The sequence below is a fragment of the Theropithecus gelada genome, chromosome 20 (genome assembly GCF_003255815.1).
Source record: "Theropithecus gelada isolate Dixy chromosome 20, Tgel_1.0, whole genome shotgun sequence".
Lineage (NCBI taxonomy): Eukaryota > Metazoa > Chordata > Mammalia > Primates > Cercopithecidae > Theropithecus > Theropithecus gelada.
The window spans coordinates 51,589,199-51,648,563 of record NC_037688.1 but is presented as its reverse complement, the minus strand read 5'-3'; the positions used below and the strand labels follow the sequence as shown (position 1 = coordinate 51,648,563).

The following is a 59,365-nucleotide window of genomic DNA, read 5'->3' as shown; positions in this document are numbered from 1 at the left end:
AAAAAAAAAAAAAAAAAAAAAAAAAAAAGAAGTAACATCCAAAGGCTGGGCCTGGTAGCTCACACCTATAATCCCAGCACTCTGGGACGCCGAGGTGGGAGGATCACTTGAGGTCAGGAGTTCGAGACCGGCCTGGCCAACACAGTGAAACCCCGTCTGTACTAAAAATACAAAACTTAGCTGGGCCGCCACCTGTAATCCCAGCTACTCAAGAGGCTGAGACAGGAGAATCACTTGAACCTGGGAGGCAGAAGTTACAGTGAGCTGAGATCGTGCCACTGAACTCCAGCCTGGGCGACAGAGAGAGACTCTGCCTCAAAAAAAAAAAAAAAAAGGTCTGGGCGAGGTGGCTCACACCTGTAATCCCAGCACTTTGGGAGGCCAAGGCAGGCAGATCACGAAGTCAAGAGATCGAGACCATCCTGACCAACATGGTGAAATCTGGTCTCTACTAAACGTACAAAAAAAAAAAAAAATTAGCTGGGTATGGTGGCGGGCGCCTGTAGTCCCAGCTACTCGGGAGGCAGAGGCAGGAGAATAGTGTGAACCCAGGAGGCAGAGCTTGCAGTGAGCTGAGATTGCGCCACTGCACTCCAGCCTGGGCAACACAGCAAGACTCCGTCTCAAAAAAAAAAAAAAAAAGGACAAACATCCGGACTCAGAAACAAATTCTGGAAGAGAGAGATTTGGGCCAGCAGAGCCTGCAGGAGCAGGCAGGCAAGCCGCTGGCTGAGTGCCCACCGTGGATGCTCACTCACCTGACGTCACACACGGGCGGCCGCAGGTCCAGGGGGCCGTGCGCGAAGGCACAGTGCAGCCCGTTCTTCACACAGTGGCCACGCGCATCCGTCTCGTGGATGCAGGTTCCCGTCTTGTAGTAACGCAGGTGGTATTTGCGTTCCGTGTCCCCTGTTGTCCGGTGCAGGTAGGGACACCTGGGGAGCAGAGGGGCACATAATGCCTGGTTCTCATGGACCCAGAGGCAGCCCTACTACGCTCCCTGGGTCCACACCCCATCAGCACATGGCAAGCAGTGAATTCCCTTCCCTTCTCCCAGATTCCTGTTCTGATCAGGACAGACACACTGAACACAGCACCTGTCCCCAAAGGTACACAGACCACCGCAAACCCCCAACCAGTCAAACACAGACCACCGCAAACCCCCAGTGAGCCAAACACAGCAGGAAACACAACGCTGAATTTCCACAAAGCTCATCCTTCCTAATGTTCCAAATAAACTTTTAAACCTGTGTAGGAATGAGAGTTCACGCCCTGCACACAGGCTGCATCACCTTCCTGACCAGTCACTGGCACAAAGTAGGGGCCCTTCCTGCCCAGTGTCCTGCTGCTTTCAGGGACCCCAGGAGGAACGTAGGGGAGGGGATAAGCACAGGCCCCTGGACGCGGCTGGGGGAGACGAGGGGCATGGGCAGAAGAGGAGGCAGATGGCGTGGTGGGGAGCACAGGTGAGGCAGCGTCACCATCCCATGGGCCACCTGCAGGCCCAGAGCCACGCTCCTGGGGAGTCACAGGCGGCTCCTGGAGCAGGACGGGGAGCAGCGGGGAGGGGAAGCAGCTGCCAAGGCCCAAGTCATAGGCAGGCAGCAGCAACGGAGACACGGAGACGACACAAACCGCTCCAGCATTCCTGGGCACCTCCAGGTAGGTCACTCCAGAAGGAGGCAAGGGGACACACAGAGGACCCTGAGTCATCAATGGTGCCGAGCCCCGACTGGTCACAGAATCACCCTGAGTGGCCTGAGAGCCAAGGCAGAGGATGACAGGGGCCATCACTGCAGGTCCCCAAATGTAAAGACTCAAACCTTCACCTCCAGCTCCGGCTGGGGAGCTCCGTGAGGGCCCCGCCCACCTCGCTGTGCACAGGGCTGCAGCCTGGACACTAGGAGCTCTGGCCAGGGATGGCTGGGGACCAAGAGCGATTCAGCAACACCAGGTCCAGCCCCATCCTCTAAGGTCAGGAAATAGAGACACAGAGTTCAGAGAGCCCAACCCAGGCTCCACGGGCACCTGTGATGTGCCAGACACTGAAAGCTGAGGGGGACAGAGGCAGAAGAAGGGGTGCCCGGCTGGCTCTCAAGGTCCCCAGGAGCCAGCCAAGCAGAAGTCAAATTAGAACGCTACCCTGGTACCCAGCGATCCTGCTCCTAAGTACACATCCAAAAAACCCAAAGGCAAGGTCTTCAGGAGACACCTGCACACCCATGTTCACGGCAGCGTCAATCGCAAGAGCCAAGGGGGGAAACCACTGAAGTGGGCGCCAATGGAGCCAGTAAGGAAAGTGTGGGCTTCTGTCCACACAATGGGGCAAACGTGGGCTTCTGTCCACACAATGGGGTATTTTTCAGCCTTGGAAGGGCTGGCACACTGGCTGACATCTGTAACCTCAGCACTTTGGGAGACAGAGATAGGAGAATTGCTTGAGGCTAGGGGTTCAAGACTAGCCTGGGCAACATAGTGAGTCCCTATCTCTACAAAAAATTTAAAAATTAGCCCAGCGTGGCGGTGGACACCTGTGGTCTCAGCGACTTGGGAGGCTGAGGAGGGAGGATCACTTAAGCCCAAAAGGCCGAGGCTGCAGTGAGTCGTGATTGTGCCACCGCACTTCAGCATGGGCAACAGAGCAAGACCCTGTCTCACAAAAAAAAAAAAAAAGGAGAGGAAGGAAGGGAGGGAGAGAGAGGTGGGGAGGGAGAAAGGAAGGAAGGAAGGCAGCCAGCCAGCCAGCTGGGTACAGTGGTTCATGCCTGTAATCCCAGCACTTTGGGAGGACGAGGTGGGTGGATCACGAGGTCAGGAGTTCAAGACCAGCCTCGCCAGGATGGTGAAACCATCTCTACTAAAAATACAAAATTAGCCGGGCATGACAGCAGGTGCCTGTAATCCCAGCTACTCGAGAGGCTGAGGCAGAGAAGCACTTGAACCCGGGAGGCGGGGGTCGCAGTCAGCCAAGATCGTGCCACTGTACTCCAACCCGGACGACAAGAGCAAAAGTCTGTCAAAAAAAAAAAAAAGAAAGAAAGAAAAGAAAAACTGGAAGAAGTTTTAGGAAAATGCCTTACTCTACGGACACCTAGGAGTGAGAGGGAATACCTAAGAGAAAGCTCACGGATGCCCAAGGAGGGGACGCAGGAGCCCCCAGGGGTTGGGTGACACACATGGTTCTCAAACTCATCCGAGACAATCAGTGAGCAGAGCCACCAGATTACACCCAGTGCACGGGAACCGCTCTGCCTCACGCTCCAATGCCCTGGACCCACCGAGACCAGTGGATAGGAGGCAGCCAGATCCCAGAGTGTGAGAAGCTGCCCTTCCCTCAGGCAGCTCTTACCTGAACCCAAGGAGGGTGCACCAGACCCCCTTAACACATTCTCCAGACTGCGAGCCACGTGCATCAAAATCTCCTGGGAGGCCTGTAGCCCACGCAGTCCCCCCAGCTGGCATGGACGAGGCCCATGGACCTGCACTGCCGGCTGGTTCCCAGGGAACGTGCGAGAACCACTGGGCTTAGGGGACAGGCAGTGTACATGACTCCCTTCCAACTGAGGGGGCCCCAAAGCACAGCACAGAAACAGCTCGGGGGATGGGAGGAACAGGCGCACCCCCATGCCTGGCTATATTGGTTTTTGTTTTGTTTTGTTTTGTTTTAGACGGGGTCTGGCTCTGTCACCCAGGCTGTGGAGTGCAGTGGCATGATCTTGGCTCACTGCAAGCTCCGCCTCCCAGGTTCACGCCATTCTCCTGCCTCAGTCTATCAAGTAGCTAGGACTACAGGCGCCCACCAGCATACCCGGCTAATCTTTTTGTATTTTTAGTAGAGACGGGGTTTCACCATGTTAGCCAGGATGGTCTTGATCTCCTGACCTCGTGATCCGCCCGCCTCGGCCTACCAAAGTGCTGCGATTACAGGCGCAAGCCACCGCGCCCCGCCGGTTTTTTTTTTTTTTTTTTTTTTTTAGACAAGAGTCTCACTGTCACCCAGGCCAGAGTGCAGTGGCGCAATCTTGGCTCACTGCCATCTCCGCCTCCTGGGTTTAAGCGATTCTCCTGCCTCAGCCTCCCGAGTAGCTGGGATTACAGGCACCTGCCACCATGCCCAGCTAATTTTTGTATATTTAGTAGAGATGGTGTTTCACCACGTCGACCAGGCTGGTCTTGAACTCCTGACCTCAGGTGATCCGCCTGCCTCAGCATCCCAAAGTGCTGGGGTTACAGGTGTGAATCACCAGGCCCGGCCTAATTTTTTGTAGAGACAGAATCTTGCTCTGTTTCCCATGCCGGTCCCAAACTCCTGGGCTCAAGCGATCCGCCTGCCTAGGCCTCCCAAAGTATTGGGACTGCAGATATGAGCCACCGTGCCCGGATGCCTCTGAGTTTTAAAAATTGCTTTCACGCCCCAGGCCAGCCCCGGGCTTTCTTCTCGCTCCCAAAGCCCAAGCTCATCATGAGATCAGTTTAAACAGCAACAGCCTACACACCCTGAAGTGAGTAAATCTTTTACCTACGCCTTAGGTCCTAAAGCATTCAACATTTTAAAATTAAATATTTCAATTGGATCTTTTAACAGATCAGACTCCTGGCCAGGCGCAGGGGCTCACGCCTGTCATCCCAGCACTTTGGAAGGCTGAGGCGGGTGGACCACCTGAGGTCAGGAGTTAAAGATCAGCCTGGCCAACATGGGGAAACCCCATCTCTACTAAAAATACAAAAAAAAAAAAAAAGTTAGCTGGCCACGGTGGTGCATGCCTGTAATCCCAGCACTTTGGGAGGCCAAGGCGGGCAGATCATGAAGTCAGGAGACCAAGACCATCCTGGCTAACACGGTGAAACTCCATCTACTGAAAATACAAAAAATTAGCTGGGCATGGTGGCGGGCGCCTGTAGTCCCAGCTACTCCAGAGGTGGAGGCAGGAGAATGGCGTGAACCTGGGAAGCGGAGCTTGCAGTGAGCCGGGATTGCACCACTGCACTCCAGCCTGGGCGACAAAGCGAGATTCCATCTCAAAAAACAAACAAAAAAAAATGGATACTTGGAAAAGTTTCTCCTCCCACCAGTTCCTCACAGAATGCACAGTGGAGACCCAGCTAGGCACACCCTGGACCCATCCAGACAGGAGTTCTGCACCTGCTGGAGAACAGGGGCCTGGGGAGGTCCCACAGGGCAAGCGGGAAGTATCAGGTCCGCCAGGTGACACCACCAAACAGAGCTCTGGAAAGAAGACAGAGGCCAGGTGCAGTGGCTCATTCCTGTAATCCCAGCACTTTGGGAGGAGAGGTGGGTGGGTTACTTGAGCCCAGAAGTTTGAAACCAGTAAGACCCCATCCCTATAAAAAATACAAAAATTCCACTGGCGTGGTGGTGTGCGCCTACGGTCCCAGCTACTCTGGAGTCTGAGGTGGGAGGATCACTTGAGCTCAAGAGATTGAGGTTGCAGTGAGCCAAGATCCAGCCTGGGCGACAGAGTGAGGCCCTGTCAAAAAAAAAAAGACGACAAACCTGTGTGTCAACCTGGAGAAGCTGCACCACAGGAATGGGGTGAGCCCGTTTTTTCCTGAGAACAAGAGACCCAGGGTGGCTGCAGGGCCACAGTGCAGGGGCGCTCTTCTGGGCAGGGGTGGGCTGGCAAATAGCCACTGGTTCTGTGGCTACACAGCTGCAGGCCACGTGGATTTTTTTTCCCCAATGAAAATGGGCCTAGAGGCTGGGCATGGCGCCTCACGCCTGTAATCCCAGGACTCTGGGAGGCCGAGACAGGTGGACCGCTTGAGTCCAGGAGTTGGAGACCTGCCTGTGCAACACAGCAAAACCCCATCTCTATTAAATTACAAGAAAAAAAAAATTTAGCTGGGGGTGGTGGCGCACTTGTGGTTCCCGGTACTTCGGAGGCTGAGGTGGGAGGATCAGCTGAGCCCGGGAGGCAGAGGTTGCCGTGAGCTGAGATCCGAGCCACTGCACTCCAGCTGGGGAGACAGAGCCAGACCCTGGCTCAAAAGAAAAACAAACAAAAAAGAAGGACCCTGGAGCGGCCCAGGGTCCCGCGGGGCGTCTTTTCTATTTCTTTACCACAATCTGTTTAAAGAGAAAAGCAAGCGCCCCGCCCCTCAGCGACAGCCCCGCAGTCTCAAGGCCCCGCCCCCACGGGGGCTGCCACGCCCCCATGTCAGGACAGTTCCCACGGGGCGGGGCTCTACACGTGACCCGGGGCAGCCAATCGCGGGCGCGCAGGGGAGGGGCGTGTCCCGCAGAACAAAGGGCCTTTCCCGAGCCAGGCGGGTCGGGCCCGGGATCCCCACGATGCCCACAGGACCGGCACGGCTTGGGGTGCAACAAGCGGCGGCCACCCAGCTAGGAAAGGTCGCACAGTGGGGGCACCCACGGGGGCAGGCACCGGAGGGGGTGCCCACAGAGAACAGGGGAGGACGCCGAGAAGTGACCTGGGGGACTATGGAAAGAGGAGAGAAGGGATGACAGCAGGGGCTGGAGGAGGTCACCCTCCACGGAGGGGGCGGTGACGGCAGAGGCGCCCGCAGGAGCTGGTGCCAGTGAGGCTGACCCCAGGAGGGGCTGACACTGAGGCAGCAACTGAGCAGGCAGGGGTGGAGCGAGGTGCCAGCCTGCCCAGGAAAGGAGGCGCCAGCAGCGGGGGGCCCTCCTGGGGTCCCAGTCCTGCTCTGCCCCACAGCTCAGCCCCAGCGCCTCCAGCCAGAACCAAGAGCCACGCCTCACACGGGCTAAGGGCCTCTGCTCTCTGATACACATTTATGTGTAAAATAACAGGTTGGTAGTATCAACACCCAAAATAGAAATTTTTTTTTTTTTGAGACGGAGTCTCGCTCTGTCGCCCAGGCTGGAGTGCGGTGGCGAGATCTCGGCTCACTGCAAGCTCCGCCTCCCAGCTTCACGCCATTCTCCTGCCTCAGCCTCCCGAGTAGCTGGGACTACAGGCGCCCGCCACCACGCCCAGCTAATTTTTTGTATTTTTAGTGGAGACGGGGTTTCACCATGTTAGCCTGGATGGTCTCGATCTCCTGACCTCATGATCCACCCGCCTCGGCCTCCCAAAGTGCTGGAATTACAGGCGTGAGCCACCGCGCCCAGCCAAAATAGAAATTTCAAAAACCAATGAACTAAAGAAAAGGAAGGCCCTGGCTGATGGCAGGCGCCTGCTACTCGGGAGGCTGAGGCAGGAGAATGGTGTGAACCTGGGAGGCAGAGCTTGCAGCGAGCCGAGATCGCACCACTGCACTCCAGCCTGAGCAAGAGGCTGGACTGTTTTTGTTGAGACTCCATCTCAAAAAAAAAAAAAAAAAGAAAGAAAGAAAAGGTAAGTCCTGTCCTTATTCTGAACGTTCATCTATTTACAAATTCTGAGGCAACCCTCAATGAGAACCAGAGCAGGCACTTCAGTGGGACAAACTGGCTATCCCCTGTGTGCAGTGGTAAGAAAGTTCAGCTCCAGTGGAAGGAAGGGTAATTACGGAGGAGATTCCCAGGGGAGGCAGCCTGTCAGACACCTCCGAGAAGGCCGCCCAAAGCAAGTCATTCACATGCTACAAACAAAATATTAAATAAAATAAGGAAATTTCCGGCCGGGCGCGGTGGCTCAAGCCTGTAATCCCAGCACTTTGGGAGGCCGAGACGGGCGGATCACGAGGTCAGGAGATCGAGACCATCCTGGCTAACAGGGTGAAACCCCGTCTCTATTAAGAAATACAAAAAACTAGCCGGGCGAGGTGGCGGGCGCCTGTAGTCCCAGCTACTCGGGAGGCTGAGGCCGGAGAATGGCGTGAACCCGGGAGGCGGAGCTTGCAGTGAGCTGAGATCTGGCCACTGCACTCCAGCCTGGGCGGCAGAGTGAGACTCCGTCTCAAAAAAAAAAATAAAATAAAATAAAATAAAATAAAATAAGGAAATTTCCTTATTATATGTGGATATACCCAGGATGTATCCAAAACAAAACACCAAACAGGCATCTTAGCCCCACTTACCACCCTCAATTATAAACTGTAAGCCATTCAGACAGCAGGCTAATATTTGTGTAATGAATAATCGCGTTATGGAACTGCTACTTGAGCACGGCTTGAAGCGACCACCTCGAGGCAGGCACTTACCACAGCACTGTCGGTCCCTGTGAGAACTGGACACCACCCTGGGCCTAGCAGTGGGGCTGAGTCCACACCAGGACTTCCAGACTCCGGAACCAAAACAGTTATGAGGCCGGGCGCAGTGGCTCATGGTGGCTCATGCATGTAATCCCAGCACTTTTGGAGGCCGAGGCTAGCGGATCACCTGAGGTCAGGAGTTCAAAACCAGCCTGGCCAACACGGCGAAACCCATCTCTACTAAAAATACAAAAATTAGCCAGGCATGCTGGCACACGCCTATAATCCCAGCTACTTGGTAGGCTGAGGCAGAATAATTGCTTGAACCCAGGAGGCAAAGGATACAGTGAGCCGAGATTGCGCCACTGCACTCCAGTCTGGGAGACAGAGTGAGAGTGAGATGCCATCTCCAAAAAAAGAAACAGTTATGAAAAGATGCTTTCTCACCGGGTGCAGGGCTGCACACCTGTAATCCCAGCACTTTTGCAGGCTGAGGCGGGCGGATCACCTGAGGTCGGGAATTCGAGACCAGCCTGACCAACATGGAGAAACCCCATTTCTACTAAAAACACAAAATGAGCCGGGCATGGGGGTGCATTCCTGTAATCCCAGCTACTTGGGAGGCTGAGGCAGTATAATCGCTTGAACTCGGGAGGTGGAAGTTACAGTGAGCTGAGATTGCACCATTGCACTCCAGCCTGGGTGACAGAGCGCTGCCAATCAGTGCCCCGTATTCAACACTGGAGCGGGGTCAGACAGGCGGGGTGCTCGTATTCACACTTCTGGGACCCCCACACCAGAGTTAGGCAGCACTGGCCCCACTCGCAACTCAGGATCCCAGATCTGGGCAGATAAGGGGCTTGACCAAGGGAAATTAGGGGCTGAGCCCAGACATTAACTAGACAAATACCTGCCTTTGAAAGCCCCATTTGCAGTAAACAGTGGCTCAAAAAGCAATTCAACTACACACTTTCAGAACCGCCTAGAAGTACATCATCATCCTCACCAAAACGGGCTGGCTACATTACTTCAAGTTTAGGCACCAACCTGCCTTAACAACACTAGAGCCGGGCGTGGTGGTTTGCACCTACAATCCCTGCACTTTGGGGAGGTCAAGTTGGGAGGAACGCCTGAGGCCGGGCAACACAGTGAGACTCCATCTCTACAAAAAAAAAAAAAAAAAAAAAAAAAAGTGAGCCAAGGTGTGTGGTGGCTCACACCTGTTATCCTAGCACTCTGGGAGGCTGCGGTGGGAAGATCACTTGAGTCTAGGAGTTTGAGACTGAGACCAGCCTGGACAACGTAACAAAACCCCATCTCTACTAAAAATACAAAAAAATTAGCCGGGCGTGGTGTAGAGAGTCTGTAGTCCCAGCTACTCCAGAGGCTGAAGAGGGAGAATCACCTGACCCCAGGAGGTAGAGGCTGCAGTGAGCTGAGATCATACCACTGCACTCCAGCCCAGGCAACCAGAGTGAGACTTGGTCTCAAAAAAGCAATAATAATAAATTAGCCAGGAGTGACAGAGCACTCCTGTGGCCCCAGCTGCTCAGGAGGCTGAGGCAGGAAGATCGTTTGAGCCCTGGAGGTTCAAGCTGCAGTGAGCCATGTTCGTGCCCCTGCACTCCAGCCCAGGGGACAGAGCAAGACCCTGTCTCAAAAAACAAAAACAGCTGGGCGCAGTGGCTCACGCCTGTAATCCTAGGACTTTGGGAGACCGAGGTGGACAAATCATGAGGTCAGAAGTTCAAGACCAGCCTGACCAACATGGAGAAACCCAGTCTCTACTAAAAATACAAAAATCAGCTGGGCGTGGTGGCACGCACCTGTCATCCCAGCTACTCGGGAGACTGAGGCAGGAAAATCGCTTGAGCCTGGGAGATGGACGTTGCAGTGAGCCGAGATGGCGCCACCGCACTCCAGCCTGCGTGACAGAGACTTCGTCTCAAAACAAAAAAAAAACAAACACTATTCAATGTGCAATTAAAAACATTTCAGTATTTAAAGTTTCTAGCATCCCTAAAAAAAAATTAGAAAAATTTATCCCCTGGGCTAAGCACTGTTGAAAAAATACAGAAAAACAGACTTCACACGGGTCTCCGCACTGAAAGCAGCCTCCAACGGGAAGGTCCCTGGAGAATCAGCTCCTTCCAAAAGATCAGAGGATGGAGACTTTAAGACTGCAACTGCCGCCATCTCACTCCTAGGTAGGAATGGACCACCGTCCGCCCTCCACCCTCTGCCAGCAGCCCAGAGGAAGCAAGTAGAACCTGACACCACCTCCCACCGGTCTGTGAATATACAATCTGACTTGTATTTTCCCTGTTTTCCCATTTTACATACTTCAAAATAAAGACATCTGTTCATAACACTATTAGGAAACTTGTAAAAAAAGAAAAAAAACAAAACAAAACCTTGATTTCTTAACTTTAAAAGTGCTACACAGGGGCCAGGCATGGTGACTCACACCCGTAATCCCAGCACTTTAAGAGGCCAAGGAGGGAGAATCACCTGAGGTCAGGAGTTCGAGACCAGTCTGGCCAGCATGGCAAAACCCCATCTCTATTAAAAATACAAAAAATTAGCCAGGCGTGGTGGTGGGTGCCTGTAATCCCAGCTATTCAGGAGGCTGAGGCAGGTCACTTGAACCTGGAAGGTAGAGGTTGCAGTGAGCAAAGATCATGCCACTGCACTCCAACCGGGATGACAGAGCAAGACTCAATCTCAATGCTACATAAATGAGCCTGCACATAAAAACTTTACTATCTTTTCTAAAATTAAAATAAATATGTAAACATCAAGAAAGGAAACATCTCAGATATACTCTACAGTGTGAATATTCTAACAAGCTCTCTGTGTGGAAAGCAACCGACCGCTACAAAATGCTCCAAAACCTGGCCAGGCGCAGTGGATCATGCCTGGAATCCCAGGACTTTGGGAGGCCAAGGAGGGAGGATCACTGTGCCCAGGAGATTGAGACCAGACCAGGCTACAGCAAGAACCCCACCTCTACAGAAACACAAAACAATGCACTTGGCCAGAGGTTGGTTCTGATGCAGGAACTGTGTCAAATCAAGAGTGGGAAACAGTTAGGCACAGTGGCTCACACCTGGAATCCCAGCACTTTGGGAGGCTGAGGCAGGAGGATCACTTGAGCCCAGAAGTTCAAGACCAGCCTGGGCAATGTAGTGAGACCCCATCCCTACAAAAAACTATGCAAAATTAGCTGGCATGGCATGAGCCTGCAGTCCCAGCTACTTGGGAGGCTAAGAAGGGAAGATCACTTGAGCCTAGGAGTTGGTGGCTGCAGTGAGCCATGTCCCATCATTGCACTCCAGCCCCAGTGACAGAGCAAGATCCTGTCTCAAAAAAAAAAAAAAAAAAAAAGTGGGGCCAGGCACGGTGGCTCATGCCTGTCATCCCAGCACTTTGGGAGGCTGAGGCGGGTAGATCACCTGAGGTTGGGAGTTCAAAACCCGCCTAACCAACATGGAGAAACCCTGTCTCTACTAAACATAGAGTAAACTTATTTTACTCTATTAGCTGGGCGTGGTGCCACATGCCTGTAATCCCAGCTACTCAGGAGGCTGAGGCAGGAGAATCACTTGAACCCGGGAGGTGGAGGCTGCAGTGAACCGAGATCATGCCATGCACTCCAGCCTGGGCAACGACAGCGAAACTCCGTCTCAAAAAACAAAAAACAAATAAACAAAAAAAAGTGGGAGGTGAAGCAAAATTGGTTTGAGTCACACAAGCGTTACCCCTAAAACCCATATAATCCCTCCGGAACTGGCCTGAGAATAGGAAACGCCTCCCCAGCATCCCTGGTCACTAGAAAACTTCAGCATATAATTACGACGCCCTCGACAGAGGCCAGGAATGGACACCAAGGCGTCCGCTGAGGGTCCAGGCCGAGTCCCTGGGCGGAGGCCCCCACCTCCCCCCGGGCAGCGGCGCCCCCTCGCGACCGCTTACTCGTCGCCGTCGGGGCACACGCCGGTGGCTTCGTTGTACTTGGAGCAGTACACGTCGGGGCTGTAGTTGAAGGTGCCGTCGCGCCTGCGGAGGGGCCTGCGGCGCCGCTGGTTGAGGAAGTGCCAGTGGAAGCAGGTGAACGGCCGGTGCTGCGCGCACTTGTGCTGTGAAAACAGGGGGCACTGCTCCGTCCTGAACTCCTTCAGGTACCTACAAACACAGACAGCGCCGCAGCTCGCTTCCGGCAGCACCTCCGGGGACTCGTGGGCGGCGGGACCCACCGGCCTCAGGCGCTCCAACCCCAGGGTCGACCTGCACTCAGATTCCTGGCGGGTCCCGGGCGCTGCGCCCACCCCCATCCCGACTCCAGATACGACCCTCACCCGACCTCGAAGCCCAGGCGCTGACCCTGGTCCCCAAGCCCAAGCGCCACCCCGGACCCTGGGCGACCCGCTGTGACCTCAGGGTCAGCAGCCGGAGCAGAGGGTCCCGGTCCCCGAGCCCAGGCGCAGCCCCCAACCCCGGGGCGTTCCTCCCTCCCAGAGGCGCGTGGACCCCGGAACCGGGTGCCGTCCCAGACCCTGGCGCCGCGCTCCGACCTCAGGCGGAGGCCGCCGAGCGCAGAGGGTCGTGGCCCCCCCAGACCAGGCGCGGCGCGGAGGCCACGGGGCGCCGGGACGGCGAAGGGGAGGCGGAGGCGGCGCGAGCCCCGGCGGGAGGCTCCGAGCTGTACCGGGCGCGGGCGGGGGGCCGCAGGCCGGACGGGCGCTGACCTGTAGTGGGTCGGCTTCTCAGTCTGCGGGGGGGACCCGCTCAGCGCCGCCGCCGCCGCTTTCGAAACCGACGGCATTTTCAGTCAAAACAATGCAGCGCGCATGCGCCGCGCCGGCGCCCCCGCCCCCGGATCTCCTCGCGCGCCCCCCGCGGCCACGCCCCCCGCTGCCCCGCCCCCGGCCCGCAGACCCCAGCCCCGCCCCCGCCACAGCCCCGCCCCCGGCCACAGACCCCGCCCCCGCCCCAACCCCGCGCCCCACCCTACCCTGCGGTGCCCTGCGGTCCCCGGCCTGCGACGCGGGTGGGAGGGGGCCCTGCCCGGGGCCGCGCGTGGGAGCCGCGATGGTCGCCCCTGCTATGACATGACCCGACATAACCGTGTATTTTATATGAATTAATCACAAGAGTTGTATCTCAATAGAGCTCGTCTTCCACAAACTAACCAAGAGGCTAATGTCAGGGGGAGCCAGGCACGGGGCAGAAGGGCCAAGGGGTCCTGGCCTTTGTAAAAAGGAATTTCTTCCATTTCGAACCCTGACCTCAAAAACTTACATTCAAAGATTCATCTACAAAGGTAATTATCACAGTTATTTTGCAAACACTTGAGGCCCCCCTCCCCCAACAGCCCAGTAGCCGAGAAAATGGAAAACTCTAAGTGCTATACGTGATTTGATAGAAACAGCGTTTCCTAAGAATTGTTAGTGGTAGGAGGCCGGGCGCGGTGGCTCACGCCTGTAATACCAGCACTTTGGGAGGCCAAGGCGGGCGGATCACGAGGTCAGGAGGTCAACACCATCCTGGCTAACAAGGTGAAACCCCGTCTCTACTAAAAATACAAAAAACTAGCCGGGCGAGGTGGTGGGCACCTGTAGTCCCAGCTACTCGGGAGGCTGAGGCAGGAGAATGGCGTGAACCCGGGAGGCGGAGCTTGCAGTGAGCCGAGATCGCGCCACTGCACTCCAGCCTGGGCAACAGAGTGAGACTCCGTCTCAAAAAAAAAAAAAAAGAAAAAGAAAAATGTGCCCATTTAGGTTAAAAACAAATCACTTCCTACAGATTTGTTCCACGTATGTCAGGTTTTTTAAAAAAATATTATTACTGTAAAACAACAAAAACTATCATTTGCTGGTAGGATAATTTCTTTATAGGTTCACATTTTCTTTTCTTTTGGCGGGGGAGAGGTGGGGGGGGGACGGAGTTTCACTGTTGTTACCCAGGGTGGAGTGCAGTGGCTCGATCTCGGCTCACTGTTGCAACCTCCGCCTCCCAGGTTCAAGGAATTCTCCTGCCTTAGCCTCCGGAGTAGCTGTGATTACAGGCATTCACCACCGCACCCAGCTAATTTTTTATTTTTAGTAGAGACGGGGTTTCTCCACGTTGGTTAGGCTGGTCTCCAACTCCCAACCTCAGGTGATCCACCTGCCTCAGCCTTTCAAAGTGCTGGGATTACAGGCATGAGCCACAGCGCCCAGCCAGGTTCACGTTTTCTAAATGAATTATTTCTACAAAGATTATATTTAAACCTTAAAATTAAAATGATAATGAAGAAAATGGTATTTTCAAGTTGAGTCAAGCAGGAAAATGAAGTCAAGCAGGAAGGACAGGGCCTGCGAATTCTTCAGAGAGGAATAAACAGATCTTGAAGACTGCCAGGGTGCTAGGAATGGAAAGGGAGTCTAGGATGATGCCCAGGTCTCTGGCTTGCAGGAATACAGAACAAGGGAGAAGCAACAGGTTTGGGGGAGATTAATTCCATTTTGGAGTTTAAGGAGCCTGTGAGCTGCCCAGCAGAGGTGTCTATGGAGCCTGCTAAAGCTAGGAAAAGGATTTGAGGCCTTAGGGTTTAGGAATTTGGGGATCTTTGCTATAAACGTATGAGTGAAGACGCCTGCTGTTCCTCCACACCCCGGGGGCATCTTCCTTGAAGAAATCAAAGGAAACTGATGTAAGGCTTATTGAAAGTATCATTTTTTTTTTCATGCTTTGGAAGAAATGTTCTCTAAAACCCAGGGTGGTACCAGATTTAATAATCCCAGGTTTTTTTTTTTTTTTTTTTTTTTTGAGACAGAGTCTTGCTCTGTCACCCAGGCTGGAGTGCAGTGGAACGATCTTGGCTTACTGTAAGCTCTGCCTCCTGGGATCACGCCGTTCCCCTGCCTCAGCCTCCCCAGTAGCTGGGACTACAGGCGCCCGCCACCGCGCCCGGCTAATTTTTTGTATTTTTTTAGTAGAGACGGGGTTTCACCGTGTTAGCCAGGATGGTCTTGACCTCCTGACCTCGTGATCCGCCCGCCTTGGCCTCCCAAAGTGCTGGGATTACAGGCATGAGGCACCGCACCCAGCCAACCCCAGGTTTTTCACTGTGAATTTATAAGTATTTCACTTTTCTTGGGGACAAAATGCACAGCACTGGCAGGACCTTCTGAGACAGTTCATTGGTTTAGATGTGACCATTTGGGCTAACATATTCCTTGAAAGAATTTTCGTTTTAAAACAATTTCTGGCCGGGCGCAGTGGCTCAACCCCGTTAGTAATCCTAACACTTTGGGAGGCCGAGGTGGGTGGATTACCTGAGGTCAGGAGTTTGAGACCAGACTAGCCAACATAGTGAAACCCGTCTCTACTGAAAATACAAAACAATTAGCCAGGTGCAGTGGTGCGCGCCTGTAATCCCAGCTACTCAGGAGGCTGAGGCAGGAGAATTGCTTGAACCCGGAAGGCAGAGGTTGCTGTGAGCCGAGATCACACCACCACACTCAAGCCTGGGTGACACAGACTCCACCTTGGGAAAAAAAAAAAACAACAATTTCCACCTTCTGCCCAGCTATGTCATCTCAAGTATCGCTGCAGTTACGTCTGTTCTAGCATGCTTACAATGGTCTCCCTCTCAAATGCTTATCTGGGGAGGTCAGTGTGCCATGTACCCTAGGGAAAATAAAACCTACAGCCCAGTTGGGAAAACATGACAAACACACTACAAAAATAGTTAAATACAACTGGGCGCAGTGGCTCCTGCCTGTAACCCCAGCATGTTGGGAGGCCAAAGTGGGCAGATCGCCCAAGGTCAGGAGTTCAAGACCAGCCTGGCCAACATGGCAACACCCTGTCTCTACTAAAAATACAAAAATTAGCCAGGAGTGGTGGTGTGCCTGTAATCCCAGCTACTCAGGAGGCTGGGGCAGGAGCAGTGCTTAAACCCGGGAGGCAGAGGTTGCAGTGAGCCAAGATTGTACCACTGCACTCCAGCCTAGGCAACAGAGTAAGACTCCATCTCAAAAATTAATAATAATAAATACTAACTGTACTGAATTAACTGTTCACCTATCAACCTGCTCTGTTACCATCCTTTGAAAACTCCAGGAGTAGGGAAGATCCGCCCACCATCCCCAGCTGGCCCTGGGTCTGTCCACGGCACAGGTGTGAGGTCAGCAACTGGAAAAGCCCTCCCAGATCACTGCCCTGGAGGCACTTGGGATCTGCTGCATGTGGGACAGTCACATTGTCAAAAATGTATATGTATATGTGTATGAAAACAATTGACTGGGCACAGTGTCTCATACCTGTAATCCCAGAACTTTGGGAGGCCAAGGCGGGCAGATCACTTGAGGTTGGGAATCCAAGACCAGCCTGGCCAACATGGCGAAACCTCATCTCTACTAAACATACAAAAATTAGATGGGTGTGGTGGCGCACGCCTGTGACTGAAGCTACCCTGGAGGCTGAGGCAGGAGAATCGCATGAACCCAGGAGGCGGAGGTTGCAGTGAGCCAAGATCCTACTACTGCACTCCAGTCTAGGTGACAGAGCAAGACTCCACCTCAAAAAAAGAGACAAAAGAATCTGGGGCCGGGCGCAGTGGCTCCTACCTGTAATCCCAGCACTTTGGGAGACCGAGGAGGAGAGATCACTTGAGGTCAGGAGTTTGAGACCAGCCTGGCACATGCCAAAACCCCGTCTCTACTGAAAATATAAAAATGATCTGGGTGTGGTGGCACAAGCCCATAGTTCCAGCTACTCGGGAGGCTGAGGCAGAAGAATCGCTTGAACCCAGGAGACGGAAGGTACAGTGAGCCAAAACTGTGCCACTGCACTCCAGTCTGGGCGACAGAGTAAGACCCTGTCTCGAAAATGAAAAACAAAAAACAACAAGTATCACTTAGGTAACCCAAAATAGTGCCCATCATTTGTGAAAAGAAATACTCATTAGCTGTATTCTACTCAGAAAATTGTTGCCTTGCTTAAAAAGTTTTGCAGAAAACTGCACAAGTTCCTCATTTCTGGTACTATTTGGTGGTATATCTGTAGGTTTCTCTCCTCAGTTCCCACTCTCAGGGGAAAAAAAAAAAAAAAAAAAGGAAAACGAAACTTTGAAAAATAGCTGCTGGTGCAACTAACTTATGTGCTCTGGTAAGATTAAAATAAAAAACAATAACTGCTAAAATACCCCCTTTTTAAAAACTAGATGCGAAAAGGAATCATCTAACCCCATATTATACAATTAAAATTTATTTTCAATTTGTTACTGTGCAGAACTAACATGGAGAAGTGTTCTTTACAGAGGCCACACAGTATGTAATCAACTTTCACACGTCTGCCAATCTATCTCAGAAAGCAAATTACCTGCACACTAACACCGGATTACAAGTGTCACCAGAATTGCTTTGGAAACATGATTATGTTATACAAAGACTGGGCAAATCCAACAGCACACAGTGCACCTGAAACCTTCCCTAAGGATCTGAAAAAAGGTCTTGCGGATGGAATCCTTGGACATCAAGCGCCAGGCAAGGAGCAGGTTCCAATCTGCTCAGATTCTACTCCGCCTTCAGCATAACCAAGTGCTCCACCCACCATCCAAGTCCTTCAGTGCGGAGGACGCACGCATAGCCAGGACAGTCACGGGCAAACGTGACATCAAATCCGAAGGGCGGCTGTCAGCTCCCTTCCTGCCAGCCCCAGCGGCCACCCCGTTAACTTCTCGCTCCGTGGGCAGCTGGAGTTTCAGGCTCCTCAGAACGATCACGGGGCTCTGGCTCCTCTCCCAACACCCGTCCCAGCCACTGATCCGCCTCGCTCTCCTCCCTCAGGTAGCACCAGATGACGAGCGCCATGAGGAAGAAGCTGAGGGGCAGCACCTTCCACCAGGGCTGATGATGTTCCTTTCCTGTAGAATGGCCCACAGGCCAGCGGCGAGGGTTGGCTTTGCTGGAGGAAAACTTAATGGGGCGGTCAGGGTCGTCCTCTTTCACGGCGGCCGGCTGGGCCAGATCCCGGGAACGGGGCACCGGATGAAGGCTTCCAGAAGCCCAGCTCATGAGCCTCAGCGCCCGGACGGCCCTGGAAGAGAGAGAGCAGTAAGCGCTCCGCCCGCCCGCCGGTGCCTGCCCTCGACCCTCCGAGACCTTGAGGAGCTCACCCGGCCGCCGGGGCACACAGGACACGGTTCATTACAGACTTGACTCCGCGTTCGACGCCGTGGCGCGCCGTGATGGCGTCAGTTCCGTCGCCCGAAAGAGGAAATCGGAAACCGGACGCCATACCAGGCCTCCGCTCACGACTACAGAACGTGGTTCCAGTAGCGCAACGGAAATGACGTTTCACTGCGGCGAGCTTTTTCCGTCGCAGTCCCCAGCGCCGCCGGAGAACGCGACGGCATGCCGGGAAATGTAGTTCTCCGTCCCTTTCGAATAGGCCGGAGACCCGGGTCCCTGGCCCCTAAGAGAGGCGGGACGCCACGGGGGCGGACGTCGTCCTCACAGAATTGTCTGAGTTTGCCTCGGAGCAGCTCTGAACCGTCATGAAGGTGCTCGGGGCATGGGTGGGGATCCGCGCCCTCAGCCCTGCCCTGCCCGTCCTGGGCTGGGCGCCCGCACCTCTCTGCCGGCTTTCCCCCAGGCCGTGGCGCAGCCCTGTTTTTGTTTTTTGTTTTTTCCCGTTTGGTTCTTTGCATGAGACAGGGACTCGCTCTGTCACCCAGACTGGACGGCAGTGGCGCGATCTCACATCACTGTGGCCTCTGAAACCGCCTTCGCAAAAATTATCACTGAGGAAGTTGTGACAGTGAAAGAGATCAGACCTAACTAAGGTGCTGCGTCGTGCTTCCCACCCTTAAGCTGTCCTGGTTCATTCCTGGGCGTGGACAGAGCTAACTTTGGGAAGGATTTCAGTTCTTGGTTTGACTCTGAAACAAAGTTAACAGCCCTTTCCAGAAAAGACCCCCTTCTTGCCTGAGGACCAGTCTGCCTTTGCAGGACTAATAAATAAGCTACAAAATTAGAAATTGTCCGGGCGCGGTGGCTCACGCCTGTAATCCCAACACTTTGGGAGGCCGAGTCGGGCGGATCACGAGGTCAGGAGATGGAGACCAACTTGGCCCACAGGGTGAAACCCTGTCTCTATTAAAAGTACAAAAATTAGCCAGGCATGATGTTGAACACCTGTAATGCCAGCTACTTGGGAGGCTGAGGCAGAAAAATTGCCTGAACCCGGGAGGCAGAGATTGCAATGAGCCGAGACTGTGACACTGCACTCCAGCCTGGGCCACAGAGCACGACTCCATCTCAAAAAAAAAAAAAAAAAATTAGAAATTATGGTTTAGGGGTCATGCTGCCTCTGGCTCCAAGAGTCTGAACTGGCCGGGCGCGGTGGCTCATGCCTGTAATCCCAGTACTTTGGGTGGCCTAGGCAGGCAGACCATGAGGTCAAGAGATGGACACCATCATGGCTAATACGGTGAAACCCTGTCTCTACTAAAAATACAAAAACTTAGCCGGGCATGGTGGCACACGCTGGTACTCCCAGCTACTTGGGAGGCTGAGGCAGGAGAATCGCTTGAACGTGGGAGGCACAGGTTGCAGTGAGTCGAAATGGCGCCACTGTACTCCAGCCTGGGTGACAAAGCAAGACCCCGCCTCAAAAAAAAAAAGAGTCTGAACTTCCCCAAATTGCTTCTGGGGATAACATCACTATTGTAAAATCTAAGATCAGGCCGGGTGTGGGGGCTCACGCCTGTAATCCCAGCACTTTGGGAGGCCAAGTCGGGTGGATCACGAGGTCAGCAGATCGAGATCAGCCTGGCCAATGTGGTGAAACCCTGTCTCTACTAAAAATACAAAAATTAGCCTGGGATGGTGGCAGGAGCCTGTAGTTCCAGCTACTTGGGAAGCTGAGGGAGAAGAATCGCTTGAATCCTGGAGGTAGAGGTTGCAGTGAGCCAAGATCGTGCCATTGCACTCCAGCCTGGGCGACACAGCAAGACTCTGTCTCAAAAAAAGAAAAAAACCTAAGATCAAAGATCAGTGCCTGAGCTATTTTGCAGACCCTGTACTGGATGGATCAGCTGGTACCACCCAGACCGGTAATCTGGCCCAACCAGTTCTGCCACCCAGGAACAGAGGAGTCTGAACATGAGTCCATCTCCAACCTGACCAACCAGCACTCCCCACTTGCCAAGCCTGTACCCACCAAATTAGCTTTAAAAACTCCTATCCCCGAATGCTTGGGGAGACTGATTAGAGTAATAATAAAACTCCTGTGTCCCGCACAGCCAGCTCTGCGTGAATTACTCCTCTATTGCACTCCCCCATGTCTTGATAAATTGGCTCTGTCTAGGCAGCGGGCAAGGTGAACCCATTCAGCACTTACACCTTCGCCTCCCGGGCCCAAGCGATTCTCCCACCTCAGCCACCTGACTGGCTTGGGACCACAGGCGCCCACCACCACACCTGGCTAATTTTTGTATGTTTGGTAGAAACGGGGTTTCACGATGTTAGCCAGGCTAGTCTCGAACTCCTGACCTCAGGTGATCCACCTGCCTTGGCTTCTCAAAGTGCTGGGATTATAGGCGTGAGCCACTGCGCCCAGCCTTGATTGATTGATTGAGGAGGAGTTTCACTCTTGTCGCCCGCGCTGGAGTGCAATGATGCAATCTCCGCTCACTGCAACTTCTGCCTCCCAGGTTCAAGCAATTCTTTGGCCTCAGCCTCCCAAGTAGCTGGGATTACACGCAGGCACCACCACACCCGGCTAATTTTTTTTTTTTTTTTTTTTTTTTTTTTTTTTTTTTTTTTTTTGAGACGGAGTCTCGCTCTGTCACCCAGGCTGGAGTGCAGTGGCCGGATCTCAGCTCACTGCAAGCTCCGCCTCCCGGGTTCATGCCATTCTCCTGCCTCAGCCTCCCGAGTAGCTGGGACTACAGGCACCCGCCACCTCGCCCGGCTAGTTTTTTGTAATTTTTAGTAGAGATGGGGTTTCACCGTGTTAGCCAGGATGGTCTCGATCTCCTGACCTCGTGATCCGCCCGTCTCGGCCTCCCAAAGTGCTGGGATTACAGGCTTGAGCCACCGCGCCCGGCCAATTTTTTTGTATTTTTAGTAGAGACGGGTTTTCTCCATGTTGGCCAGGCTGGTCTCAAACTCCTGACCTCAGGTGATCTGCCCACCTTGGCCTCCCAACGTGCTGGGAGGTGAGTCACCGCACCCCGCTAATTTTTTTGTACTTTTAGTAAAGACAGGGTTTCTCCATATTGCCCAGGCTGGTCTCGAACTCCTGGCCTCAAGTGACCCACCCACCTCAGCCTCTGAGTGCTAGGATTACAGGCATGAGCCACCATGCCCCTCTCTGTTTTAGGAGTTACCTAACTCCCCTAAGTTGGGCCTCTACCTCAATCCCATTCTTTACCGGGGACCTGCCACTTACCCAGAGTCGTCCAATCAGGGCTGCAGAGTCAGTTTCCTTTTCTATTTCCTATGGGTCTGGGGTCACCTGAATATTGTCCCTTCAGGGTTCACCAGAAGGATGTTACAGGACCCCAGCACTTTCCCAAAGTGAGCCTTTGGGAAGCGTCTTCCACGCTATAGTCCCTTCTGCAGTTCCACAGAAATACGTTACAGGAAAGGGGTCCTGATCCAGACCCCAAGAGCGGGTGCTTGGATCTCACGCAAGAAAGTATTCGAGGCGAGTCCATAGAGAAAAGTGAAAGCAAGTTTATCAGGAAAGTAAAGGAGTAAAAGAATGGCTACTCCAGGGCGTGGTGGCAGGTGCCTGTAATCCCAGCTACTCGGGAGGCGGAGGCAGGAGAATCGCTTGAACCTGGGAGGCACAGGTTGCAGTGAGCCGAGATGGCGCCACTGCACTTCAGCCTGGGCAACAAGAGTGAAACTCCGTCTCAAAAAAAAAAAGAAAGAAAGAATGGCTACTCCATAGACACAGCAGCCCCACCAGTGTCTTTGAAAAGCCCGAACCTTGGCGCCTTTGGGGAGACTGATGTGTGTAATGACTCGTGTCCTGAGTGGCGGGGCCCGCCTCAAGTCAATTAAAGTCTTTCTTTACTGCAATGCTGTGGTCTCAGGGAATAGATTTTGTCTGTGCAGCAGGTGGGATGAAACCTTCCGGCAGCTACACTAACCCCTCACCATGAAGGCTTGACAAGGAGCGCCCCAAAGCAGCGGGACCCCCAAAGACCCCAGGCTCAGCTCCAGTGCCTGGCAGCCCCGTCTCCTGGTGGGCCTGTAGGAGAGGCAGGAGGCCCTGTGCAGTGAGCCTGAGCTTGGATTTCTCTCAACTCTGGGAAGTTGAGGCCTGAAGCAAGTTTGTTTTTTGTTTTTTGTTTGGGACAAGGTCTTGTTCAAAAGACCACGCTGGAGAGCAGAGGCACCATCATAGCTCACTGCAGCCTTGACTTCTTGGGCTCCCGCCATCCTCCCACCTCAGCCTCTTTTTTTTTTTTTTTTTTTTTTTGAGACGGAGTCTGGCTCTGTCGCCCGGGCTGGAGTGCAGTGGCCGGATCTCAGCTCACTGCAAGCTCCGCCCCCCGGGTTTACGCCATTCTCCTGCCTCAGCCTCCCGAGTAGCTGGGACTACAGGCGCCCGCCGCCTCGCCCGGCTAGTTTTTTGTATTTTTTTTTAGTAGAGACGGGGTTTCACCGTGTTCGCCAGGATGGTCTCGATCTCCTGACCTCGTGATCCGCCCGTCTCGGCCTCCCAAAGTGCTGGGATTACAGGCTTGAGCCACCGCGCCCGGCCCAGCCTCTTAAGTAGCTGGGACTACAGGTGGGTGCCGTCATGCCTGGTTAATTTTTTTTTTTTTTTAATTTGGAAAATAAGGCCGGGCACGGTGGCTCACGCTGGTAATCCCAGCACTTTGGGAGGCCAAGGTGGGCAGATCACCTGAGGTCAGGAGTTCGAGACCAGCCTGGCCAACATGGTGAAACCCCATTTCTACTAAAAACACAAAAATTCGCCGGGCATGGTGGCACGCACCTGTAATCCCAGCTACTCGGGAGGCTGAGGTGGGAGAACTGCTTGAACATGGGAGGCGGAGGTGTCAGTGAGCCAAGATTGCGCCACTACACTCCAGCCTGGGCAGCAGAGCAAGACGCTGTCTCGGGAAAAAGAAAAGAAAACGTGTCATTTCTGTGTGTGTGTGTGTGTGTGTGTGTGTGTGTTTTCATCTTTTTAAAATTTATTTTATTTATTTATTTTTTTTGAGATGGAGTCTCGCTGTTGTCACCCAGGCTGGAGTGCAATAGTGTGATCTCAGCTCACTGCAACCTCTGCCACCTGGGCTCAAGTGATTCTCCCACCTCAGCCTCCCGAGTAGCTGGGATTACTGGTGCCATTACACCCGGCTAATTTTTGAGTTTTTAGTAGAGATGGAGTTTCGCCATGTTGGCCAGGCTGGTCTCGAACTCCTGACCTCAAGTGATCTGCCTGCCTCAGCCTCCCAAAGTGCTGGGATGACAGGCGTGAGCCACCGCACCCAGTCCATCTTTTGTTTTTTTTAATTTTTGCAATATGTCTGTGTAACAGAAACGTGTCATTTCTTATGCCCAGAGTTTCAGAGAGGAATTCACACCCATTCCGGCTGCGAGATTAGTTGGAAGCCTGGACGCACCTTCAGTGAACGGGAAGGAGGTGGGGTGCTTCTTTCCTCTCAGGAAGGGGCTAGAGCTAGAAGGCCTGCTCCTGACTGCCAGTGCAGGTCACCCCTCCTGTCACCTAGGTGGCGGCGGGGACCTCGGCCCATCTGCTGCGCTGTGTGTGGCCGGGTGGTCCTGGACAAGCCCCTTCCCCTGAGCCAGAATCTGCTCGCCTCTGGAGCACCAACTTCTGCGCCTGCTTCCCGGCAGAAAAAGCACCAGATCTGGGACCGGTTCTGTTCCCCCAGGAGCTCTTGGCATCAAGGCCAGGAAGGGGGGCTGGAGGTGTCCTGAGCTCAGCAACACCTGGGCGGCCCGGCCCCAGTCCGTGTTTGGGGCTGCTGTGTCAACAGAGGCACCTGTTTGCCCAGGTCCTCCTCCCCGGGCCCTGCCCCACCTGTTCTACCCTAGAACCCCACCTGGAATCACTGCCAAACCAGTCCCCTTGTAGGGACCTGGGAGCACCCACTGTTGTGGGAGGAGGGGGCTCAAGGTGTGGTTGGGGAGGACTGGTCAGCCTCATCGTGGTGTGCAGCCCGGGGGGCTTCCTGGAGGAGGTGGAAATCAAAGGGCCCTGCAGTTAGGCATGGAACCTTTGGGTTAGGCTGGTGCAGCTGCCTGGTTGGCATGGTTTTGGGCAGTTGAGCACGAGCTGCCTGAGGACAGTGGAGTCGGGGGCAGGGCTGGGAGGCACAGGCAGGGGCTGAGGCTTCACTCGGGGGCGGGCCAGCCTCTGAGGGGCCAGGCCACCACGTTACTCTCAGTCTCAAACAGAAATGAGACACCTGGGGAGAGTGTGAAACGGGCATCCCCCGTCCCACTGAGCCCACTGTGAGGACTGGAAGACGCCACCCTGGGTTCAACAGTGCCCCAAATTCACGTCCCCTCAGAACGCAAGAACTTGACCTTGTCTGGAAACAGGGTCTTTGCCGACGTCATTAGTTAAGACGAGGCACTTGTGGACCAGGGTGGGCCCTAAATCCAATGACCAGAGCGCTTACAAGAAGGCGAGAAGAGGCCGGGCGTGGAGGCTCACACCTTTAATCCTCAGACTTTGGGAGGAGGAGGCAGGAGGGTTGCTTGAGTCCAGGATTTGAGACCAACCTGGGCAACACAGACCCCATCTCTACAAAAATTACAAGACACACATTGAGGAGGGGAGAGGACAGAGAGAGACACCCGCGGGGAGGCCAAGGCGATGACAGCAGTGGCAGTTGGAGTGAGGCGCCAACAGCCCGGACATGCTCAGGAGCGTTGGCCACCACAGGGGAGGGAGACAGGCACGGAACGGATTGTCCCCGGAGCCCCCGGCAGGAGCGAGGCGATGCTGACGTCTTGGCTTTGGACCTGCGTCCTCTGGAACCCTGAGAAAACCCAGTGTGTGGGGGTTGGTTGTAGGGTTGTAGACACAAACACAGGTGTCCAGCCAGAGGGGCCCCCGCTCCTGACAGCAGCCACTCCAGAGCCCTCCTGCATCTTTTTTTTTTTTTTCTGAAATGGAGTCTCGCTCTGCCACCCAGGCTGGAGTGCAATGGCACTATCTCAGCTCATTGCAACCTCTGCCTCCCATGTTCAAGCGATTCTCTGCCTCAGCCTCCCGAGTAGCTGGGACTACAGGCGCCTGCCACCATGCCCGGCTGATTTTTGTGTTTTTAATAGAGATGGTCTCGATCTCCTGACCTCAGGTGATCCACCCTCCTCGGCCTCCCAAAGTGCTGGGATTACAGGCGTGAGCCACTGCGCACAGCCAGGTTTTTGTATTTTTCGGTATAGAAAGAGTCTTACTATGTTGCTTAGGCTGGTCTCAAACTCCTGGGCTCAGTGGGTCCTCCCACTGTGGAGAAGCTGGGACTCCAGGCGTGAGCGCACCGCCGGCTCCCATGCTGCCCATCTGTCCCCAGTGGCCTTTGGCTGGTGGACGGTGGCTCCCCCCGAATGCTGTGTGTTTGCTTGACCCCGGGTAGGAAAAGCCACAGCCGGATGTGCTGGGGCGCCTGTGTCCCCGGGGCCCTGCTCTCCTTGGCGCATCCACGTGGAGCTGGCGCTGGCCCTGCCCGGGAAGCGGCTGTCATCCTCCCCCTCCCCCAGGGACGTAAACCAACACCTCAGCCTTCGTTTATCTCAAAGCACACAGAGACATTTCACAGGAGGCCTAATGTCCCGCTAATGGTCGGCGGAGGCTGCGGCCCTCGTGTGCCTAATGGCGGGTGAGAGCCTCTTGAGAGCTGGCATATTGGAGCTATTGATTTTCTCCAGGAAGATCAAGATGGGGTGCGTGGGCACAGCAGGCATGCTGCACTCAGAAGGGCAGCGCCTTCCTCCCGGGCCTGAGGCCCCACAGCAAGGGGAGGGAGCTGTGGGCTGGGAGCTCCGTCGGGCCCGATGCTGCCCCCACCAAGAGGCACACTGGCCGCAGATGCTGGACGTTGCTTGGGCCCAGCCCCACTGCCGCGCCTCCTGTGCTCCTCGGCCTGGCCCTGGCTGCCCGTCCTACCCCAGGCAGGAAACAGGCAGGCGGTGGTGTGGGACGTGTATTTCTCCACTGTCCCATATGCCCCACAGGCTGCCGCCCCACCCAGCCTCACCAGAAACTGCAGTCACCAGCACCTGCGGGCCTCCTGAGTCTCAGCACTCAGGGGTAGGGGACTAATTAGCTAGCGGCTAATTCATCCACCCCTCCCCCAGGGAGTCCCCATATCCCACCTTCGCCCCTCTGGCCACCCCTGCATTCCCCTTCGCTGCCCGCTTGGACCGGTGCAGTGGCACTGTCACCCCTGAGCCTCCAGCCAGCTCCCGGGGTGTCCGTGCCAGCCCCACACTGCTCTGCCCCAGCGCTTCCTCCCAAATGCCTGTCTGCTCCGGTTTGTGCCCACTCTAGCATTTTCCATCCCAGACTGGGGTTTTCTCTGTGGTTTCTTGTCAGGCAGAGATGAGCATCCAGACGGCTCTGGGCAGGGTCACAGGCAGGCCCCCAGCGCCCAAGTCAGAGGACGGCGGGAAAACCCAGGGCCTCAGGGCAGGAGCAGCAGCAGGTCACCCCGCTGAGGCTTTCTCCCCAGGAGCGGGGGAAGCGCCAAGGTTCAGGCAGCCACGGCCCCCGCCCCGCCAGCATCCAGAGGCTCCCGCGTCCCGGCTCCTGGCCGCTGCCTCCAGCTCCAAAGCCAGCAGCGTGGCCTCTTCCATCCTCTCGGCCTCCTGCCTCCCTCCGACAAGGATCTGCCAGGTGATCTCCCGTTTCAAGGTCATTCGCTTAGCCACACCCGCGGTCCCTCAGCTGTGTCGGTGCTGGGGGTTCGGGCGCGGACGTCTTGGGGCCATCACAGGGCCAGTGTTTCCAGGCTGTCCGCTCTGCGGGAACCCCGTCTGCTTCCCGAGGCTTGCCCGTCGAGCCCCCACACCCACCTCCTTCATGAGGGGCTGGGTCTCATTTCCCCACCCTGTGTACAGGACAGCAAGGCTGGTAACCCAGCGAGCTGGGGACCACCTGCGCCCGAAGCCTGGGCTCACCATTTCCCGCCGCCCGCGCCCTTCAGGGCAGAACACAGGGGCCCAGGGGCCCTTCTGCGTCCTGCACTAAAGTTCCCTCGGGGTCCCTGCTGACGCCATCCTTGCTAAGACCAGCGAGGGGGAGGCTGCAGTGCCAGACCCCAGGCTGGACTGGCTCCCACCCTTCCCTCCGCAGACCCCGGCCATGCCACAGCATGCGGCAGAGGGCGCTGCAGTCACTGCCAGGAGCGGCAGAACCCCCACCCTGTGCAGGTCCGGCCCTGGGGTTCTGAGCAGACCAGGGCGGACGCACCCAGGGCCCCAGGCTGGAAGCTCCCCAGATCGGTAGGGACAGGGGCTGTATCTGGTCAGAGATGGGAGTCTAGGGCCCTGAACCCCGGGCAGCCGCAGGTCCTCAATGACGGCTGGATCAGAGGGGAGCTGGTGAGGCTGGCAAAGCATCCTCAGACCTTGGAGTCTCAGGGCAGCCCCCATGAAGCCAGGGACAGAGGCCCCTACATGGTTTGGACGCTCAGGGCTGAGTATGGCCAGATGCACCTCACCTGGGGACGGGCTCACTGGGCTGTGGGGTCACCTGGGCTGTGAGCTCACCAGGGCGTGGGCTCGGTTTCTGCCTGTGAAGGAGCAGTAAGGAGAAGCCGTAACTGGCAGCCGTGCCGATGCCGTCCCTGTCCCCACTCCCAGCAGCCTCTCCTGGGACCTGCAGGTGACCCCACCTCTCACCATGAGAACCATGTAGAGGCCGCCGGCCTGCCCTCTGCAGGATCTCACTCTTAAGCTTGAACTTTTCGTTTCCTGTCCCTTCCCTCGAAGCCAGGGGTCCTGACTGCAGCCCCCGGACACTGACTGGTTGCACTGGCTGCCTGAGGCCCTCTGGGATCTCCTGCCTTCTAGGTGCCCGAGATCGGGGCAGGTCAGCCACAGGTCCCCAGGTACAGCAAAGGGCTGGGCCCATGTCCAAATCCCTGTGTATTGGATGCCACTAGGTGAGAGGGGCTGGTCTACCACCTGATTGGGGGATGCCTGGAGCGTAGGGGTGAGGACTGGGGTGGGGGGTGGCATCCAGCACCGTCCTGGCCACTGGAAGGTGAAGGCCCAGGAGCTGGGGGCTCGGGACAGGGAGTGTTGGGGCCAAGGCCAGGCTGGGGCTGCTGTCCCGTCCTCAGAGCCGGAGTCCCTGGGAAGGACACTGTGGAGTCCTCCCAACCTGGGCCACTGGGGGCTGCTCTGGGGAGCATAGTGCCAAGCAGGGGCACACCTGGCGAACGCCAAGGTCAGGGACAGTCACATGTGGGCGGTGCCTTTGCGGCCTGAGCCATGTCCCCACAATGCTATCCACCCTGAGTCTCCCAGTGGGACGTCATTTGGAAATGGGGGCCCTGCAGGTGTAACTGGTGAAGCTGAGGGCACAGAGGGTGGGCGTGGGCCCTACATCCAGGAACGGGGTCCCCATAGGAGGGCAGAGGACACTCACAGGGAGGACCCTGTGAGGACAGAGGTAGAGACTGGGGAGACACAACCATGAGGCAAGGAGCCACTCCTGGGGACCCTGGACCCGACCTCTGGCCTCCCGCCCTGTGCTCCAGGCCGCTGGGGTTGTGGTCAAGGCCACAGCAGTCGCAGGAAGCTAACATGGCCCCACAGCGGACCAGCTGGGGCCACCCAGGAGGAGCCAGGGAGTCGGTGGGAACAGCAGAAGCCCTTGGGGACACTTCTGGGGGAGGCTTTCCTGGGAGCAGTAGGTGAGGGGAGGGTTCCCAGCCCCCCATTCCCACCCCAGGGGTGGCTGCAACTGAGGAAGGAAGGCCCCCGGGAAGAAGCCTGGGGAAGCAGGGGGTTCCTCCATTAACGATCAATTGCAAACACCTCTGAGTTCTGGGCAGGTGGACGGCGGCAGTCCAGAGGTGTCCCGGTAACCACTGGGCCAGTGGAGATGGTCACGGTTGTCCAGGAGGTCCCGATGGCCAGGGGAGCTGGGCAGGTGTCGGGCCCTGGCTGGGGGTCCCTGGGACCTCGCTCCCTTCCCCTCCCCCTTCCCCAGGGTCCTCCTGTGGCCGGGAGCACTGTTCACCCCACTGGCTGCGAAGGCAGGATGCCCTCTAGAGAGGCCTACTCCAGAACTCAAAATAGCATGAAATTTAATTTTCCGCATATTTGACAAGGCTGGGTCTGGGCCCCAGTCAGCAGCAGAGATAAGGGTCCCGGGGCCCGGGGGCGAGCCAGCTGCGCCCACACAAACACTCCACCATCCCCCGGCAGGCCGCGTGCAGGTGAGGCCGGGGGTGTGCTCCCCCCTCGGGGCCCTGGTTGCCGGGCGCTAAAGCAAACGGGCTCTATTTGCCCAGTCTGCGATGACAATGCTGTTGCCAAATATTTGCCAGCTCCTGGCGGCTGCAGAGCGCGGCTATAAATGCTCGTGTCCAGGTGGAGGGTGTGCCTGTGGATCGAGAGCTGTGGCCCCGGCCAGGTAGGAGCCAGGGCCTGGGGGAGGTGGGCGCTGCTGGGGACCACCACAGCACTGGGGACTTGGGGAGTCTGTGAGTCCTTCTGCCCAGGGCTCTGCGAGGACCACCCACCCCGGGAGAGTCCTGTTGGCCCAGGGCTGGGCCGGCATCCGGGCAGACGGCCATGGGAGGGCGCCTGCGTCTGGGCTGTCCGTGAGCAGTCAGCCTCAAAGTCCAGCACTCAGGACACTGGACGTCTCCTGCGATGGGGACCCCAGCACTTGAGTGAGATCAGAACCACAGCTGGGCCAGCCAGGTCGGGGGCCTCACAGCTTGCCTTCTGGACAGCCAGCGGGGACACATCCTGACCCCGAGGAACGCCTGTCTCAGTGCTGTGGATGCTCCCCGCAGCCCTTCCCGCTCCCGCAGCCCTCCCCCTCCCTCCCTCCGCCCTCCGGCCGCAGGCTCCGGACAAGATGGGTTCAGGCTACCTGGCCCCAGGGACACCCATGAGGAGGGGTTGGGTAGCCCTTGTCTGTGTGGTGGGCTCTACCTGGCAGCTAGCCCAGAAGAGAGCTGCACCCACCCCACAGTCCCCGCCCAGACACCCTCCTGCCAGGCCCCTGATCCAGATGCCTCCCTTGAGTCGTCCTGGCCAAGTGCAGTGGCCCCTGGAGCCCACCCCTCCAGGGACCTCCCACCCCAGCCGCCTTCACCATCGCAGAGGCACCCCAGTTAGGGCCACCGGGGTGCTGCCTCCCTCTCCCTTGGGATGGTGACGGCCCGGAAGAACCCCGCAGGGGCTGCGGCTCTGGGTTCAGTCACAGCTGACGCCTCCACTTTGATCAAGAGCCATGGTTCTGATTCAAAGCAGCCTAACCTGGGGCCCAGCTCTGGCTCAGCAGCCCCAGCCCCCTGCCCTGGCCTGCGGGGGTCCCTGCCCACCTACCTGTCTTCTCCAGGCCCCGTCCCCAGGGACTGCCCTCTCCCACCCAGCATCCTCCCCTCCCAAGTGACCACAATTCTAGTGTCCCTACAATGTCCCTGTGTCCCCAACTGCCCCCCATGACAGGACCCCACTGATCCCACCCACTGACCATCCTGGGCCAGCCGTCCAGCAGGTCTCAGCCCCTGGCCAGCCATTCCCCTCATGCCACGGCCATGCAGCCACAGTGCCCACCCCATCTCTCTCCACGCCTCACTCCGGTGGCAATCCGTGCCCTCAGCAAGCACAACTGGGAGCCCAGGAGCTGAGGAAGGTCTCTGGGGGAGGCCACAGATGGGTGGGATCCGAGTGCAGCAATCGAGGGTGGTGGGGGCATGGCCAGGCCTGACAGGGAACCTGCTCCTCTGCCTCCCTCCCTAGCCAGCACCTGCTGCCCCGGAGGCCCCAGAAGCGTGGGACGTGCGGAGATGGCCGCCGGTGTGATCCGGACCCTGTGCGACTTCCAGCTGCCCCTGCTGCGCCACTACCCCTTCCTGCCCTCAGATCCAGAGCCCCCGGAGACTTCGGAGGAGGAAGAGGAGGAGGAGGAGGAGGAGGAGGAGGGGGGGGGGGAGGGGGAGGAGGAGGAGGGGGAGGAGGAGGGCGAGGGGCTGGAGGGCTGCAGCCAGATCCTCCCGAACTCAGGCCGGGCAGAGGCCGCGGAGGAGGCAGCCCCTCAGGGTCCCAGCAGCCCCGAGATGCCACTGCAGCTGCTACGCTTCTCAGAGCTCATCAGCGACGACATCCAGCGGTACTTTGGCCGCAAGGACAAGGCGCAGGACCCAGATGCCTGCGACGTGTACGCCGACAGCCGCCCAGCCGGCAGCACTGCCCGGGAGCTCTACCACGCGGACCTGGTGCGTCTGGCCCGAGGCGGGTCCCTGGAGGACGAGCACACCCCGGAGCCCGGGGTCTCCCGAGGGCAGGTGCGCAGGCCGGGCCTCGGCGGGGACAGGGCGCAGCCCCTGGGACCCCTGGCCGAGCTCTTTGACTACGGGCTGCAGCAGTACTGGGGGGCCAGGGCGGCGGCCAGCTGGAGCCTGAGGCTGGAGCGGAAGTACGGCCACATCACCCCCATGGCCCAGAGGAAGCTGCCCCCATCCTTCTGGAAGGAGCCGACCCCTAGCCCCCTGGGCCTGCTGCACCCTGGCACGCCCGACTTCAGCGACCTGCTGGCCAGCTGGTCCGCCGAGGCCTGTCCTGAGCTGCCGGGCAGGGGAACCCCAGCCCTGGAAGGGGCACAGCCAGCCGAGGCCTAGCGAGGCACTGGGGTCGGAGTCAGCTGGCGGCAGCGGGGCCGCCCCTGAGGCACTGGACTCTCCTCCCGTCCTCCTGGGAAGAGCCTCCTCCATCCCTCCTTGGAGAGGCAGGAAGAGGGGCCCACTGCCCGACCGAGACAGCAGACAAGGGCTGTCTCCTCCACAGATGCTGGAAGGTTCTTCCACTGCAGGGTGCTGGGCTGGAGTGGCTCTGAGGCAGAGCCAGAGAGCCCCAGGCCAGGGAGCGTCCCCGGGTCCTCCTCACGACCCGGGCAGGGCGGCTCACTGGGGGTCCTGGCGGGGGCAGGCCTAGGTGCTTCTGGGCAGGCCCCAGCCCAGCCCCTTCCACCCCAGGGGGCTCTGGCAGCCCTAGGGGGCCTGGCAGGGAAGGAGAGGGGCTGCTGAAGTGCTAGGAAAAGCAACAGCCTGAAGCCAGGCTGGGCTTGGGCATGACAGGGAGAGTTGTGGGGCTCAAGAGACTGGCTCCCTCCAGCCTTGGGCACCCCTGCTGCCCGGGGCCTCGTCACCCCTCTCACCCCACAGGCCCTGGGGAGACTGTTCAATGGCACGCATCGGGGAACCTCAGCTCTAATGAGTACAAGGCTGGTTCGTTTATTTCTGGATAAAGAGCGAGGGTGTGAGCTGTTGCACCTGCTCCTGGCTGTGGGGCTTCTCTGGGACCCCTCCTGGCCTCCGCGGGGCCCTGAGCTTTATGAGGGACGCCTTCCACTGCAGCCACCTGTCCGGAGATGCGGCACGTGGCCCCTGCACCCCTGCCCCACCCCCCACAGCCCACCTGCTGCCCGCGGGCCCCCAGCCCCAAACCCCGACCCTTTGGACCCAAAGGCCCAGGAGGCCGCGCCGGGATCCCTGCTGCCCACCTCACCGCCTGGTACACGCCCCAGCAGTTCACGGGTACCACCTCGTTTGACGCTGTGTCCTTGATGAAGACTCGCAGCCTTGCCAGGGATGGGAGCAGCTTCCGGCTGCCCAGCGGCGCCTGCGGGTCCTCCTCACTGCGCAGCCGTAGCACGCTCTCCTGCAGGGCGGCCATCTCCTGTGTGCGCTGTGGGACGGGGATGCCCGTGTCACCCAGGAGCCAGACCTCCGGGCAGGGGACGCCAAACGGGGTTTATCTCCCACCGAGAGCCTGGAAGTCATTTATCTTCAGGGAAACCATGCCCATTGCCAGACACTTGGACAGATGGACACTGGCGCCTGCAGCAAGGCAGGCGGGGAGGTGGCAGGGCCGAGGGAGTGGGTGGGAGCTGGGCGGTGCCGGCCGGGCAGGGCCGCCTTCTCACCAGCCGGGCCTCAGTGTTGAACCTGAGGTTCTGGATGGTCTTGCTGGCCTGGACGCAGTTTTCCAGCTTCATTATTTGGTTCTGAAACTAAACACGGCCCCAATTAAGCCACAGACAGGGCCAGTCTGCTGGCATCCTGCTGTCCCCACGGGCGCCCCCATATCCGCTTACAGCTTGGGCAGGGGCCACCCGCTGAGACACTGGTCCTCGCCCTCCCCCCCACCCCCGCAGGGCCTGGGACAAGCTCCGCTGAGGAAGGGGCAGCCTGAGAGTGGCCCTGCGGGGGCCTGGCCAGGGCTCAGGGTTGTTTCAGCCCTCGTGGCTGCACACGGACACCCCAGCGTGGGGGCTGCAGGCAAAGTGCCTCCGCTTAGAACTTCAGAGGCTGAGACAAGCTGGGGTGGCCCAGGGCAACTGGGTTTGTTTTTTGTTTTTGAGACAGAGTTTCGCTCTTGTCGCTCAGGCTGGAGTGCAATGGTGCGATCTCGGCTCACTGCAACCTCCACCTTCCGGGTTCGAGTGATTCTCCTGCCTCAGTCTCCCAAGTAGCTGGGACTACAGGCGCCCGCCACCACGCCTGGCTAATTTTTGTATTTTTAGTAGACATGGGGTTTCTCTGTGTTGGTCAGGCTGGTCTCAAACTCCCGACCTCAGGTGATCCGCCCGCCTCGGCCTCCCGAAGCGCTGGGGTTATGGGTATAAGCCACCGACCGCGCCTGGCCTCCGACAGGTGGTTTTCTGAGCGTCTCCTGCCGGCTGGAAAACGCCCCCTAGGCCGGGGGTCCTGCCTCTCTGCACGGCTGCCCAGTCTGAACCCAGTGGCTCCCCCTCTCTCCCAGCTGGATGCGGGCAGACCCAGGACTACCGTGGCCAGCTTGCCCTGCATCTCCGCGATCTTCCGCCCAGGGCTATCTTCCTTCAGCAGCTGCACGGACGACAGCAGCGTGGCCAGCTCCTGCCGCAGGGCCCCAACCTCGAACTCCCTGCGGGCACCAGAGGCTGGGGCTGGCTGTGGGGTGTGCTCGGGGATAGGGCCAGGACCGGGGACACAGGCTACTCCCACAGCCACCACAGGGTTAAGGAGGCTCGAGGGGGCTCAGCTCTGTCACCCCTCCAGGAGGGAAGGTGGTAGAGGGAGAGTTCTCAGAGGCTGCCCCAGGGTGGCAGGGTGAGCTCAGTGCTGGGCCGGGCCCAGGCTCAGGGGGAACAACAGATCTGTCATGACACCAGGGGGCTTGTGGAGAGCAGCGTGGGGACTGGCCCCGCCCAGTGACGGTCAGCAGAGCCCCTGCCCCTCTCCCAGGGCCCCGGAGGCTGTACCTGGCCTTGCCTTCGGCGGAAATCCTGAGGTCCGAATCACTCTTGTGGAGCAGGCACTTGTCCGAGACGCCCTCTATCTGAGCACAGAGCCGGGAGCGGGCACAGTCTAGGACCAGCCTTGGCCTCGGCGCCCACACAGTGAGAGGGAGGAGGCGAGAGGACGGGCGCGGTGGGGGAGGGTCCCGCGCCAAAGTACCCCGAGTCTGGCTGTGCCTTCGCCCACCTGCTGGGGGAGGCCATCCACCTTCTCCCGCACCCCCCGCAGGTGCGCGGCAACCTCCTTCTGCCACCTGGCCAGGTCCTCCAGAGACTTCCTCTCTGCACCTTCCCATTCGGTCTTTGCCTGGGATACAGATGCCCAGTGAGGGACAGAGCCCAGAGAGGGAGGACAGACGGATGGATGGACAGACATGGGGAGCTCTGGGGGCAGGCGGCCCTCACCCCCACTTCCGACTCTGAGACATTTGTGCACAGGCCTGCAGGCAGCTGGGATGGCCTGGCCAAGCACGCTCTGGAGACACACATGCCAGGCAGGGCCTGGGCAGCCGAGGGCCCGTGGGGGCTGTTCCGACCACACAGGTGCCCGAGGGAGGCAGGGCAGGCCCCAGTGGGATCCAGCCCCAGGACACAGGGTGTCGCCCACTCGCAGCAGCACGCATGCCTCAGGGGATGAGCCGGAACCGGGGAGCGGCGCCCACACGATGCACATTACGCCCTGGTGGGAGGGCGAAGCTCTGTGCACGAGGCCCCGAGGAGCGGGAAACGGGATGCCCGCGGGTGTTACCGCCGCAGCGGCCGCGCAGTGCATGGCGCCATTTCCTGGAAATGTCCAGAACAGGCACCCCCGCGACAGGCAGGGACCCGGCAGTCGCCAGGGGAAGTGGGGATGGGAATGACGGCGGACGGACGGGGCTGGGGTTCTTTCTGGCAGAGGAATGCTCTGAAACTGTGAATAGACACACGGAACTCATGGAACCGTATGCATTCGCGGGTGAACCGTGTGGGGAGTGAGTCCGTTTCAACAGAGCTGTTACAAAGTGAACAAGAGCAGGATGGGCGGAGGCCGCCTGTCTGCCCCTCTGTGGCTACCCGCATGGCTTGGCCGTGGGCCGAGGCTGCTCAGCGGCCGTCCCGCCCCACACAGGAGTCTCTGGAGCTCGGGGTCTCCTGGGCCCTGGGGACAGTCACTGGGTGATGGGAGGCTTGGGACTGGCCTGTCCAGCCTCTCCCCTGGGGACAGTGGTGGGCTGAGAGCCGGCGGGGTGGGGACTCCCCATAGCCCTGCCTGCCCTCTGCTGCCTGGCGCACCTCAGACAGCCTGAGGCCCAGCATCTGCTCCTGCAGATCCAGCCGGCTGCTCAGAGCCGGGAGGCGGCCACTCAGCTCCTTTAACTGCCCGGCCAGCTGCGCCACCGATGCCTCCAGAGCCCGGTTTTTCTCTCGGAGCTGAAGGGGGACAGGTGGGTGCAGGGAGGCCTGGGTGAGCGCCCATCCTGTGTGCACAGGGGACCCCGCTGGGGACATGTTGCGCTACCCCCTCACCAGCACCAGCTCGCCATGCATCTCCTGCCGGGCCAGCTCGCGGGCCAGCTGTGCGGCCTCCAGGTTCTCCTGCACATAGGCAGCCAGCTCCCCGGCCCGGCTCTCCTCCAGGCGCCCCTTGGCATCCCTAGGGGTTGGGGGACACATAGATGCCCTCAGCAGAGCCTGCCCACCCCTCAGCCTTGGGCTAGGGAGGGAAGCTTGGCTGTAGGCTCCGGAACCTCCCAGGAGACCCTGGGATCGGAAGATGGGGTGCGGTCACAGTGCCACCACGACAGGGGTTCACTCCCCATGGCCACAGCCGAGTGCCCCAGGGAGAGCAGGCTAGGTGAGGGACGGGAGGCCCCACGGGAGCACGGGAGGGAGGAGGAGCCGCACCGTCCGGCTGCAGCCCTCGGGGTCAAGCACTCTGCTGGGGGGAGGCAAGGTCATTCCCCGCTGAGTCGGCCACCGTGGCCCCCTCCTGAGTGGGACTTGGGGGTCTCCCCACCTGACAGCACCTGAGGCCCCAGGACACCCACCAGGCCTTCGCCTCAGCCAGCAGGACGCGGTTCAGCGATGCCTGGTTCTGCTGCACGAACTTGGTCAGCTGGGCCACGGCGGCATCCAGGCCCTGGCACTGCTCCAGGAGGTGGCTCTCCTGCCAAGGGGTGGAGGCCGCCCTGAGACCCACACCCCGGCCCCGGCCCCACCTGTCCGCCGCCCGGCCGGCCCCACCTCATGCTGGCCCTGCAGGGCCTGCAGGCGCTCCTCCATCAGCCCCCGAAGCTTCTCCCACCGGCTCTCCAGCTCGCCCCGCAGGCTGCCCTCCAGCCTCAGCCGCGAGCTCTCCGAGGCCTTCATTCTCTGTGGCGAGACCCCACGGTCAGCCGCAGGTCTGCGTCTGGAAAGTGGGGCGGGGCAGGCCGGCCGCGGGCAGGCTCCCACCTTCTCCAGGGCCAGGAAGCTCTTCTGCAGGAAGCCGCACAGCTTGGCCTCCCTCTTCAGGAAGCGCAGGCTCACCTCTTCGCCGAGCTTGGTCACCTGGGCCTGGGGCGGAGGCACATTGTCCCGTGTGCAGCCTCTGCTGGACACGCAGCCCGTCCCCCTCCTGCCTGTGGGCTCCATCAGAGTTGGGGTCCCCTGCTGTCCCCGAGCCCAGCAGAGCCAGGCCCGCCACACCCTCAGCCAGAAGAAAGCCAGGGCAGGCAGGACCACTCTGTACCCAGACGACCGACCAGGCTTGGGTTCGTGAAGCACTGGAAGGCCACGCTCACGTGGGGACCAGACACACTTGGCACCCACCACCGATGCCGCCCAGGGAAGGCCCCCCAGCCACCACCAGGCCCCGACAGGGAAGCAGGGATGTCACACGGGTGTCCCCATGCACGGGGAGCCAGGCAAGCTGGGCAGAGCCTCGGGGCCTTGTCTCCACCCCAACAGCTGCTTTCCTGCTGCACTGAGGGTCTGAAGGTGAGGGGAGAGGGGAGGTGCAGCCGACCCAGTCCCTGCGTCTCATACACCCAAAGGGCAGGCAGGCGGCACAGGCCCTTCCTCAGCCACGGAGAGGCGCCTCCCGGAAGCTTCCTCTCTGGACGAGCCCCTGCTGGCCTCCTGCCCCCCAGGAAGCACCTTAGACTAGACATTTTTCTGTAAAAAGCCAGATGGTACAAGTTCCACCCTCGTGGGATCTCTGTTGTAACCCTCTCAGCACGGCGGTTACAGCCCCCACAGGAGACAATGACAACATGTAAAAAATGTTCCTGTGTGCCAATAAAACTTTATTTACAAAAACAAGCAGTGGCTGGCACAATGACTCACACCTGTAATCCCAGCACTTTGGGAGGCCGAGGCGGGTGGATCACCTGAGGTCAGGAGTTCAAGACCAGCCTGGCCAACATGGTGAAACCCTATATCTACTAAAACTACAAAAATTAGCCAGACATGGATAGCTGTCTGTAATCCCAGCTACTCTGGAGGCTGAGGCAGGAGAATCACTTGAACCTGGGAGATGGAGGTTGCAGTGAGCTGAGATCAGGCCACTGTACTCCAACCTGGGCGACAGAGCGAGACTGTCCGGGAAAAAAATAAATTAAAAAAAAGGCCAGGCGCGGTGGCTCACGTCTGAAATCCCAACACTTTGCGAGGCCGAGGCAAGCAGATCATGAGGTCAGGAGATCGAGACCATCCTGGCTAACATGGGGAAAGCCTGTCTCTACTAAAAATATAAAAAAATTAGCCGGGCATGGTGGTGGGCACCTGTAGTCCCAGCTACTCGGGAGGCTGAGGCAGGAGAATGGCATGAACCCAGGAGGTGGAGCTTACAGTGAGCTGAGACAGCGCCACTGCACTCCAGCCTGGGTGGCAGAGTGAGACTCCGTCTCAAAAAAGAAAAAGAGGCCGGGCGCGGTGGCTCAAGCCTGTAATCCCAGCACTTTGGGAGGCCGAGACGGGCGGATCACGAGGTCAGGAGATCGAGACCATCCTGGCTAACACGATGAAACCCCGTCTCTACCAAAAGATACAAAAAACTAGCCGGGCGTGGTGGCGGGCACCTGTAGTCCCAGCTACTCCGGAGGCTGAGGCAGGAGAATGGCGTGAACCCGGGAGGCGGAGCTTGCAGTGAGCGGAGATCCGGCCACTGCAATCCAGCCTGGGCGACAGAGCGAGACTCCGTCTCAAAAAAAAAAACCAAAAAACAAAAAAGAAAAAGAAAAGAAAAGAAAACTTTTTGGGAGGCTGAGGCAGGAGGATCACTTGAGCCTATAGGAGTTTGAGACCATCCTGGGCAACACAGTGAGACCTCGTCTCTACGAAACATCAAAAAATGAGCCAGGCAGGCCGGGCGCCGTGGTTCACGCCTGTAATCCCAGCACTTTGGGAGGCCGAGGCGGGCAGATCACGAAGTCAGGAGATCGAGACCATCCTGGCTAACACGGTGAAAACCCGTCTCTACTAAAAATACAAAAAATTAACCAGGTGTGGTGTCGGGCACCTGTAGTCCCAGCTACTTGGGAGGCTGAGGCAGGAGAATGGCGTGATCCTGGGAGGCGGAGCTTGCAGTGAGCCGAGATCGCACCACTGCACTCCAGCCTAGGCGACAGAGCGAGACTCCGTCTCAAAAGAAAAAAAAAAATTAGCTGGGTATGGTGGCATGCACCCACAGTCCTAGCAACTTGGAAGGCTGAGGCAGGAGGGTCACTTGAACCTGGGGGGCTGAGGCTGCAGTGAGCTGTGATCGTAGCACTGCACTCCAGCCTGAGCAACCAGGCAATACCCCGTCTCAAAACCAGAGACGAGGGTCGGCCTGACTCTGGCCCTCTGCCTCTGGCCCTAGAGAACACTCAGACACCCAGGCTCAGGGAAAGGCAGCCGCCCTCGTGAGCGGCAGCTCCCCCACACCTGGCACCTTGGGAATCCTCAGCCCAGCACCTCTGCCTGCCCCACACAGCCACTCAATAACTTCCCAAAGGGCAGTGAGAGGGAGGCTGCCAGCTCCAGGTAGCAGAGCTATGTGGGCGACTGCTGGGGCGTCCCGGCAGTCCTGGCCCCGCACCCAGCGTACTGCCTGATGCGCACGGGAGCTGGCTGCAGTCCCCGGTCTCTATTTGTGGAGCTCAGACCTGAGTTGCTGAAATGTGCGGCTGCCCGGTCCCCTCCCCACCCGTAGCGAAGGCCCCTGCTGAGGCCACAGCGGGAGGAGGAGCCGCTCCGGCCCCATGGGTGGGACCCTGGGTTCTAGGAACTCGTGTCAGGGAAGGCGAACTCCGCTTTGCATGCAGGGAAAGGTGGAGCCTGAAAGTGGCCGTGGAAGGGGCTTCAGGGCTGCGTGCGATCTGTCGATCCAGGCAGGCGCCGGCTGTGTGGGGAGGGGTGGAGGCGGCAGGACACAAGCAGCTTCCTGGGACGAAGGACACCCAGATGCGCAGCTGCCGGCCCCACGTGGCGACTCAGCTTTTTATTTTTATTTATTTATTTATTTATTTATTTATTTTTTTTTTTTTGAGACGGAGTCTCGCTGTGTCTCCCAGGCTGGAGTGCAGTGGCGTGATCTCAGCTCACTGCAAGCTCCGCCCCCCGGGTTCACGCCATTCTCCCGCCTCAGCCTCCCAAGTAGCTGGGACTACAGGCGCCCGCCACCACACCCGGCTAGTTTTTTGTATTTTTTTTTAGTAGAGACGGGGTTTCACCATGTTAGCCAGGATAGTCTCGATCTCCTGACCTCGTGATCCACCCGCCTCGGCCTCCCAAAGTGCTGGGATTACAGGCTTGAGCCACCGCGCCCGGCCAGCTTTTTATTTTTTGAGATGGGGTCTTGCTGTGTTGCCCAGGCTGGTCTTGACTTCCCAGGCACAAGTGACCCTCCTGCCTCGGCCTGCCAAAGTGCTGGGATTACAGGCGTGAGCCACTGCACATGGCCTGAGCTTTTGTTCTTTTGTTTTGTTTTGTTTTTTGAAATGGAATCTCGCTCTGTCACCAGGCTGGAGTGCAGTGGTGTGATCTCGGCTCACTGCAACCTCCTCCCCCTGGGTTCAAGCGATCCTCCTGCCTCAGCCTTCCAAGTAGCTGGGACTACAGGAGCCCGCCAGCACGGCCGGCTAATTTTTTGTATTTTTAGTAGAGATGGGGTTTTGCCACGTTGGCCAGGCTGGCCCTTGAACTCTTGACCTTGTGATCTGCCTGTCTTGGCCTCCCAAAGTGCTGGGATTACAGGCGTGAGCCACTGCGCCCGACTGGCCTGAGCTTTTGAAATGGGGCATGTATGGCTGAGGAACTGAGTTTTACATCGTCTACAGCTGTAGCTGATTTCAATGGACACGGCCGTGATGGTTGGGGTGTCCTCCTCGGCCCTCTGGGCGGCCCCCACCGAAGGCTGGGCCTGGTGGTACCTGCATCCTGGCCACCTCCAGGTCCACCCTCCGGCTGCTGTCCTCCTGGTTCTTCTGCAGGGCGCCGCAGGCCACCTCCCGGCCCTGCTCCTCCTGCTGCAGCAAGTCGGTCAGCTTGGCCAGCCTAGAGAAACCGGCTGCAGTCACACCAGCCCAGCTGGCCGGAGGACCCAGCAGGGTGAGGCTGACCCACAGGCTGGCCAGGCAGGAGGTGTACGACCCCCACCCCCTGCCCCCAGGAAAACAGAGGAACGAGAAACACAGCACTGGTGGGGGGGAAGGGCTGCTGTGAGTCTCTTCCCCACAGAGGGTCCGCAGCGGGCCCAGGCTCCCAGCACACTCGGCACTGAGGGCGGGTGCCCCGCTGGGTCACAAGGACACACAGCAGGGAGACCCGTGTCTTGGCTCGGCCAGGGACTCTCAAACGACCCCAGGCAAGCTCCAGAGCCAGCCGCGGGCGATGGGCACCCACCTGAGGCCGGCCTCCTGCTCGGCGCCCCTTCTCTCTGCCTCCTGCTGCGCCTGCCTCCTCCTGAGCTGAGTCAAGGCTTCCCGGACCTCCACCAGCCTGGGACACAACAAGCCACTCCCGAGAGGCCCAGGGGCTGAGCAGCCTCTGGGGGCTGTGGGTCCGGCCAAGGGGCCCCTGAGGCCACCTCCCACGGCTTTCCTGGGCCTCTGAGGGCCGCCCAGGCACGTACAAACCCGGCCCTTTCTAGCTGGACCTGGATGTGTATCCCTTACTCCAGCGACACCCGCGGGAGATGTGGATCCCCCAACGCACCTGCCACTGCTTTCCCCCGCCGCCCCCCCGCCCCGGGCCTGTGCCCCTGCGTGTGTGGGAGGTACCTTTTGTCCAGGGCCTGCATCTGGTTCTGGAGACCAGAGAACTGCGAGGAGGAAGAGGAGGCTGTGGGCTGGACCTAGGCCCGGGTCTGGCACCTGGCCCTGGAGTCCACCCAGCTCTGGCACCACTGGCCCCTGGGAGCTCTGGGTCTGGACAGCAGGGGTGAGCTGGGCTCCAGGCCCAGAAGCAGCTGCCCCCAACACCCAGGAAAGGGGCAGCTCCACGTGTGGGTGAGGGAGCCGCTCACCTCGGGCGCCTCCTTCTCAGGGGCCTGGGCTGCCGGCCGCACCTCCTGCTGCCGCTGCCTCAGCTCTGAGCCCTGTAGCTGCACGCGGGCCCGCACCTGGAGCAGCTCCCGCAGCAGGCTCCGTGTGGTGCGCTCACAGCGCTGCTTGTGCTCCCGCAGGCACGCCACCTCGGCCTGCAGCTCCACCACCCTGGCCAGGGCGAGAGTGGGCGAGTCTGGCGGTGACCGCCGTGGAGACAGAGGCACCACCTCGACCTGCAGCTCCACCACCCTGGCCAGGGCGAGAGTGGGCGAGTCTGGCGGTGACCGCCGTGGAGACAGAGGCAGAGGCGGCGGCGCGGTGTGGTCCTCCCGCCCCAGCGTCCCCCGCAGGGCTCACCACTGCTCCAGCTGGTTCCAGCGTTTGGCGGTGTCCTGCTCAGGGACAGAGGCCGTGGATGGCGGGTGGCTGGACTCATACCTCTCCGAGAGCTCCTCCAGGCTCAAGGTCTCGGGGCTGGTCAGGTCTCCTGCCAGGAGGAGCCCCAGGTCTTCCAGGGTGATGGCGCTCAGCTGGGAAGGGCCCGATGCCCCTGAGGGGCCACTGTCGGCCGGCTCTGCAAGGAGGTGTCTTGGGAGTTCGCCCCTTGGGGTCCAGCTCCCACTGGAGCTTACGGGAACGGGGCCCCAAACCCCTGCAGGACCCTTGCCCACCACCCAGAGCTCAACACGTCTCCCTGGGTCACACAGGATCCAGAGGGGCTTGGCTCAGACAAGTCCAGGGCCCTGCCTGAAGACACACAGCACCCCACCTGGCCAGCGTGTGGGAGCCCGGGGTCAGAAGCAGAGCGGTCCCCACCCTCACACCTGTGGCAGGCCCCTCCCCGGGCCCGCTCCTCCGCTCCGCCCTCAGCTCCGGCTCACCTGACATGGCTGCTGGGCTGCACCGGCCACTCTGCCCGCGGCTGTGGCCTGGGCCTGGGGCCTCTCAGCTTGCCCAGAGCTGGGCACAGGCTGGGGGGTCAGGGGCCAGAGGAAGTCCCGTGAAAGCTCCGGGCCTTGAGGGACGAGCTGCTGCCGTCGTCTGGCTGCCTTCCCAGGGACCGTGGTTCACAGAGGGTCAGATGATGAACTGGCACTAAAACGGACGGTGCTGCACCACAGCTCTCCTCAGGGAGCCCCTAAAAGACGGCACTAAAGGGAAATTCTGCCAGTGAGTGGAGTTGAGAATAGTGTGTTTATTTGTTCATTCACTCTGGATGGAGGGATAAAAGGGCTGAGATTTCACTTCCAGTGTTGAGTGCTTTGTCTGGTTAATCAGGGCCCTGGGGCCGGGATCACTTCAGGTCAGGAGGGCAGAACCAGCCTGGCCAACACGGTGAAACCCCGTCTCTACTAAGAAATACAAAAAAAAACTAGCCGGGCGAGGTGGCGGGCGCCTGTAGTCCCAGCTACTCGGGAGGCTGAGGCAGGAGAATGGCGTGAACCCGGGAGGCGGAGCTTGTAGTGAGCTGAGATCTGGCCACTGCACTCCAGCCTGGGCTACAGAGCCAGACTCCGTCTCAAAAAAAAAAAAAAAAAGAAAGAAAATCAATATTGTGCGCTAACTGTAATACAAAGAAGACATAAAAAGGTTATTTATAATAACATATTTCAATACATAATTGCACAGTGGCTCACGCCTGTGATCCCAGCACTTTGGAAGGTCAAGGCAAGCAGATCACTCGAGCTCAGGAGTTCAAGACCAGCCTGGGTAACATGGCGAAACACCATCTCTGCAAAAAAATACAAAAATTCTCCAGGTGTGGTGGCATGCACCTATAGTCCCAGCAACACAGGAAGCTGACATGGGAGGATGGCTTGAGCCCAGGAGGCAGAGGTTGCAGTAAGCCGAGATTGTGCCACTGCACTCCAGCCTGGGCTACAGAGCGAGACTCTGTCTCATTAAATAAATAAATAAATAAATAAATAAATAAAGCAGTAGTCAGTTGCTAGCAACTATACATAGCAAAATCATGCCTGTTACAGCTGCAGATTCTGATTGATACATGCATGTTGTGCAGGTGACTCAAATACTACCAATGCCATTGCCATCAATAATGTAATTTTCTGAAATGGTATAACCAACCTCTCGCACAGTGTCTGGTACTCAGTTAAAATGCAGTGGGTTTTTTTTTTTTTTTAATGAAAAAAATCTGAAAGCCAATGAGAACTATAAAATATTTTTAAAAGAGATGTATCTGGATCAGTCTTTAGGAAGATGTAAGACTCTCAAAAAAGGATGAGCTTCAGGGTCTGGGTTATTTTCATCTTTGGCTCATCTCCCATTCCTACCCCATGCTTATAAGTAGTAGGCACTCAATACACGATTTTAAATTGAATTGATTTGAATCAAATAATTTCTGCAGCAAAGTGTCCATGGGACCCTTTGGTGTGACATTTTCTAAGGGCATAGCTCCAGGAAAGTGCTATTAACGGAAGAGAATTACTTATCCCAGTGCTCAAAGTCAGTCCTATCTCTATTTCACATGTGCAGGACCCTGGAGTCCAGAATGGAATGTTCTGGGTCCAGCTCTGTTGCAAAGAAAGCTACATGCTATTAGATCATCCCAAGATTGACTAGCAACAAGAACAAAGGCCCACAGTAATAGAAGTCTTTAACAAAAACACACTCTATGTAGCTGGCACAAAACATGTTCCAAATTTTGGCTGGCTGTTTGAAGGACATCTTCAGGACCTTAGCATAGTGCCTGGCACATAAAAGCCCCTGAACAAGTATGTGCTGAATGGATGAATGAACAGCAGCCGTCGAAAACGGTGCCTGAGAGAAAACAATGAAATAGCAAAATTCTAGCGTGTGTTATACCAGAACCAGATCTGCCACTCTTAGTTTTCAGTTTGAAGAACTGTCAAGCCCCCTGACTCAAAAGCAAGCACTCAGACCACACATCCAAAACAAAACAAAACAAAACAACAAAAAAGTAACATATGCATGTGGTTACAAAGAAGTGCATAAGAACTTTCAGATGAAAAGGAATAGCTTCTTGACTGTTTTCTTCTCCCTCTCATCCTCAGTTCCGTTGCCCAAGACAAAAAATTTGTGACAGGCCAGGCGCGGTGGCTCACGTTTGTAATCCCAGCATTTTGGGAGGCCGAGGCGGGTGGATCATAAGGTCAGGAGTTTGAGACCAGCCTGACTAACACAGTGAAACCCCACCTCTACTAAAAATACAAAAATTAGCTGGGCGTGGTGGCAGATGCCTGTAATCTCAGCTACTTGGGAGGCCGAGGCAGGGGAATCGCTTGAACCTGGGAGGCAGAGGTTGTAATGAGCCAAGATCGTGCCACTGCACTCCAGCCTGGGCAACAGCTAGACTCCATCTCAAAACAAAAAATAAAAAACAAAAAAAAAATCTGTGGCATTACATTCATTTCCACCATTATCCATTGTTTTGTTTTGTTTTCTCCATTTAATCACTGATATGATTGAGAAAGACTCACACTTTGAGGCCAGGCTCAGTGGCTCACGCCTGTAATCCCAGCACTTTGGGAGGTTGAGGTGGGCTGATCACTTGAGGTCAAGAGTTCGAGACCAGCCTGGCCAACGTGGCAAAGTCCCGTCTCTACTAAAAATACAAAAAATTAGTTGGGCGTGGTGGCAGGCACCTGTAATCCCAGCTATTCAGGAGGCTGAGGTGAGACAATCACTTGAACCCAGGAGGCAGAGCTTGCAGTGAGCCCACACCGAGCCGCTGCACTTCAGCCTGCGCGACAGTGTGAGACACTATCTCAAAACAAAACAAAACAAAACAAAACAAAACAAAAACCTCGTCTTGTGAACAAAATGTAGGAAAAGAAGCAAAAGTAATTGTGGTTTCTGGTTTAGCGACTGCAATTGTGTTTCCCCCCCAAGAAAATTCTATGATAGAGCTGTTTTTCGTCTAAAAAAGAAACCTGAACAAAATCAATTAAGCATTATTATTATTATTATTATTTTTTTTTTATTTTATTTTTTTTGAGACGGAGTCTCGCTCTGTCGCCCAGGCTGGAGTGCAGTGGCGGGATCTCAGCTCACTGCAAGCTCCGCCTCCCGGGTTCACGCCATTCTCCTGCCTCAGCCTCCAGAGTAGCTGGGACTACAGGTGCCCGCCACCTCGCCCGGCTAGTTTTTTGTATTTTTTAGTAGAGACGGGGTTTCACCGGGTTAGCCAGGATGGTCTCGATCTCCTGACCTTGTGATCCGCCCGTCTCGGCCTCCCAAAGTGCTGGGATTACAGGCTTGAGCCACCGCGCCCGGCCGCATTATTATTATTTTTGAGATGGAGTTTCGCTCTCGTTGCCCAGGCTGGAGTGTAATGGCGCGATCTCGGCTCACTGCAACCTCCACCTCCTGAGGGGGGTTCAAGCAATTCTCCTGCTTCAGCCTCCCCAGTAGCTGGGATTACAGGCGTGAGCCACTGTGTCCAGCCTAATTAAGCACTATTATACAAAAATGAGTTCTGGCCTCAGTAGTGTGGAAGTAGGGAGAAACTAGAGAGATAGACGAACTACTGAGTCCTGGTACCTCTGAGCAAGTTTCAAGGACCTATGTAAAGTTCCCTCTGCAAAACTCTCATCCTGTTAAAACTTGTGAATCCCGAAAATCTGAGGGAGGTCTCAGTTAATTTAAAAAGTTTATTTTGCCAAGGTTGAGGATGCGTGCCCTGAGGACATCCTGAGGACATCCTGAGGACATGTGCCCAAGGTGGTCAGAGCACAGTTTGGTTTTCTACATTTTAGGGAGACATGAGACATCAATCAACATATATAAGATCACCATGGGTTTGGTCCGGAAATGGGGGCTTTCCAGGTCATGGGTAGATAGGGGACAAACGGTTGCATTCTTTTGAGCTTGCTGTCTTTCCTTCCTCCCTCCCTCTCTCTCTTTTTTTCTTTATTTTTATTTATTTATTTTTTTGAGGCAGAGTCTCACTCTGCCGCCCAGGCTGGAGTGCAGTGGCACGATCTTGGCTCACTGCAAGCTCTGCCTCCCAGGTTCACACCATTCTCCTGCCTCAGCCTCCTGAGTAGCTGGGTCTACAGGCGCCCGCCACCACACCTGGCTAATTTTTTGTATTTTTAGTAGAGACAGGGTTTCACCGTGTTAGCCAGGATGGTGTTGATCTCCTGACCTCGTGATCCGCCCACCTCAGCCTCCTGAAGTGCTGGGATTACAGGCGTGAGCCACCGCGCCCAGCATGCCCTTCCTTTCCTTCATACGGAGTTTCCCTCTTTCACCCAGGCTGGAGTGAAGTGGCCCGATTTCGGCTCACTGCAACCTCTGCCCCCGGTTCAAGCGATTCTCCTGCCTCAGCCTCCCAAGCAGCTGGAATTACAGGTGCCCACCACCACGCCCGGCTAATTTTTATATTTTTAGTAGAGACAGGGTTTCTCCATATTTGCCAGGCTGGTCTTGAACTCCTGACGTCAGGTGATCCACCCGCCTTGGCCTCCCAAAGTGTTAGGATTACAGGCATGAGCCACCACGCCCGGCCTGGATTTTCTTTATTATTATTTATTTTTATTTTTATTATTATTATTTTTTTATTTCATTTTATTTTTTTTGAGACGGAGTCTTGCTCTGTGCCCCAGGCTGGAGTGCAGTGGCGCGATCTCGGCTCACTGCAAGCTCCGCCCCCGGGTTCACGCCATTCTCCTGCCTCAGCCTCCCGAGTAGCTGGGACTACAGGCGCCCGCCACCTCGCCCGGCTAGTTTTTTGTATTTTTTTTAGTAGAGACGGGGTTTCACCGTGTTAGCCAGCAATTCTCCTGCCTCGGCCTCCCGAGTAGCTGGGATTACAGGCGCCCGCCACCATGCCTGGCTAATTTTTATGTTTTTAGTAGAGACGGGGTTTCGTCATGTTGGCCAGGCTGGTTTGGAACTCCTAACCTCAAGTGATCCGCCTCTGCTTCCCGAAGTACTGGGATTACAGGTGTGAGCCACCGCACCCAGCCTCTTGAGTTTCTGATTAGCCTGTCCAAAGGAGGCAATCAGATACGCATTTATTTTAGTGAGCAGAGGGGTGACTTTGAATAGATTGGGAGACAGGTTTTCCCACAGCAGTTCCCAGCTTGACTTTTCCCTTTAGCTTAGGGATTTTGGGGTCCTAAGATATGTTCTTTTGACGAAATTAATCTCAGAAACCAAGATTTATTTTCTTATTGGAATTTTAAAAGTTTTGCTCTTGCATTAAAAAAAGAGAGTGCATGTGTGTTTCGCTTTAATTATTATTTGCTGCATTTTGGAACTGAGTCAGGCAAATCATTTTTGTTCCTAGGCAAGTGGCTTTGATCTTCAAAATCTACCCAGTCTCTGGGGCACTGCTGTCTCCTTTCACAAGGTCCTAATTCCCACTGAAACCTGTCTGTAGTATTTGTGGCTTGGGGCCACTTCAAGATTTCAAATTTCAGCCTCAGACTAAGGGAGGAGACCACCCCTCATATTGTCTTATGCCCAATTTCTGCCTCCAAAGAAAGAAGAGGTAAAAAACTAAAAGGCAGAAATGAAATCCACAGGCAGACAGCCCGGCGCGGCGCCCTGGGCCTGGTAGTTAAAGATCGACCCCTGACCTAATCGGTTCTGTTATCTACAGATTACAGACATTGTATAGAAATGCACTGTGAAAATCCCTACCTTGTTTGGTTCCGATCTAATTACCGGTGCATGCAGCCCCCAGTCACGTACCCCCTGCTTGCTCAATCCCGACCCTCTCACACGCACCCCCTTAGAGGTGTGAGCCCTTAAAAGGGACAGGAATTGCCCACTCCGGGAGCCCAGCTCTTGAGACTGAAGTCTTCTCTACGCCCCCCGGCCGAATAAACCCCTTCCTTCTATAACTCGCTGTCTGAGGAGATCTGTCTGCCGCTCGTCCTGCTGCAAGACTCCAATCCCCTGGCGGGATCCGGGAGACCCAGCCCGATGCGGCCCCCGCCGACCTGGCGGGGATTTTAACGTCGCGGTCATGACGGTTCGCGGAGCCCTGGAGCCCAGGCGCGTCAGCCCCGCCCCCTGGGTGCGTCGGCCCCGCCCCGCGGGCTCGTCAGCCCCTCCCCCCGGACGCGTCAGCCCCTCCCCCCGGACGCGTCAGCCCCTCCCCGCGGACGCGTCAGCCCCTCCCCCCGGACGCGTCGGCCCCTCCCCCCGGCGTCGCTCGCGTCGCCTGCGCTGACTCAGCTCTTCCGGTCACCGCCATCACTGCCAGTGGTTCCCGACTGTAGTGAAGGTGCGGAGGCCAAGTCACAGCTCAGTAATGCTGGAGCTGCCGGCATCCCGGGGCTTCTCCAAATCAGTGGTGTTGCTGGACCCACCATGACTCAGCCGCTTCCGCTCCGGCCTCAGCGGTGCTCTGGCCTCTGCCGGCGACGCCCTGCCGCCTGCCCACTGCCCCGGGGGGCCACAGCGCGCTCGCTTCCGCCCTTAGGTGACCTTCCAAGCCCCTGACAAGGTTTGGCAGCTTGATCAAGGGTCCCTGAGCCCCACTGCTTAGGCCCTGCAAGGCCCTTCTCTGTACATTGAGGAGCTGAGGTCTCCGCACAGGAAAGTATCCTCACCCTGCGATGCAAGAAGGAAGCCTCAGATTGAGGCAACTGAGGCCTGGGACAGCCGCGGGTCCTGAGAGCCCGATGGACCTACTTGGGAAGTTCGGCGTTACCGTTTGCGGATGTGTGACACTCCCCCACTCCTACCCCCACCCACTCAACAGAAGTGAGGATGATTCCAGGCCACCTTGTTGATCCACTTTGTTGTTGGCATTGGCTAGCACGTAGCAGGAACTCAGCAAATCTCAGCTTTTGTTTGTATTTTCTTTCTTTTTTTTTTTTTTTTGTTTGAGACGGAGTCTCACTCTGTCACCCAGGCTGCAGTGCAATGGCGCGATCTCGACTCACCACAACCTCCGCCTCCCGGGTTCAAGCGCTTCTCCTGCCTCAGCCTCCTGAGTAGCTGAGACTACAGACGAACGACACCACTCCCAGCTGATTTTTGTATTTTTAGTACAGACGGGATTTCACCACGTTGGCTAGGATGGTCTCAATCTCTTGACCTCGTGATCCGCCAGCTTTGGCCTCCCAAAGTGCTGGGATTACAGGCGAGAGCCACGGAACCCAGCCTGTATTTTCTTTGCAATGCCTTTTCAATGTAGTTCTTGCTCTCCACGGTCAGGGTCACCTCAGCAACTTCCTAACTGGTTTCGCCACATTCCCATCCAACCTCATACAATGACCAGGTGCATTTTTATGGCACACTGTATTCTGCAAGCCATTCCTCTGTGCAAGAAAACTTCATACTCTGTTGTCTTTTGGTTAGACTGGAAAGTCCTTTCACTGATATTTAAAGCAGTCCAGCATAGTCTGGCTCCCATCCTTCCCATAAATATTTTAGGCCTGCCCTGCACCCTGTATTGTGGCACTCGGATTCTTGCCCTCCAGAGCTCTAGTGAGGGGAGATAAATATATCACCCCCTGGCTCTTACCATCCACATCGCAGGGGGGTGAGGCACCCCCCGCGATATGGGGAGTAAGAGCCACCGCCTCTCCCCGCCTGGCTATTAACGATCTACGGTGGACTCACAGCCTGTTTACGATGTTGTGAGTAGTAACATCTCTCCCTCTGGAAATTATGAACTATTTCACAGACGGGTGTGTATTGGCAGTAATATCATCCTCTTCCTCCCTGAATATTAAGAACAGTGTCACAGGAGTGTTTCTACTCCCTGCCATACTGGGTATCATGTCTTCCTCTCCCACGTTGAAGTTAGAAACAGTGTCACTGGGGGCCTGTACACCTTCTGTGATATTTAAAGTAATATCATCCTCTTCCCTCCAGGATCATGGCAACAATATCCCTGGGAGGTGTACACTTTCTGCCATATATGTAGCAATATCCTCCCCTCCGCCTTGCAATATTATTAAGGACCATCTCACACGGGGGTGTACAACCCTTGCAGTATTGGGAATATTATTATCCTCTTTCCCCCCTGCATATGTGGAAAAATACCAGAGTGAGTGTACACCTCCTGCGATATGGGGATTAATAGCCTCTTCTCCCTTTCTGGATATTAGAAACAATATCACACGGGGATTTACACGTTCTTCGATATCTGGAGCAATGTCATCCTCTCCTGTTTTGAATGGCAAGAACAATAGCTCAGGGGATGTACACCCCCTGCCATATTGGGAGTAATATTACACTCTCCCCTCCTTGACATTAGGAACAAAATCCCAGCGTGGGTGTACACCTCCTACTACATAGAAAGTCATACTGTCCTCTCCCTTCCTGGATTTTAGGAACAATGTCACAGGGTGGGTGTAGACAGCCTGCGATATTGAACGTAATGTCATCCTCTCCCCCACCGGATGTTAGGAACAATATCACAGAAGGGTTGTTCACTCTCTGCGATATTGGGAGTAATATCACTTTCGCCTTCCCTGAATATTAGGAGCACTATCCCCGGGTGGATGTACACCCACTGTTAAATTGGGAGTAATGTCATACTCTACCCCCTGGATATTAGGAGCAGTATCACAAAGTGGGTGTACACCCACGGCGAGACTGGGGGTAAATACCATGCTCTCCCTCCCCGGATATTAGGAACAACATCACAGGTGGGTGTACACCCCCTGCACTACAAAGAATAATATTATCTTCTCTTCCTTTAGCTCTTGAGAACAATATCACATGGTGGGGGGGGGTACATCCCTGCACTGTTGGGAGTAATATCATTCTCTCTTATTCTGGATTATAGGAAAAATATCACAGGCGGTGTGTACAGCCCCTGTGATACTGAGACTAATATCATCCTCTCCCAACATGGGTATTAGGAACCACATCACAGGGGGCGTGCACACTTCTTCGATATTGGTAGTGATATCATCCTCTCCTCCCTGGATATAAAGAACTACATGACAGGCGGGGTGGTCACCCCCCGCGATAAGGGGAGTAATATCGCTCCCTGGATATTGGGATCCACGGTGGACACACAGCGTGTTTACAATTTTGTGAATAATATCATCTCCCCCTCTAGAGATGGCGAACAATGTCAAAGACGGGTGAACACCCTCTGCAATATAGGGAGGAATATCACCCTCTCCCCAGCCCTGGATGTTAGGAACAATATCAAAGGAGTGTTTATGACCCCTGCGTTATTGGGAGTAATACCATCCTCTCCCACGTGGAAATTAGGAACAGTATCACCGGGGGCGTGTACACCCCCTGCGATCTTGAAAGTAATATCATCGCCTGTAATCCCAACACTTTGGGAGGCCGAGGCGGGTGGATCACGAGGTCATGAGATTGAGACTATCCTGGCTAACAAGGTGAAACCCCATCTCTACTAAAAAATACAAAAAATTAGCCGGGCGAGGTGGCGGGCGCCTGTAGTCCCAGCTTCTTGGGAGGCTGAGGCGGGAGAATGGCGTGAACCCGGGAGGCGGAGCTTGCAGTGAGCCGAGATCGTGCCGCTGCACTCCAGCCTGGGCGACAGAGCGAGACTCCGTCTCAAAAAAAAAAAAAAAAAAGTAATATCATCCTCTTCCCTCCTGGATCATGGGAACTCTATCGCTGGGGGTGTACACTTTCTGCGATATTGGGAGTAATATCATCTTCTCCGGCTTGGAATATTAAGGACAATATCACGGGGGTGGGGAGTGTACACCTTGTGCAATATTGGGAATATTATCCTCTCTCCCCTGCATATTAGGAAAGCTCTCACAGAGTGGGTGTTCACCTCCTGCGATATGGGGAGTCATATCATCTTCTCCCCTTCTGGATATCAGGAACAGTATCACACAGGGGTGTACACTTTCTGCAATATTTCAAGTAATATCAACCTCTCGGCCTTTGAATATTAAGATCAATATCACAGGGTGGATGTACACCCCCTGGCGTATTGGGAGTAATATCAGCCTCTCCCCTCCACGGATATTAGGAACAATATCCCAGGGTGGGTGTGCACCTCCTGCTCTATAATGGGAGAGGATGATAATTACCCCCAATGTCGCGAGAAGTGTACAGCCGCCTGTCGTATAGTCCGTAATACCTAGGTGGGGAGAGGATGATATTACTGCTCATATCACACGAGTTGTAAAACCCCTTCGATATTTTGTCTACAATCCCGAGGGGAGAGGATGATACTACTCCCGATATTGAAGAAGGTGTACACCCCCCTGTGACATTATTCCCAACATCCACGTTGGGAGATGATGACATTACGCCCAATATTGCAGGGGATGTACACCTACCCTGGGATATTGTTCCTTATGTGGAGAGGGGGAGAGGATGATATTACTCCCAATATTGCAGGGGCTGTACAATCCTCCTGTGATATTGTTCTGAGTATCCTAGGGAAGGGAGGATGATACTACACCCAATATCGCAGCGGGTGGACACCCACCCAGTGATACTGTTCTGAAGGTACTCCACCTCCCCCCACCAGGGATATTGTTCCTCATATCCGGGGGAAGAGAGGATAACATTATGCCCAATATCGCAGGGGGTGTACACACCCTCTGTGATGTTGTTCCTAGTATCCAAAGGTAGAGACGATGACATTACTGGGCATATCGCAGGGGGTGTACACCCTGCTGTGATATTCTTTTTGATATTCGGCAGGGGGAGAGGATAACATTGATCCCAACATCGCAGAAGGTGTACAGACCCCTGTGATGTAGTTCCTAAGGTACAGAGAAAAGAGAATAATATTACGCTCGATATCACAGGGGGTGTAACCCCCCCACCCCCCATATATTGTTCCTAATAGGCAGCGGGGTAGAGGCTGATGTTACTCCCAATATCGCAGAAGGTGCACACACCTGTGATATAGTTCCGAATATCCAGCGGGAAAGAGGCTGATGTTACTCTGGATGTCACAGTGGGTGCACACCCCCGACCCCCCGTGGTATTGTTCCTAATATCCCGGTGCGAAGAGGGTGATGATATTGCTGACGATATCGAAGGGGGTGGGCAACTCTTCTGTGATGTGGTTCCTGATATCCAGGGGGTGAGTGGACGCTATTACTCCCAATAACGGAGGAAGTGTACACCACCCTGTGATTTCGTCCTTAATAACCACATGCGGAGAGGTGATATCACTCCCAATATAGCAAGGGGTGTACACCCTGCGTGTGATACGAATCGTAAAATCGAGAAGAATGTCATTCACTAATGACATTGCTTCCAAAATACACGGGGTGTACACCTGCTCTGTGATATTGCTGCTATCATCTAAAGGAAGAGATGATGATATTACTCCCAATACGGCAGAAGGTGTACACCCCTCCATGATATTGCTCCTCACAACTCGTGGGGGAGAGCATGACAGTACTTGAGATATGACAGTGGCTCTACACCCCATGTGTGATATAGCTCCTAATTTCCAGTAGCTAACATAGGATGTGCCTCCCAACAGAGTAGCGGGTGGACACTCGCCCTGTGACATATCCCCGAATATTCAGGGAAACCAAGGATGACATTACCCCAAATCTCGCAAATCTCTCAAAAAGTGTACACCCATGGTGTGATATGGTCCCTAATATGAGAAGGTGCAGAGGATGCTATTAGTTTTCATATCGCAGGCTTTGACACACACCCTGTGAAATTGTCACCGATACCAGAAAAAAAGAGAATGGTAATAACGGACACAGAATGCAGTAGGGTGAGGCACCCCCAGTGAGGTGGGGAGTAAGAGCCACCCCCTCTCCCCCCCAGCTCTTATGATCCACCTTGCAGGGGGGTGAGGCACCCCCGGCGATATGGGGAGTAAGAGCCACTCCCTCCCCCACACTGGCTCTTTGGGTTGAATCTGGAGTCTACAGTTTCCTAGATTTAACATGATTGTCTAACAACAAATACTCTAGATGAAGTTAATAGACAAATAGCAGACTCTGTAAAGGTATTTACCACATCTAAACGCCACAGAGCATCATTATTAGGTATACACGTGGAATTCCTATAAGCCAATACAAATAAGACTGAAAAAAGTGGGAAAATATTAATAGGTAATTCATAGAAGAGGAAGCTTGAATTCCTGGATAGGACGTAAAGAGATATTGGCCAGCCACAGTGGCTCACGACTATAATCTTGGTGCTTTGGGAGGCCAAGGAAGGAGGATTGTTTGAGGTGGAGAATTCAAACCCAGCCTGGGCAACTTAGCAAGACCATAGTTCATAGTTCTGCAGGCTGAACAAGAAGCACAGCGCCAGCATCTGCTCCTGGTGAGGCCTCAGCAAGCTTACAATGGTGATGGAAGGTGAAGGGGGGGCTGGCGTGTCCCATGGTGAGACAGGGAACGGGAGAAGGGAGGAAGCCACAGGCTTTTTTAAACAAGCAGATTTCCTGTAAACTCATACGGCGAGACGTCAATCATGACAGTGAGAACGGCATAAAGTCGTTCAGGAGGGATCAGTCCCCAGGAAGCAAAATGCCTCCCACCGAGTCCAGCCTCCAACAGTGGGGATTACATTGCAACATGAGATTTGGAGGGGACAAATATCCCGATGTGTCAGCTGTGTTCCCAGTTCTAGGTTTACATTTCAGAGTACGTTCTTCATCACATTTGGTGGTGGTGTTGCAGGGACAAGTAGGCAGCAACCCAGATACCTATCACGAGGTCAATGGAAAAGACAAAAGTAGGATATTCACATCACGGAGGGCTGGGACTGTGGCTCACGCCTTTAATCTCAGCACTTTGGGAAGCTGAGATGGGAGGATCACTGCAGGCCAGGAGTTCAAGACCAGCCTGGGCAACAAAATGAAACCTTGTTTCTACCAAGCGAGACTCTGTCTAAAAAAAAAAAAAAATCCGGCCGGGCGCGGTGGCTCAAGCCTGTAATCCCAGCACTTTGGGAGGCCGAGACGGGTGGATCACGAGGTCAGAAGATCGAGACCATCCTGGCGAACACGGTGAAACCCCATCTCTACTAAAAAAATACAAAAAACTAGCCGGGCGATGTGGCGGGCGCCTGTAGTCCCAGCTACTTGGGAGGCTGAGGCAGGAGAATGGCGTGAACCCGGGAGGCGGAGCTTGCAGTGAGCTGAGATCCGGCCACTGCACTCCAGCCTGGGCAACAGAGCGAGACTCTGTCTCAAAAAAAAAAAAAAAAAGAATCCAAAAAAAAAAAATTCAAAGCTAAACGTGTTTATGTATTTATTTATAGGGGGAGACAGAGTTTCACTGTCACCCAGGCTGGAGTGCAGTAGCACGATCTCTCGGCCCACTGCGACTTCTGCCTCCAGGTTCAAGCAATTCTCGTGTGTCAGACTGCCAAGTAGCTGGAACTCCAGGCACACGCCACCATGCCTGGCTAATTTTTTGTATTTTTAGTAGAAACGGAATTTCACCATGTTGGTCAGGCTGGTCTCGAACTCCTGACCTCAGGTGGTCCGTCCGACTTGGCCTCCCAAAGTGCCGGGATTATAGGCGTGAGCCACTGTACCCAGCCAGCTTTCAAGATTTATTTTCTTTATCTTTGGTTTCCAACTGTTGGACTATCATGTGGCTAGGTATGACTGTCTTTATTTTTGCCTTTTAATATTTTTTACCATTTATGAAATTTGTTGAACTTCTTACATCTATTCTTTTATCAGAATATATTTTGTTGCCTTGATTTCCTCAGATTTGGCCTGTCAGAGGCTCTGCAAGCTGGCTCCTGTGTCCTTGTAACGTCATCTGTTCTTATCAAATATGGAGAACTTTTGGCCTTTTTTTTTTGGAGATGGAGTCTTGCTCTGTTGCCCTGGCTGGAGTGGTGCAATGGCATGATCTCGGTTCACTGCAACTTCTGCCTCCTGGGTTCAAGTGATTCTCCTGCCTCAGTCTCCTGAATAGCTGGGATTACAGACAACTGCCACCACACCTGGCTAATTTTTGTATTTTTAGTAGAGATGGGGTTTCACCATTTTGTCCAGGCTGGTCTCGAACTCCTGACCTCAGGTGATCCACCTGCCTCAGCCTCCCAAAGTGTTGGAGTTACAAGCGTAAGCCACCACGCCCGGCTACATTTATTTCTTCAAATAGTTTTTTTCTGTTCCAATTGCACCCTCTTTTCTTTCTGGGACTCCAGTTACATATATATTAGGTCATTTGATAATGCTCTAAAAGTCCCTGAGGCCATTTTTCTTGTTTTTAAATTCGTATAAATTTAAGGGGTGTCTGTTCATTTTTCTATAATTTCTCAACATTCTGTTCTTCAGAATGAAAACTTTCTATTGGCCTATTAAGCCATATATAATCTGCTGTAAATCCCATCCAGTGAATTTTTTTATTTTAGCTATTGTAATTTTCAGTTTTAGAACTTCCATTTGGTTATTTTTTGTGGTTTCTATTTCTGTTAACCCATTAAGATTATACTTTTCTTTCTTTCCCTAAATATATTTTCCTTTAATTTTTGCACTTATTTATGCTAGCTCCTTTAAACTCTTTTTCTATTTTTTTTTTTTTTTCCAAGACGGAGTCTCGCCCTGTTGCCCAGGCTGGAGTGCAATGGTACGATCTTGGCTCACTGCAACCTCTGCCTCGCAGGTTCAAGTGATTCTCCTGCCTCAGCCTCCCGAGTAGCTGGGAACACAAGCACACACCACCATGCCCAGCTAATTTTTTTTTTTTTTTTTGTATCTTTTGTAGAGACAAGGTTTCACCATGTTGGTCAGGCTGGTGTTGAACTCCTGACCTCATGATCCGCCCGCCTGGGCCTCCCAAATTGCTGGAATTACAGGTGTGAGGCACTGCGCCTGGCTTTGTGTGTGTGTGTGTGTGTGTGCGCGCGCGTGTGTGTGTGAGAGAGAGTGTCTTGCTCTGTCACCCAGGCTGGAGTGCAATGGCACCGTCTCGGCTCACTGCAACCTCTGCCTCCCGGGTTCAAGCCATTCTCCTGCCTCAGCCTCCTGAGTAGCTGGGACTACAGGTGTGTGCCATCACACCTGGCTAATTTTTGTATTTTTAGTAGAGACAGGGTTTCACAATGTTGGCCAGGCTGGTCTCGAACTCCTAATTCTCCTAATTCCTGTCCTCAGGTGATCCGCCCACGTTGGCCTCCCAAAGCACTGGGATTACAGGCGTGAGCTACTGCTCCTGGCCTAAACTCTTTTTCTGATAAGTTTAACATCTAGGCCATCTTGGGTTTAATTTGTATAGACTACTTTTCCCCCAACCTTGACTATGGATTTTATTTTCCTCATTCTTTGTATGTCTAGGAAATTGAAATGTAATACTGGGCAGGACGCAATGGCTCACGCCTGTAATCCCAGCACTTTGGGAGGCCAAGGTGTGCAGATCACCTGAGGTTGGGAGTTCGAGACCAGCCTGATCAACATGGAGAAACCCTGTCTCTACTAAAAACACAAAATTAGCCAGGTGTGGTGGCGCATGCCTGTCATCCCAGCTACTTGGGAGGCTGAGGTAGGAGAATCCCTTGAACCTGGGAGGCAGAGGTTGCAGTGAGCCGAGATCACACCATTGCACTCCAGCCTGCGCAACAAGAGTGAAACTCCATCTCAAATAAATAAATAAATAAACGTAATACCGGACATTGCGAATAATACGTTGTAGGAGTCTGGATTGTGTTATCTTCCTCCGAAAAACGTTGATTCCTGTCTTAGTGGGCAGTTCAAATACTTGATGCAAACAATCATCTTGGCAGGGCATGGTGGCTCACGCCTGTAATCCCAGTACTTTGGGAGGCCAAGGCAGGCAGATCATCTGAGGTCAGGAGTTCAAGATCAGCCTGGGCAACATGGCATAACTTTGTCTCTACTAAAATTGCAAAAATTAGCAGGGCATGGTGGCGCACTCCTATAATTCCAGCTACTTGGGAGGCTGAGGCAGGAGAATCACTTGAACCTGGGAGGTGGAGGTTGCAGTGAGCTGAGATCGTGCCACTGCACTCCAGCTTGGACAACACAGTGGAAAAAAAGAAAAGAAAGCAAACCCTTAGGACCAGGTGCGGTGGCTCATGCCTGTTATCCCAGCACTTTGGGAGACCAAGGCACATGGATTGCTTGAGGTCAGGTGTTTGAGACCAGCCTGGCCAACATGATGAAACCCTGTCTGTACTAAAAATACAAAAATCAGCCAGGTGTGGCGACGCGTGCCTGTAATCCCAGCTACTCGCAAGGCTGAGGCAGAAGAATCACTTGAACCTGGAATGCGGAGGTTGCAGTGAGCCGAGATTGTACCACTGCACTCCAGCTTGGGCAACAGAGTAAGACTCTGTCTCAAAAAAAAAAAAAAAAAAAAAAAAAA

The 59,365-nt window shown here is 55.7% G+C and overlaps 3 protein-coding genes across 4 annotated transcripts in view; all 3 read right to left on the bottom strand.

Moving 5' to 3' along the window:
* The window catches only part of UNKL (unkempt family like zinc finger), a 50,675-nt gene extending 37,675 nt beyond the window's left edge, over nucleotides 1-13,000 (bottom strand). For both annotated transcript variants that reach the window (XM_025369636.1, XM_025369637.1), the window contains exons 1-3: nucleotides 12,870-13,000; nucleotides 12,097-12,306; nucleotides 759-935 (exon numbers count right to left, since the gene is read on the bottom strand). In XM_025369636.1, coding sequence (XP_025225421.1) covers nucleotides 759-935; nucleotides 12,097-12,306; nucleotides 12,870-12,946 — 464 coding nt within the window. In that variant the 5' untranslated portion in view covers nucleotides 12,947-13,000. The remainder of the gene's footprint in view (nucleotides 1-758; nucleotides 936-12,096; nucleotides 12,307-12,869) is intronic.
* A 4,354-nt stretch (nucleotides 13,001-17,354) lies between these two features.
* Nucleotides 17,355-18,395, bottom strand: C20H16orf91 (chromosome 20 C16orf91 homolog). Its single transcript, XM_025369640.1, has 2 exons — nucleotides 18,287-18,395; nucleotides 17,355-18,207 (listed from the first exon to the last, which is right to left on the bottom strand). The coding sequence occupies exons 1-2, from the start codon at nucleotides 18,316-18,318 to the stop codon at nucleotides 17,841-17,843; spliced, it is 399 nt and encodes a 132-aa protein (XP_025225425.1). The 5' UTR covers nucleotides 18,319-18,395; the 3' UTR covers nucleotides 17,355-17,840.
* A 14,181-nt stretch (nucleotides 18,396-32,576) lies between these two features.
* CCDC154 (coiled-coil domain containing 154) lies at nucleotides 32,577-43,187 on the bottom strand. The gene is made up of 17 exons (XM_025371078.1): nucleotides 43,016-43,187; nucleotides 42,492-42,708; nucleotides 42,113-42,302; nucleotides 41,868-41,908; nucleotides 41,491-41,586; nucleotides 41,019-41,142; nucleotides 37,078-37,179; nucleotides 36,868-36,996; nucleotides 36,672-36,790; nucleotides 36,151-36,277; nucleotides 35,917-36,054; nucleotides 34,832-34,951; nucleotides 34,609-34,685; nucleotides 34,154-34,271; nucleotides 33,289-33,375; nucleotides 32,866-33,050; nucleotides 32,577-32,723 (listed from the first exon to the last, which is right to left on the bottom strand). The coding sequence occupies exons 1-17, from the start codon at nucleotides 43,020-43,022 to the stop codon at nucleotides 32,597-32,599; spliced, it is 2,004 nt and encodes a 667-aa protein (XP_025226863.1). The 5' UTR covers nucleotides 43,023-43,187; the 3' UTR covers nucleotides 32,577-32,596.
* Nucleotides 43,188-59,365: the final 16,178 nt, after the last annotated feature.

Bases quoted from the DNA above. Each gene is read 5' to 3' on its own strand.
- CCDC154 (XM_025371078.1), bottom strand. The intron at 42,303-42,491 runs GTGAGCCCTGCG...CGCCCTGGCCAG, and splicing joins TGGAACCAGCTGGAGCAGTG to GGTGGTGGAGCTGCAGGCCG. The intron at 33,051-33,288 runs GTGAGAAGGCGG...CCCGTCCCACAG, and splicing joins TCAACACTGAGGCCCGGCTG to CGCACACAGGAGATGGCCGC.
- C20H16orf91 (XM_025369640.1), bottom strand. From the start codon at position 18,318: ATGAACCGTGTCCTGTGTGCCCCGGCGGCCGG. The intron at 18,208-18,286 runs GTGAGCTCCTCA...TCTCTCTTCCAG, and splicing joins CTGTGTGCCCCGGCGGCCGG to GGCCGTCCGGGCGCTGAGGC.